Genomic DNA, 71,046 nt, shown 5'->3' on the forward strand with positions numbered 1-71,046 from the left:
CTCATGCGAAGTGGTGGTGTGTCACTTGAACTTGATGATGATGGAGTTGATTGATCTTGAATTGATGGCGGTGGAGGTGATGTTGGTGGAGAAATGGGCTGCTCCATGCCTTCATTTTCTTGCTCCTTATCAGAAATTGAAAAAATATTATAATCTTCATTTGGAGTGTTCCAATCCCATGTGGCTCCCTCTTCGAATTCAACATCTCTACTAATGACAATCTTCCCATTGCTTGGATTGTACAACTTGTAGCCTTTGGAATTTGCATCATAGCCAATGAACACCATTTTTTCATTTTTGTTGTCTAACTTGGTCCTCCTTTCATCCGGCACGTGCACATGGGCAATGTTCCCAAAAACCCGCAAATGAGAGACACTTGGCTTTCTTCCGCTCCATGTTTCTTGTGGTGTTTTGTTTTGCACACTTCTAGTAGGACACCGATTGGACAAGTACACCGCACAATCAACCGCTTCAGCCCAAAATTCTTTAGGCATTTCCTTACTTTTCAACATGCTTCGAGCCATATTGAGAATGGTTCTATTCTTCCTTTCTGCAACTCCATTTTGTTGGGGCAATCTCGGAACCGTTAAAGGATGGTGAATTCCATTTTCTTCACAAAATTTTTTGAAATTATTTGATGTGAATTCACCACCTCTATCGGATCGAAGAGCCTTTACATCATAGCCACTTTGTTTTTCAACAAGTGCTCTAAATTTTTTAAAAATTTCACACACCTCCGATTTTTGTTTAAGAAAATACACCCATGTTTTTCGGCTAAAATCATCAATGAATAATAAAAAATAATTATTCTTACCAAATGATGATGGAGAAATTGGACCACAAACATCCGAATGGATAAGTTGTAGTGGCGCCGTAGCTCTTGTGGTAGCTTCTTTAGGAAAACATTTCCTTGATTGCTTTCCAACGAGACATCCTTCACATAATTGATTTGGATTGCCAATGAAAGGCAATCCCTTCACCATCTTCTTTTTGGCCAACAACTCTAATCCTCCAAAATTCAAGTGCCCAAATCTCAAGTGCCAAAGCCAAGTTAAATCATTAACACAAGCCTTCAAACATTTAGCCTCGTCGGCTTGAATATTTAGCAAAAACATCCGGTTCTTTGTCATTGGAACCTTGGCAATCAAATTACCCAATGGGTCTCTTATCGAAAGACTACAATCCTTCATGGATATATTGTAGCCTTTTTCTAAGAGTTGTCCCAAACTCAAAATATTGTTCTTCATATTAGGCACATAATAAACATTAGAGATAAATTGATGATGCCCATTCCTCAAACGAATCAATATTTTACCTTTCCCTCTTACCGGAATTTGTGATAAGTCTCCAAATGTTACCTTGTCATTTATTGATTCATCAATATCAACGAACTTCTCTTTGCTACCACACATATGGTTGCTAGCACCGGTGTCAAGATACCACACATCTTCTTGATCACTCCTTTCACATTTGTATGCTAACAACAAAGTAGGCTCCACTTCTTCATCAACATAATTCGCCTTTTCTTCAACATCGTTAGCAACATTTCTACATTCCGAAGCATAATGACCATACTTTTGACAATTATAATATTGAATTTGAGACTTATCATACCTCCTTCCATATGACCTTGAGTAATTTCCTCTACCACGACCTCTTATTTGTTGTGAGTCATGGATTTTTTCTTCATTGTTGGTTGTGTGTTGACCGCTTCTTTCTCCTCTTCCACGGCCTCTTCCTCTTCCTCTTCCTCAGCCACGTGCATTTCCACGTCCTCGGCCCCTTTGATTTCCTCCATGTTTTTCGTCTCTTTCGTTCAACGAAAACTTTGTTTGTAGCACTTGCTCCAATGCTTCTTGTTTCTTCACCACCTTTTCTTCATGAGCTTGCAACGAACCCATGAGTTGATCAACAGTCATGGAATCCAAATCCTTTGACTCTTCAATGGCTACAACAATGTAGTTGAATTTGGAATCCAACGACCGAAGGATCTTTTCAACGACCCTTGTATCAGTCATGGTGGTTTCGCCATATCTCCTTAGTTGATTTACAATAGCCAGGACCCTCGAAAAATAATCTGAAATTGATTCAGATTCCTTCATATGCAATGCTTTAAATTCACCCCGTAACGTTTGGAGGCGAACCTTCTTCACTTTATCAACTCTTTGGAAGGAATTTTGAAGAATCTCCCATAGTTGCTTTGCATTTTCTACACTAGCAACTCTTTGTAGCATTCCATCATCCAAACATTGATGGATGGTCATCACCGCCTTTTGGTCCTTCTTTCTCATGGCTTGTAAAACATCTTTTTCGGCTTGAGACAAAGTTGCCTCATCTTCTGGCTCATCATAACCTTTGGAAACAACTTCCCACACATCTTGTGCTCCTAAAATTGCCTTCATACGGATACACCAATTTTCATAGTTATCTTTGGTGAATCGAGGCATTTGAAATGGAACCGAATTGTTTGCCATTTCTTCTCTCTCTCACAAACTAGCTCTGATACCACTTTGTTGGAAATAGTGGCCTAGTTACACACACAACACTATACTATTTGGAAGAGAATAGAAATGGAGGAAAATACTTTTTATTTCACTTGATAGAAAATGAGTACAATGCATGGGTTTATATAGGCTTCAAAACATAAATGTAAATGAAACTTAAAACCCCACTAACATATCATTTAGTAGGCAAAACTCCCACTAACCCACTAACATGACCATTTAGTAGGCAAAACTCCCACTAACCCACTAACATGACCATTTACTAGTTGTAACTCTCATGCCTCCCACTAACTCCAATAAAAAACTCACATAAATATAAAACACCAAATAAAATAAAGTTTAATTTCTAACACTGCTTGCCTTCTCCGGTGAAAACTATTTTGAACGATTCCCTTATTTATTAGCAACCTTTCTGTTGCGGATTTTGAAGACGAAGTCAAGGTACCTTTTTGTTGCGGATTTAGGTTGAATGAATCAGTCGCGATCAACGGCTGTTGCCATGAACGTCGACCCAAATTTCTTGAATTTCCTAAAAACGATTTTTTGGGTTTCTGCCGTTGGTCCCTGCCGGAGCTCGGCGATCCAACACATCTTCGCGCGAGGATCAACTCAGCTTGTGGGGGAATTTTACTCCGGCGAGGGCAAGTGTTTTACCTGTGTGTCATAAGGGCTAATTTTGTCCTTTTAAAAATTTTTTGACCCCTCACGTGACTTAAGTGCTCTCATTTTTTAACCTGTACGTTAACATTTGCATTAAATGAAATAGTACAGAGAATTAAATGTCTTTGTCATAGTTTAGGGATTTTGTGAGGAAGAGAAGAAAGATCAGGTTTAATGCAGTTTATTTTTTATTTTATGATATTTTGAGCTAATTTTTAGGTAGTGAGTCAATTTTAATATTACTATTATTAATTGCTCCTATTCCCTATTATTTTTTTAAAGAATAACACTTTGCGTCAAATCTTATTTTAGTATATTCCTTCATCTTACAAAATATTAGTAGGGACACAAATATATAAATCTGTTAACCTATTACTCCGCTTATTGAAATGAAGTAACATTCACATTTCTATATTTTTACTCTACTTGAAAATTTTAATAAATAAATTGACAAAATTATCAGAAGTGAGCAAAAGTACTTTTTGAAATATTTTTCGATTGTTTTTTTTTTTTTTTTTTTTTTTTTTTTTTTGGGTTTTTCAAATATTGGTAAAGCGGCAATTATGTCATGCTCTTGAGGAAAAAAGAAGGTGGGATGCTGGTATATATTTTTTAAAAAATAAATTTTGGAGACTCAAATTTTTAATCTTTCACTTTGAAAGATAGTAGAGATATATTAGGTTAAACAATATTTGATCTACATAATTATTACGGCATAACTATAATGAATTTTTATTTTTATTTTTTTATAATGAAATATATTTCATGATAGGATTGGACCATTTGAGACACAATAAAAATTTTAATAATTGAAAATTATATATTTTCTTATTTATATATAAATAATAAAGTGTAGCTGAAAAATGAATTGTATATGTAATTACTTTAGTCTTTAGGGGTGCTGCTGCAAGTGACTAGAAAATGAATGTTCCTTCCGGTGGCTGAAAAAAAGTGGGAATGGCGGAGGGGGCATCGTGGTCGTGCGTCTTCTGTCAAATCGCCCGCTCTTCCACCTCTACAACTCTCCTCCACACCGTCCGATTTACCTCTCTTTCTCTCTCTGTGTATATATATATATAATTATATATAGTTATATCTTTTTTTTTATTTATGAAATTCTTTATTTTCGTCTTCTGATTTAAGTTGATGATATACGATACAGGATGAGAAAGTTGTTGCTTTTCAAGACATCAACCCTTCTGCATTCAGGTTCCAATCTGTACTTCTTCACTTCATTTCAATTTTATCTTACAGTCACTTTTGTTGAAGGACATTTTCTATTGGGATTATTATTCAATGTGTTCCATCAAGTTCGTTGTTATATATCAATACTTAGGTGTTTATTTAATTATGTTAGATTTTGAAATATTCTATTCAATCGAATCGATTATGTTCGTTATATGAAAAAAATCCAGTATATGTATATGTATGCCATTTCAAATCGGATTGTTTCAAAGATTTTAGGGTTTTATTAATTAAATGTGAGGAAGCTTCCTCAGGATCGAAAAACATTTACAAAATGCGATTGGGATCGATTTAGAATATGGAACAAGAAGTAAAACAAATTGAGGATGAGTAGAGTATATTAATTTCTCAGATAAGCTAAACACAAGGCACAGAATAGACCTGATCTATTAGATGATAAACTTTACTCATCATCCGGGAATTTTTGGCCATATTGTGTGACCCTTTTCTTGGAAGTTATACCTTCCCTCTCCAAACAATCTATGGAAGAAACAAGATCAACAAGAAATTAATACTACCAATCAATACCTACGATCATGACATCAAAGTAAGATGGAAAATTATTTTCAAGAGAGGAAAATGAGAATGGGGCATGGGTCTTGTCAAATTATAACTTGAGGTTGCAAAAGAACATTAACGAACAGAGACAAGTGTTACCTCACAACAAAGAGAAACCCATATCTCATAACTCACTAAAAATGTCCGGACAAACTTTCAAGCTTAAATTGGAGAATCCTGGCTTGAAACCCCAACTAGAAATAAGAGAACTCCTTTTTAGAGAGTAGAAGAAATAAAGAGAATTAGCCACTTGAAAGAGATATTCTGAAACATGTCGAAAATGTGTGTATTTGAACAGATGAGTGACAAAAATCTTTGTCCACTAAATATGAGGGTTAAACTGAGTGTGCCATGAAATTGAATCATTTTATGCGTTTCATGTAAGATTTGAACTTGTACATTTGTTTCTATGAGGAATTACCAGGCTTTCACTATTGTTTGTGATTGTGGCCACTTTTGCTGCCCTGTTTTATACAAATGACATATTTAAACTCCAAGCATACCCTGATTGTCTCCATATATGTACATGTTGAATTGGATACTTTGATAGGCATTACTTGGTAATTCCTGTAGAGCACATTTCAACTGTCCGAGACCTCAAGAGGAGAACTGAAGACTTCTCTTTGGGTAAGGAAAATAGTAATAATGGCTATTAATACTAGTTCTGAACGCGAGTTGGAATCTTCGCTCTATTATTCTCCTTATTTTTTATTGGTGTCTAATTTTCGAACTTTCCTTCTTATCCAGTAAGTCACATGTTAAGTGTGGGGCAAACTCTACTGCACAGAGATGCACCTCAGTCCAATCAGTATAGGTACTGCTTCTCAAACATAAACATGTTTAATCTCACTTCTTTATACCTTTGAATATTTACTTCATGGTGTGCCGAATTAGATTGTTTAGAATTTGTTTTATTTACTCGGATTGCTTCAATAATTGGTTGCCCAAGATCTATGATATTAGTGATAGTTCATTGTTTGATGTGATTGTAGTTCTTGGGCCTCTTAAGTCTAGTTTATGTGTATGTTAAACCTTTACTAATACTTGATAAATTACATATCTGTAATAATAAAGAATGAATTTTGTTTTTGGGAAACAAAATTGATTGTTCTAACTACAGTTACTTGAATAATTTTTGAAAAATTATTTGTTAGTTATTGAAATAGAGATATAAATTGAGATTGAAAAATAATTGTATCATTTATCTTGCATTGCATGTAAATTTTACTGAGACGCAGTTTGTGTATGCAATCTTCTTCTGGTCTTTTTTTAGATTTGGCTTTCATCGACCTCCTTTCAACAGTGTTAACCATCTCCACCTTCACTGTTTGGCACTGCCATTTACACCCAGGTTAGTTATTTGGTGTGTGCTTGTTGCCCATATGCTTGAATTTTGAACTGGTATTAATTGTCTCATAGCTGAATCATCCCTTGGAAATTGCACAAATCCCTGCTTTAATTCTCGAGAACTTAAAACAGATGGAAACATGTAAAATACTTGCCTTTGGGACCGCTCGGTGGATTTATCGAAGCTGAGAAACTTTTGGAGAGGATAAAGCCATTGGCAGCTATCTCATCTTAAGCGTGATTTTATCCAATACTCGGTCGTTGGACTCTATTAGATATCATTTGTTGATTGTAACTTATATATAATCACTATGGTAATATATGCAAATGCTTTTGTTAAAGATCTCAGGCTTTCCTAATCCCTCTAAATAGGAATTCTAGTGTGTTTTGTTTATGCAATATATGAATTCCTTTTTGTTTTGCATGTCAATCATTTATATGGGGATAGCTGCTCAACTATGAATCTTCGTGACAATTTGCATAATTTTTTTGTTGGTACTCACACATACATGCCTCTATTGAGGCTCGAACATCTGACCTCTCTTTGGGAAGTAGGTGTCTAGTACCGCTAGGTCACTGACGCGTTGGTGACAATTTGCATAATCTACACTGTTAATATTCGTCTTCAGTACATGATCTTATTCTGCATTTCTTTGAGGATTGATCCACAATACACAACAGTTTAGAGTAACATATATATGATGATTCAAAATAGGCCCTATGAGGTTTAATATTAGTATTTATTCTTGTAAAACTACTTAATGAAGTTCTGATGAAAGCTTCTTCGCTTTGAAGCAATAATTCTTCTGCTTAAGCCTTTTAAGGTGCCCCATGGAAGTAGGATCTTTCGGTTTTGTGTTCCGTTACATACGAAAACTCCTCTCCTCTAGAGCAGAGTCAAGAGCTACCGGTTTTATGTAAAAAAAAGAAGAAGAAAATGATAATGATTTAACAACAAACTTTATATAAAAAAAATATATATGTTATAGGAAATAAGACTGCAATATTACTCTGAAGGTTTCATTTCAAATTGCTACATCTGCTGGAGTACATTTTATATTTAGTTGGCTTGTCAAGCATGTGGTTTGCCTTTTAGCATTACAATTTTGCTAAAAAGACTCAACTGCAAGCACTCAATAGGAAATTGAACCGCATAATTTCATCAGACGTCAAAAATGATTTCCCCAATGTACGTGACCACGCACTCTAATTAAATATAGAAGAGACAAAACTGATTGAATTTAAATACTACCCAGGTAAATTTTTTCGGATTTCAATTTTAAAGCACCAATTTTATTACCGAATCCAAGACAGGACACTTGGTGGAAGGTCCTTTACGGTGCGTTGCAGTGACTCCAGTGAGGATCGAACGACAAACAGCTTATGTGCCATTCTTGCTGCTTTGTACATTTATCATAATTAAACAGATTCTATTGAATAGCAAAGTCATTGTAGCACTGTAGTCTTACTGCTTTGTACTTTTATCATTTGCTTCGCACATTTATCATAATTAAACAGATTCTATTGAATAGCAGTGTCATTGTAGCACTGTAATTTAGGTGGTGGTTTGACATTCAAAAGGAATGGTGGGATCAACTGTTTTATATATTTGCTAGTGAAATGTTATTCGAGTGGTTGGGTTGCTCTTTATGTTCGAGAATTATTTAAAAAAATAAAATAAAATAAAATAAAAATAAAAATAAAAATAAAAACTGTTGGCATTGTGTAAATAACTAATATGTAGTGTAGAAAGTTGCATAAGCAAATATGTGGGCACTGCGAAGGATTTGTGTAACGAGACATGATATTTGAGCATGTATATGATGAATATGAAATATGTTACATAAATGTTGGTTGGACATGCATATGGATCTGATCATTCAAATTTAATACATATATAGTATTTTTTTGTTTTTCATTGCAAAGGCCAAGTCATCAATGGTGGTATAGAAACAAAAGTCAAGCCAGAAAAAGGCATACAAAATTTGAAGTAATACAAAAAAAAAAAAAAAAAAATTGTTGAACTGGTTCCAGATTTATTGAGAGATAGAGAGTCAAAGTTTTGCAACAGAACCCACTAAGGGAGAAACGCAGTAACAGGAGTGACTCAAAGGCCTGGCAATCATTAAGGCAACATCTCCAAAGTGACATCTACAAGGCATCACCAACTGGGGAAAGACTATTCAAAACCCGCACAAGATCAAATCAAGAAGAAAAGATCAAATTGAGTCGGGAAAAACAAAATCGTCTTAGATCAGGGATTTAACCAGAGAGAAAAAAACAAATCCACCCATACTAGCCTGAAACACACCAATCATGAGCACATCTAGCCAAAACTGAGAAGATCTACCCGAACAAAATTAATTAAAAGAGTTTATATTAGATGTACATGGTCTTACTTTCATACGAAACAATTATTTTCGCTTTCAAACCCTGACTTTAAAATTAGAATAAAAAAAAATTATCATATTATTATCTATAAAAATCTATTATTGTATACATTTTTGTTAAATATTATTTCAAAGCAATTGAATCATGATGCTAATACACTCAATATTATATAAATCGCCGGGACTATTTAAAAATACAAATATTTGAATCATGATGTTACTACACTCAATATTATAAAAAACGCCATTTAATCTTGAATAAAAGAGGACTACTTCAAAATACAAATATTTGTGTCCATGTGTTATCGGACAATAGCCATCGGATTCGCAATGAGGTATTAAATACTCCATTGTAAAACATTTTACGTAAAAAAATATAAAAGATAAAAGAGAAATTTCTCCATTCCTTATGTTGTGTTAGATAATACAAAATTAATTTAAACCTTGAATATAATCTTGAATTTCATTTAATACATGCTACAAAGTTAACATCAGGGCTGCATGATATATATAATTTTCATGTCTTCTTTTTAATTTAAATTCTTAAAATTATTTTAACAAAAAAGCTTAAGCACTCATGTATATATATATATCCATATTTTTTTTCTATCTGGATCCAATGCTGTAGTCGCACCCTAAGTTATATAAAGCCAAATGAGAGCTAATTTGAAAGTGAGAGTGAAAGAATTAAGTCATAAACAGTAAAAATTTGAACGAGATCGTACTCGCTCTGAACAAGAAAGAGACACTTATTAAAAAAGATTGTGTGATTTAGCTGCACCACCTGCTTAATCAATTTGGACATGAATAACGGACACTTTGTGTGATATTTGATAAAAAAATATATGATACTAATAATAATAAAAAAAACATACGAGTGTATACATCATATGTATTCATTTGTATAGATGATGATACTGGGCGACCGTAAACTGTTGAGAGTTTTTGGTGCTTGTTGAAAGCTAAGAGAACAAACGAAAAAACAATCGTGACAATGGACTGTCTACTTTTCGCGGTTCCTTGTTATTCAAACGATCCCAAAATTCGAATTCGTCGATGGACGCAAAGCATAGCATTCGATAATCGATACCCCAAACATTGCTTCCAGTTTCATCCTCATTCAACTACTTTTTCTCTCTCCAAATCTATCAGAAAGCATTAATGGGTACATACTTTTTCTCTGTCTGTGTTCAAAGAAATTCGCCTTTATTTCACTTCTTAGTATCTTTGATTCTTCGTACACTGAAAACAATTAGGTATTTCTATTATTGTATTTTGTTTCAAGCTTATTCGATTACTTAATTCTCGAATGGGTCACTTCTCTCTTTGCATTTAAACCCTTTTTCATATGCTGTCGTGCTGTTATTCGGTTTTTTCTGTAACCTATCTAATCAATGTTGGTTTGTTGGGTATCAAATGTTGATTGTTTTTGCCCATTTTGAATTGGGTGTTTGTTTTCCTCCGTAGTCTGTCCTCTTTGATTTTCACCCTTATCTCTGAATTTTGATTAATAATTCTATTGTCTTTCTGCCCTCAAATTCTAGTCTGTGTCTTGATTTCAAATGGGTTTGTGTTGATTATAGACTAGATTTATTTTTTCTCAAATCTGTTCCTATTGTCATTATATGTGAAAGGGTTTTGCACAATGCAATTGCTTTGTGTTACATTATTCTATTTTGTTACTGGTTTCACCAAATTCAGTTAATCTATATTTATATTTTCTTTACAAATTCTTCTATTGTTCTTGCTTGCACGCCAACTTGTTTGTGATTCTATACATTGAATTCGACTGAATAATCTGACGGAAGTCTTTAAAAATCTTGTTTATGGTCATTCCAAGGGTGTATAATTTCAAAGTGGGACATATACTATTGAATTCCTTAAGTAAAGGAGAGTTCATATGTTATTTTTCCTCACTTGATAATTTTGTTAAACACACATGCATAATTCAAAGGAGAAATTTACGGAAATAGATATATCAGAGGGTGCTGGTGGGAGCAAACAGTCTTCAAGCTTCGAGGAACCTCAGTCTACTAAAAAGAAGGATAAATCTATCCACCCACCCATTGAAAGCCATTGGCATTTACCTCTTCAAGAAGATTCCAATCGATTCTCCTGGTCAAATTTTAGGCTCATGTCAATCTTATCTTACCCATTCAAGTTTCGGGATTCAATGAAGAAAACCCGAAGGAGCAGAAGCTTGCAAGTAGTTCTTGAAGGAGCTCATGATCCAAAAGATGAACAAATTGTTGAGTCCTTCCGTGAATTGCTTTTTATTGAGCATCCACAGCCAATCAAGCAGAATGATTATCACACGCTCTTACGGTATATTTTTCTGCTATAACATCATGAAAACAGCCATTCATCTCCTTTCAAAATACAGCAAAGCAGTTTCTGTTAAGTTCATTAAGTTCTTTATACCAGCACTGTTAGTGTTCTATATCTTGAAGTGTAGATACGAAGTACTATTCTGCGTGTCTTGGTTTGCAAACATATTGTATGATGATGTTCTGATTTCAGATTTCTACGAATGAGGGATTTTGATTTAACAAATGCAAAAGAGATGTTTCTAAAGTATCTTAAGTGGCGAGAGGAGTTTGGCGTTGACGCAATTCCAAAGGTGAACTCATATTATCAACCCATGGTAGTTCGTCTTTGGAACTATTTTGATGCTTGTGCACAAAATGCACATTGTAGTTTCTGTCCTTTTGGTTCTTCTATGCAAACTCTATTGCCTGTTTGGATCTAGGATATTAAATTTAAACATGACTACAAATTGCTGTGGCAGGGAGAGACAAGGAGTAAAGGATCTTTTGTTTGTAAAGTGGTGATGTCAAAACTTGAATTATGCTTTTAGCTCTGTTTGGATGCATCATGATAATGAATAACAATTTATCAATGCATCCAGGCGATGCCTAAATGAATAAAACAAGTTAGTTTTCTTACCTTACTGCTCTGAAAACATTAGCGCAAATTAATGATACACAATTACATACTCTAAAACATATGAAATAAATAAATTCTTAATTATTAGAGCTCTTGTTGTATATATCTAATTTGTCGTATATATCTAATTACCAACTATAAGGAAACAAGAAAGAAAATATACTAAGGAATTAATAGTGAAAGTAGATTTTAAAATGTACTTTTAACATTCTTACAACTAAGGTTAATCTGTTAGAGAGGGTGTAATTTTAATATTTAAATCCTCTAACATGCCCTCTCACGCGTGACTTTCTTTTGGTCCAACAAGTGTTTTTCAATTTTAATTATCAGGTGATGGTGAGGTTTAAACTCAGGACCTTGCCTGCTTTGATACCATATTAATCACCATCTACTCTAAAAACTTAAGCTGTTAGAGTGGGTGTAACTTTAATATTTAAATTCTCTGACACAACATATTATTGAGGCAATGGGAAGAGAATATTCAACATGCATTGATGAAACATTATGACGGCAGATTGTAATCTAAGTGAAGTTATGAAACTAAATAGATACGAAAAGTAAAAAATAATTCATTAGCTGAACCAGATGGGTGGGAAAGGTCCCGTTGAATCGAGTTGATTAATTAATTAATTTTTTTTTTTGTTATTTATTTCTATATATATTCACTTATGCACCATTTATGTTATACGATATGTGTATACTTACTCTTTTATTGTTTCATTTAACTATATCTTGTACATGTTAATTAGATGCTTGATACTTGATGTAAATGTGTCCAACCTTAGAATTCTTCGTTTGAAAGGTTAAATAAATCAGATTAATTAATATGGACCATTTGACCATTTGACTCCTGTTTCATCTGTGTCCAGAGTTATTAATGAGTAAATCTACAATAATGCTTGTGACTTGGTCACACATATTGAAAACTTGTGGATCTGTTTTTCTGGATGATGTTTTATTTTTTCTTCCCTTTGCAAAATCTAGTGACTTTGCTGCTCTAATGCTTATTATTTGTTTATTTCCACCCAAATTGGTCTGTCCTAATTTATTTTGCTGTCTTGTTGGCGCTACTTCTGAATATTAATGAAATTCATTTGTTTGTAATATACTGCAGGAATTTAAGTTTGAAGAGTGGAGAGAGGTTAAGAAATGTTATCCTCATGGATTTCATGGAGTTGATAGATATGGTAGACCGCTATATATAGAAAGGATTGGTATGGTAGATCTTAATGCCTTCCTACAGATAACTACTATTGATAGATTCGTGAAGTATCACGTGTCTGAACAAGAGAAAACATTAAACTTGAGATACCCTGCATGTTCAATCACAGCCAAAAAGCATATAGCTTCCACCACGAGCATATTTGATGTGAAGGATGTGGTGAGCCTCTGCGTTTGTTTCTTTCCAACTCTTAGACTTATGTTGAAAATAAAACCATGATGTTTTTACTTATCATGTTATTTATGATCTTGCTTTAACAAAAGCAGTGGAGTATATTCAAGTTCATGTTTCTTTAGCCATCTCAAATGAACCGTATGCATGGAAATGGGGAGAAGGAAAATGTCCATGTGTGTCGGTCGCGTGATTGGGTATTATTTTTAGATGGGTTTGGATGAAATATGATTCTAATACTATTTGATTTGGAAAATCGGATTTCTCATAATCACAGTTCTTTTCTTTTTTTTTCCCCTGTAAATTTATAGATTAGGGGTTATTAATATTCTGTCATTGTTTGCTATCCAGGTTAGTCATTTTCTTGGTTATGGAATTTTTTTTAACTCTTTTAAATGCTCGGAATTAGTCAAGTATAAATTGTTAGACTATCAGTTGCTCCAAAAATTTAAGCTGTTAAGAAATGAGTCTAACGTGCACATGATTACGGAGAGACTAGAAAATCCCTCACCTGTGATCCCATGGCACGTAGACAGACAAAACAGAACAAAGTGCAAACTGGGACACCGAACGAGGAAATATATACACAAAAGGTGAGATTAGAACTCATTCAAAAGTTCTGGTAGCATGTTATACTATCAGTCACCCAAAAGAACTTGGTATTCTATACCTGTCTTTAACCAACTACTGCTTTGGTTTCTACCTCCAACTGGTAACTTCCATCATCACTAGCAAGGACAAAATTCAGGGATCTCAACATTCTATAACTTGTCTCTCTAATTGGTAGATATATCTATCCTCAAACAGAAATTATTTATGAGCAGATTTCAACATGTGAAGGAATGTTCAGCTACAACCTATACAAGAAGTTGCAACCGAACATTCCTTCACATGGAGACTCAAAAGATTGCTCCAATTTATTTTTTAGTGATCAATTAGTTATTGATTGCTTGATGGAAAGTTTTCAATTATAACCAATCTATCTTATTTGTGTAGGGACTTTCTAATTTCTCAAAGCCTGCAAGATATCTCTTTATGGAGATTCAAAAGATTGACAGCAATTATTACCCTGAGGTACGTGGAATGTCATTATTCATGCTTTTCCAATACTGTGGGTCCATCAAGAAATATAGATTGAGGAGAATGCTGTGAGCAAAGGTCTGAAAAAACCTTTGTTTAACACAGATGGAACTCCATGTAAAAGGGCATCAACATTAGTGATGTTCTAGTCATGTAAAACCAGAGTGAGTTTAATTGGTAGGTACCTTTATTTAGAAAATTAGGATGCATTTGCCTCGTAGGAAACTGATGACCAGTTACTCAACAAGTTCTGGAAATAAAAAATATGGTGTTGCTTGTGACAATATTAAGGCTCTTTTAGTACATTAGATACACAATCTTAGATCTTTAATAGTAAGATGTACTATTGAAGGATACGTGGAAAGTATAAAGAGATCATAGCTTCCAAGAAGCTTCCACGCCTTAAACTTACTCGTGAAAACAAACGAATATTGAAATGATATTTAAAAAAATGAATATAGGAAAACTTCCTTATCAATTTGATTAGTAAAGGTATTCTCCTTATGATTGTTTAAGCTGGTTGCAAAGGCTCTTGACTTTCTATGTTAGAGTAATGTATTAAAATTTTGGCATTGATATATTTGTAGACTCTACATCGACTTTTTATTATTAATGCTGGATCTGGGTTTAGAGCCCTCTGGAAAGCAATCAGGGCTTTTCTTGATCAACGCACATTAACAAAGATCCAAGTAAGCATCTATTCTTGTTGTTTTCTTGTCAGCATCAGCTTTTTAATTTGAAATCTCAAGGCTACAATTCCAGGTGCTGGGAAGCAACTATCGAAGTAACCTGGTTGAAGTTATTGATCCAAGGTATCATTGACTACTTCATATCTATGTATATGTGTATAAATAAATGAATGCTACTCAAGATCCTTTTAATTTTTTCACTATGAGGTGATTGCGAGTAAATGTGCATGTACGTTTGGTTGTAATGATGTATGGATCTTTTTATGCATGTGGATGGCTCTATTGAGAATTTCGGACTACTAATTGTTCATTTGCACAGTAATTTGCCAAGCTTCCTGGGTGGAAATTGCACATGTTCTGACTATGGTGGTTGCTTATTGAGTGACAAAGGACCTTGGAATGATCCAGAAATTACGGATATGCTTGGGGTGAAATCTCAATGTCAATGCATCATGATTTTTTTTTTTTAACCATTCACCTGCGATTGATTGACTTCATTTCATATATGGTTGAGAAGGATATCATCTCTGTTTCTTTCAGGCATTGGGTGAAACTGAAGAAGAAAATTATAACGGAGAAGGGAATGGTTTGGATTCTAAAGGAGACTTGGATTATGAAACAGTAAGCAACCTTAGATCTTACAAGGAATCCTAGATTTCCTTTTTCGTGTCATTTCAGTTTACCCAAAAAGATGCCTTAAGGACTTAAAAATCTTCAATGCCGCAACCTTTCTGCACATAAATGTTTATCCTTTTGAAATTCTTATGATTTATTGACGGACATAAAGCTACCATATTGATAATCAGGGACTTAATTTCCACACATTTTTTTTTTTTTTTTTGGGGTCCCCCATGAGCATGCTACTATTGATGCTTTTGTAATCATCATCTGGAACTAATGTTATTTATTATTATTTTGTCTCAATAACTTGTAAGAGCATGCACCACGGTACCACCTAGTCTGCGGATGAAATTTCTGGACTTCAGAAAAATTAGAACCTCTGTCTAAGGGTTGTCATGAACAGAGTGTTTAGATTTTTTTGGCAGGTTGCATATTAACCTTGGATATTACTGAATAACCATGATTCCTCACAATAGTTAACCATCAATTATTTTGCTTCTAGAAACATTGTGTTTTCAAAATTCTTGAGGGAAACAATCTTTTGACATACCAGGCAAATGCCATGTACTTGTACCAACTTATAATTATAGGGTCCTGACTTTATTCCATGTAGGGAAGCCTCCGACTCAAGGATGGCTACGACATAACTGCAGAAAAAGATGATATCCGGCAATGTATGGAAACAAAAGATGATAAGACCGTGTCTCCAAAAATGCAGGCATTAGAAGCTGCACTTAAAGATGCCAAGAGAGTGAGTTCTGCTTAGAAATGTGCCTCTTATTTCTAGCAATCTAATTTCAATGGATTATATATTGATAAGTTTTGTGTCACAGAAAATCCAGGCATTGGAAGTTCTGCTTGAGGAAACCAGGGTGGTGAGTGTGAAAAATAGATTTGCTGCTTATTATTATTGGTCATCTATGTCAGATGACACTGTTCTAATTTCTTTATTTCCATTCAGGCCTTACAAGGAGTTGCACAGTATATAGAAGATCTGAAAAAATAAAGTTACTGGAGAGGAGAACGCCGACTGAATTACTAAATTGATGCTGCTTACTTAACCCTTTCTCTTTCATGTTTTTGAATATCGAAAATGTTGGGGTATTGACAATCAGTCAAGGAGCTGTTATTTTTATTTGAAAATGAAGAGAAGTTGAGTGCACTCTGAATTTTTTTGAGTATTTAAAGAGCCCATTATACTAAGTCAATAATGCAAATTTCTTGGGCAAGTTATTCAATAAGAATGCAAATTTCTACTTCCAGTGAGATAAAAAACCATTTTGGGTTTAAAAAGCACATTTTTTTTTTTTGAGTGCACTCTGAAGAGCATTGTTTTACAGACTCATGCTTTTCTTAATTCAGGATAATGATTGGTTTTCTTCTTTGTTTCTCTTCTGGTTCAACACGAGAGATTCTGGAAATGGATGAAATACAGGGAATTCTTGCTGCAGGGAAGTCAAAGTGTTTCTTCATTTGGGCCATTGTCCAAGAAATAGACTGGGTTTATCAGTCTTATTATGTCAATTTGGCTATCTACATTTGAAACCCCTGATACGAGTTTCGTGCAATGGTTTTACTTTTTATTTTATGTACTCGCATCCGACTTTTTGAAGCATATGATAAAATTAACTTTTTTTAATTTATGAAATAGTATCGAGTAACAATATGGTGTCTAAGACTTTTCGGATATGTCTGATTGTCCGACTCCAAATCATTTTTGACCTTTCCACAAATCATTTTTGACCTTTTCAGTCTTTTCCAGGACTCCAAATTATTTTTAATAAAATTATTACTGTATAATCAAGGGACGAACAACTGTATTATAAATCCAATTGGAACTTGATGTAGGCCCAAATAAAGTTAGGGAAGGCTTCAGCCTGAGCCAACCTTACCTTGCCAACCTAGTCCACTGATTTTTCGGACAGGCCTGTTTGATCGGATTGGGCCCACAAAGCCCACCCTACCGCCCCCGGTAAATCAGTTAGAATGACCACTGAACACCTCCTCCCCTCTCTCTCTTCTCCACACTTTCTCTCTCTCTCTAAACCCATCCAATCTATTCTCCCCCAACAAAACCCTAATTCACACCAGTAACAACCACAACCAGCCATCGATCTCTCAAAATGTCGATGTCGAAGGGATCGACAATGCTCCAGCTGAGTAACTAACTACAAGAAAGCACAAAGTAACCTTATAGCCCTAAATCATGAAACGGTCTCTGCTGCTGAAAAATGTCTGCAACTACACACGCAGTCTAATTTTCACTCCTCCTCCAACATTCAAACCAACCCCTGGTATCCATACACTACACTTTTCCCTCCCTTCTTCAGTTTCCCCAAAGATCAGGTTTTTCTCCTCCGAAAATGATTCGGACCCAAAACCTCCTCCTGAAACGAGCTTGGTGGAAAGCCAAAAGAAAGAAGTCCCTGGTGATGTTGGTGATGTCAGCAACAAAGGTACTCCAAGACAGAAATAATTAGAATTTTTAAAGTTTGAATCATATGTCATTTGATATTGAACATTCTATTGAGTTCAGAACATTGTTATTGGGCTTGAAGATTTTTTCTGTAATTAGTTTGATTATGAGGTTTTCAAATTTTGGCTTATTGTAAATTGTTATCTAATTGCTAAAGAAAGAATTAGTTGAATTTTCAATTTATAAGTTAAGTTATTTAGAAAAATATATGAATTATGATATATCTTATGGGTAAATTTCATCAAAATACAAAAGATGGTTCACCCATGGGTAGAAGTGTATATACAGAGTCACAGACATTTCTCAGCAGAGTGTGCGTGTCTCCTAGCTGAAAACTCTATAAAGAATCAATGAACAGAGAACACGCTGTTATTGAGAAAAAGTTGGAAGCTACAAGATGTATACGCAAAATACTTTAATACAATCTTATTATACAATCTCCAGGATATTATACAATCTTATTAGTGTTTCTAGGGGTATGTCCCTAGTGTTCTTCCTTCTCTAGTAGCGGGAAAGCTTTGAGGTTTTAATCCTCGTTTGTAATTGTATCTTAATTTTTTATCTATAAAATTTCCATCATTTAGGGAAAAAAAAAAAAAAAAAAAAAAACAATTGTATCATCAACAAATAGGAAATTAGAAGAGAGTGACATTTTTTGTTTGTAAAGATATTAAATTTGTTTAATTATTGAGTATTTTGGGTTGAACTATTTGCAGTTTAGTCTGTATACTGCAATACTGCTCGTAAACTGTCTGAAATTGTGAGATGCCGGTGTCCTATTTTAATTATTTGAACGTTAATTCATAATTTATTTGGTTGCAGAGCTGAAAACGATGGTAGAGAAGTACTTCGAAGGTGGTGACGAAGAGATGCTCCCATCAATCCTTGAAGCGGTTTTGAAGAGGAAGTTGTCTGGAAAGCACGAGGACACAGATGATGAGTTATTGGAAGAGCTTCAGATGAAGCCACTGGATGATGTTAAGAATGAAGAATTTGAATCGGATTTTGAGGAGGCACATGAGACCGATGAAGAGATTGAAAATTTGTATAATGCTAAGGAAATTGTGATGAAGAGAATGGCGGAGGATGAATACTTCAACATGGATGACAAGAAGTGGGACGAGATGATTAAGGAGGCAACTAACCATGGGTTTCTTAGGGATACAAGGGAGTGCGAGGAGGTTCTAGAGGACATGCTTAGCTGGGACAAGCTTCTCCCAGGTATACTTCTATATGCTGCTTGCAGTTACATATTTGTAATTTTAAACAATTCAATAAAAGAATGTAATGTAACTTAGTGTTGTCATCAACTGATTTATGGTATTGGTGTGGCATTAAGTATAGCCAATTGAATGATTTTATTCATCTGGTTACACATTCATATTTTAATTTCTTAAACAATTGGGTATTTCTCTTTGTTTTCTTTCATGGACTGGAATTTTGAAACATGGTTTTTTAGATTTTGTGGGTTTGCTTTAAAGTTTTTCTTTGAATCTTTGGTGTCTATATCTTTTTCTCTCTTGCATGATTTGTGCTATTCTTTTTGTTTGTTGCCTCCGCAATGGACTTTCTTTTCTAGTAGTGAAGTGCCTGCCACGTCATGTAACGTGTATCAGTGTTGCATATCTAATGTTAAATCATTTACTAATTATCTATTTATATTTGCAAATTTCTAGAGCAATGAAACTACTTAATAAGGTTCTATACAATTATTGCAAGAATCTTAGATTCTTAACGGGGAGTGAGAAAAGGATGTGCTTAAAGATTTAAGTGATGAAAACTTACATAAATATCAGGGTAACCCATCTTTATTAAAAAGTCTTTCCTATAAAAGACGCATCTTGCAAGTCCACAACAAATGATCTGTCCATAATTTCCAGTAAGCTTGCTTCCAATCCATTATCTCAGTTTTAGGTTTTCTACTTCCATCTATCAAGTTTACTCTATTACTTGCACCTTACACTGGTTACTATGCTTTGAGGAATCTAGATTAAACATGCTTGACAAGTTATTTTTTTCAATTTTCACTAGGCACCTTAATAAATGATCTTAACTAACTGAATGTTTTTGCCTGGACTCTACAGGACATTGAGCAATGTCACGAAATGAAAATTTAATTCTTTACTCATGTTATCAGCTTTATACAATTTCAATAGCTTGTTTTACTTTTCATACCATTTGTTAGTTTTCAAGATGATATACTAATCTATGTTGATATTCTGAAGAAAACTAAATGACTTTTTTTTCTTCTCATTGGTATAATTATCTACCTAACTTGAGGGCTTGCTGAGTTGAAAAATAAGTTTGGCCATACCCCCAAAACAATGAGAGACTGTTTAGTGTAAGTGCTGGTCTGATAATTAATTTAACCACACTAAGCTAACATATATTGCATGCTTTACTTTTCACGTCCTTATGGGACATTTATGGATTTGATATTTTATCAATGTCATCTACGACCAATTATGAACATTACTGCATCTTCTCCTCTAGACTTTCTGGTTCTTTAAGATAGGATCTGCTCATAATTATATATCAGCATTTTGCTCAGATGAACCGTAAATTGACGGGACTTCACTTCAGCCAAGTAATAAGGATTTTCTTGAAACATTTTCTATTTTTCTCTTCAAATTTTCTTTCATAGAAGAATACGAGCACATGGTACTTTTTGATACAAGCATTTTCATTATATTGACGTGATGCTCAGACCTATAAATCTTTGAAAACACTGAACTATGCACTCAAAATTTGATTAGCAAGTCTGTATCCAGGGACTGACACAAAAAGGTGCCCCCACTGGTTTTTTTCTAATTGCTATCATACCGCCCATATATTCTGTAAATTTTAAATATGCCCCCCACTAAAAATACAAAAAAATCCAACCATAAAAATATGCCACCTCTAAAAATAATTTTTGGCTCTAACTTAATCACTCTTTCTATTACTGTCATGTTAAGTTGTTTTATGCCATTATAGATATGAAAATGCAACAGCTAAATATACATTTTATTGAAACGAATATTGAGTTGTGGCTCTTGTATGATATGTTGGTGCCTGGATGATTCATTCTCTACTTCTGAGAAGTAAATACTAATTTTCTTGCTCAAATTTATCCAAAAAAAAAAAAAATCTTCCGTTGCTATCATGATCAGTTGATGATTTTACTGTGGATGAACATTCTAATAGCATGTTTGAAGGATTAAAAGGAATTGATAGTCTTACAAAAAAATAGTTGAAAAAAAAAAATACAAGGTGCATTTGTTACTTTTAGTTGCTTGTGACATTAAAATTATACTCAATAAAATTATCAATGAATGTTAAAATACTTTTATTTATATATTATGATCTTAAAAAAAAAAAATATCTTGTTTTTGTTTAAGGTCCCCCCCCCCCCCCCCCCTTCAGATAATTTTCTAGGTCCATCACCATCTGTATCAATCATGGGGTTTTCCTTTTCGCACTGTTTAAGCACGGAAATCATCTCTCTTGAGAATCTCTAGCATGAGACATGTAGGTAATTATTAATGAATATAAGAACTTTTCCACCACTGATAAACATTACACCCCAACTACATTGCATATTTGGAGATGGGCAGAAGTACAATTTGAGATCTTTTACGCAGTCCAATGCTACGAGGTGTCGGCTTTCCTATCTTCTTGTAGTTATAATTACTAATTTCTTTAGCTACATTGAATCATATCTTTGATACTTCTGCATAGTCAATTTGTAAGTATATGTATATTCTTTTGTTTTGTCTTGATGGGAGTAATTAAGTGGGTTGGGATTGATAGAGATATTTTTAATATGATGTAGTGTAGTGTCATTAAGTTTTGTGTTGATCTTCTGCAAATACAATTATACCGGCTGTTTCAATGTTTATGACATCATAGTGGTGCATATATTTTTCCCTCTTTTCATGTGTTGATTTTTCTTTGAATGGAATGTTTTCAGATGACATTAAGCAGAAGGTGGAGAAGAAGTTCAATGAAATAGGTGATATGGTTGAAAGAGGGGAGCTTGAACCTGAGGACGGTTATGCACTCTTCAAGGAGTTTGAGGATAACATGGTCATTGAATGTGCTAAGTTGATGGAGGCTGATGGGCCCCCGCAGTTTGAGAATGCTGTGCCTGACAAGAAGAAGGACGTGGATGACCCACCAGGTGAGGGGCCAATTCTTAGGTGGCAAACACGGGTGGTCTTTGCCCCTGGTGGTGATGCATGGCACCCAAAAAATAGAAAAGTTAAATTGGCTGTTACTGTGAAAGAGCTTGGGCTTTCTAAACATCAATTTCGCCGTATGAGAGAATTGGTTGGAAAGCGGTACTATCCAGGGAAAGATGAGCTTACAATCACCAGCGAGAGGTAAGCTCAAAATATGATTATATATATATATATTTTCTAATATACAAAAATGACTAATAGCTAATAATCTTTCTTGAATTTTATTGTTGTCCTGACAAACCTGTAGTTACGGTGCTTTATGAGATTCAGATACACCTAGCTGAATCTTCTTTGAGCTCAAAATTTGGTAATTTGTCTGAGATTCAGTATTTTGTGAATTGGATTATCATTCATCTTTGTAAAAGTTTGTTAGATCTTGTTGCCCAGTTATCTAATTATTGGTTCACTCACATCTCTTAGAAATTCATAATTATGGCAAATGAATAGCTAAAAAGTGAACTAGAAAATGGAAGAAACATCTTGACAAAGTACGAGAAGAATATGAAGAAGATGGAATTTTCTGGGAAAAAAAAATGTAGTTGATGGACAAAAGGAAAAGAGAGGAGGAGCATGGATGGTTAAGTCATGAATTTTTTAAGTAGTTCACTGCCTTTTATTCCCACTTTTACTGTGTCTTGTTGACTCCATGCAATGGGCATGATTATGTATTATAAAATATTCCTACTTCAATTCTTGCGAGTAACGGGTCATCTTTTCTATAATGATAATAGAGCTCACCCTACTTCCTCTTTCTATCAACTACAAATTTGAACTCTGCATCCGCTACAATCATGTGCTCATAAAATGTATTGTTTGATTATTTGTACCTTTTAGGTTTGAACATCGGGAGGAGAATAGGAAAGATTGTCTTAGGACTCTATTTTCTGTGATCGAGGAATCTGGAAAAGCAAATAAGCTGGTAGAGACGGCTCGAGCTTCATATGTGAAGGAGAGACTCAGAGCCAATCCAGAATTCATGGAAAGGTTGCGTAACAAGACGATGAGAATGAAAAAATCTAATACTTCGCCTGTGTGAGGCAACAGTTTGCAGTTGCAGAGTTTGGGGGGAAAGAAGAAACAGAAAATTCCAGAGTAGGACAGCTTGTGATGATTCTAGTTTTAAATGGTCACCTCAGTTTCCAGAACCGATGCTACTCTCACATGTTTTGGGCTAAAAAATAATTCTTTTTTCTTTTTCTTTGTGAGCATAGAAATATTTTTCTGTTTTTAGTTACTGTAACAAACATTATGTGGTTTTAGAACTCCAGTAACTCCTATCTTCCCCTTCTAGCATCCTGCAATGGGGGGAGACTTGAACCCTTGATATTTTCTTTTGAAAGGAGAGGAGATGCCACTAGATTGTAAGAGGGAAGAGGTATACTACTCATCTTAATCTCTAGATTTGGATGAAGTTTCCTATTACATAATTGTGTTAGAACAACAAAATTCCATTTTGTCAATTGACCTCCAAAAAAGGTTTGAAAATGGTTATCTTCTTGCATTTTCTTAGTCCTATTTACAACTATTTTTTAGTGTTTAATGTTTGGGAGATAAAATAAATCTCAAGCAGATTTATGTAAATCTGAGTGTGAAACTGTGAATCCATATTTTAGTGTTAGCCTGTTAGGATTCATTTTTGATCCAAATTTGAATCGGGTCCTATGGGTATGATCCGATCCTCATAACATAAAATATGCTTGATTCATATTGGATTTCTAGTTGAGATTCATTTGTTTAATGCTTTGCTATTGCTCAGATGTGGATCTAACTTCGCTCATTTCGAAAATTTTATATTCATTATAACTTGCGTCCTTTACTGTACACTCACCGTCGATGGGCCAATAAAAAATGGACATATATTTTTTTAATTATCAAATCAGATAGGATTGATTATTAAATCTGAGACGGTAAAGTACATACTCACTTATCTAAGAGGTGGGTATTCATTTATTATTGGTCTGCATTAACCGTAGTGAGACCTAATTATTGCCCTTTCTTATAAGGACAAGGCTTGCTTACTCACTTGTGAGTAGGTAGGTCATACTTACTCAATGTTGATGTGGTTTAATCTCAAAGGAAAATGATATTATTGACTACTTTAATAATCCGACTTAAACCCAATATAAATAAAATATGACGTTGTTATTCTAAAATTTCAACTTAAATAGGCATTGTTACTAATCTCATTTATTTTCATAAAAAATGTCGCCTTTCCTTTTTTATTTTTCAGTTTTTCATGGCCCATTTCTTTATTTTTTTAGTTTTCCATTTATGATTGTATCATTTTTATTTATTTATTTTTTTCACAACAAGTTTCATGATACTCAAATAAAATAATTTGATTTGTATAAAATGTACAACCAAAATTACAATATATTTACAATTTTTCAATACTTCGCAAAAAAATTTAAATTCCTCTCCTTCTTTTTGTATTCGGGAGTCAGATAGATCATTAGTCTTGATCATTAAAATAATTAACAAATACTTATCAAAGTAATTGATATATATTAATGATTAAAGACACAATGTTTTATATATAACCAGGGAAACACAATCTAATTATATGTATAGGAGATGTCTGAAGTATCTCACGAGTTCTTACAAAGATGTAATATGATGTGTGTGTGTATATATATATATATATATAATAAATACAATTTGATATATATGGTGATTGACACTTTAATTGTCTAATACAGATACTAGATTAAGATTAAGATGAAACCTAAAAAATGGACTACAACTTTATAAATAGTTAATTACCTTATCTTTTAATATGAGTCCCTTTATATTTGACACATAAATAGCGACATAGATTCGGTGGAGTAGTAGATTTTTATTTCTCGGGCTAGATAGCAAGACTTTATCTCAAATGTATAAATAGTTTGTAATTACAAAATCAAGAATGTATAAATAATCTGTAATTATAAAATCAAGAAAGTGATAAATAAGGACTAATAATTTTTTTTGGAATAAATCCAGTCAACCTTTCCTCTAATTTCCTTATTTATCATTTTTTTTTTTTTAAATTTTATAATTGCAGATTATTTGTGATTTGTGATTAGACACCATTAGTAATGAGTGGGAATGACCTACTCACTTGTGAAGTCTTACCCTCATTCTATCAAAGGGCTTTCCTCTTTATAACAATCATATTTTATCCTCACTCTATTGTAGCAATTACCTCTTTATAGCTATCAAAAAGTGTTGTCATTGAAATGCTTATGTAAATTGGATCCTTCCATGCTATTTAATGTAATTTAAATAGCATGGAAATTGACTTATGTCATAAAATTTTCCATAAATTTATTATTGGAATTTTTATGTTGATTTCACAATAATTAATTAACAAAGTTACTGACTGCGTAATCTTGTTTTGCATCTTAATAACAAAGCTTTGTTAGAGTTTGGAACATACAGTGTAAGGATAATAAGACTATACAATAATACAAATTAGAAATTTTCAGAATTCACAATATGAAACATTTTCATTATGTACAACAATTTTATTGCTTTTGTTTAAACATTAAAGAACAGTAGTGAAGGTGGCACCAGAAATTGTGCATATTTAATTTACATGTCTTTCTTTTCTTTCAACGGTCCTTTTGGAATTTTCCCTAGAAAGTTTGAATCAAAGTTCTTGTACATCTTCCTCATCCTTCTGTTGACTCTACCAGCAAAATAGTCAACTTCTTCCTCGTATCGCTCGTACAGAAATGGCAATGTCTCCAAAGACAGAAGACCTTGATATATATATATATATATATAAAGCTTAATTAGTTCAAAGCTTGTGAAGTCTGGTGAATTGAACAGAGTATGCATGGTGAATTCTTACCAAAGAACAGAAGATTCAAGCAGCTGAAATAGTATCCTATCACTGACAGTATCCAAAGAGAAACAATAGCCTGCTAAAATATCAATAATACAGAGGAATTAAAACTCATTTGTGGGATTCAGATTTAAGGTTGGTTCAATTGAGTAAGTAGTGTAACTCTGTAAGAATAAGTGATTTATATATATATATATATATATATATATATATATGTTTATATACCAAAAAGAAGAGTTTTGGATCATTTCCACATGCAACATAGAGGAAACTTGATAAGAAGTGATTGAATTTTGCATGTAAGGTTGAAGAAACATCTCTGAAGGTGGATTCTTTCGAGATCATTTCAGGGATCCTTGGAGTAGTAGTCCTGAAGGTGAACAATATATCATTAATTGTACTTTATAAAAATAAAAATAAATGATGTATTAATTGTAAATATATGCATATATAATTGTGAGCAAAAGAAGAAGATGTGCATGGCTCCGTTTATTTGTGAGGATTACGGAAAACCTAGCAAATATATCATAATTAAGCATGAGTAACTTGAAAGTATCTGAATATTACCAATTGAAGGTATCTGCGCTTTTGAACCAAATGAAGATGACGAGCATTGAAGTAATGAAAAATTGAGAGAGAAGAGTCACCAAATTATATTCCACCACCTCAAAAAGAAACCATATCACTGCAATCCCAACCAGAAGCGTTGCCGATACCTTCTTGTTCCTCCATAACAACACATCCGCAACTGCAAATCAATTACATTTATATATACAACTTATCAGGAGCGATATATCTCATCTTCAAAGATAAGGTTGAGTGTTCGAACCCTGCTAAATGCAACATTGTAATTGGTACGTTCACATTTACTTGAACTTTCCCAAACAATAAGGCACTTGTATTTTTTATTTCATTAGCTCATATAGTAAGTGAAAAAAATATAGCTTAAAAGAACAAAACATGCATATATATATAGTACCTTGTCCTCCTCCAAGAAGAGCATGTATTGGCCTCTGTCGACCAAATAGCTTTGACATTGGTGTGTTATCATCGTCGGAATCTGACAGCAAATTGGGCATGGCTGTACGTCTTGATCGATTACAAGTTTGATATGTTTCATCCTGATATTTGTGATGGAAAGAGAGATATATAATGCATGAGAGTGGGTTCTAAGCTTGGCATCTAAGGAAGTTTGGATAAGAAAAGAAAGGGATGGCTTGGGAATGCCTTTTTGTGGTTGCTTTGTATGCCCGCTATGTAATGTACTACAACATTAAAGAATCAATACAGTTTATAGTTGTAGATGTTATGCTGACAAAATTACTACTGTTTTTTTATTCCAGAGGACAGCTAGTAAAAAGACTGTCATGCCACAGTGCATCAAAAATCTACTAGTCTCATACGGATTAAGGATCAAATCTCTCATAAAATCTTGTTAAGTCCGGAATTATACTTTGCCACTAATGTGATACAAGAATAGAATAATATATCTTTCATTTAGAATTTTAAACATAAGAGCACCAAAGTTAAGATTTTTAGTAGTAAATTACATTGACCTCTCTGGAGGTTTGTAAAAATTACACACCTTAGATTATTTCAGTGTTTATTACATTGACATGCATTTCCTAAACTTGTTCCTGCTCTCTAAAGACTGGAAAGTGGCTTTGTAACGACCCTAACTGATGCCAAAATTTTAAAAATAATTCGGCATGACCTTCGCTAAAAATCGTCCTACAACAACCTGTTTAAAAATATTTTTAACTTGTCCCAACACAATAAACATCTAATACATTTCATGGTGGTATAACCACATACTATATCATCCAGGTATCATAATTACAGTCCCAAAATACATGATTTATATCAAATGTCCATATTTTACAACGTTTAGACAGTTCATACAAAAGTTACAGCCCATAGGTATAATTAAAATATTAAAAGTCCATGAGTCGTCGTACAAAATACATTATGCTTAGTCTTACAAAATAGTGAGGCCCAAGTACAAAAACAACAAAAGAAGCTCCTAATCCATATTAAGTCGGTGGTAGAATGTCATCCACCACTTCTTTTCCGTTTCTTGAAAAAAATATTAAATAAAAGGGGTAAGCGAATTGCTCAGTAGGTGGTGCCTAAGACACACCTCTTGTGTCCCTGTGAATCCAAACAAAGAATAGGGCAATAGGAATTTGGGGTCATGCAAAGCCGGGAAAACACAATATCAATTCTAAGTTCAAAACAAATAAATTTCGTGCCATGAATGCAATGTTATGCATGTCACTCCCCATTTTCAGAAAACATCATCTTTTCACAAATTGTTAATATAACCCGCTCTTTGGTGACTCCGCAGCGACACGAGAGAAGGATTGGCTACTGTCCCTGACCTTTGGTACCTCCGCAGCGTCATTTGGGGTCTAGATAGCTCAACCACGCTAGGACAATCTCCTTAGTTCCCTCTAGGCTATATTAACACACTAGCCCTTTGGTGATTCCGCGGCGACCGGGTTTTTCTCAAAAACCGTTTCATCAAATTCTCCCCAAAAATTCCCTTTTTCATTCTTATCAAAACATTGTACCCTTTTTCTTTATGCTCAATGCTATGGATGTATGTCACATACTTTTACTATTTCAAAAAAAATTAGAGAAAAATTCTACTACACAATTTAGCATGCATCCATATAATAAACACTTAGGCATGACAATTAACATATTAAACATACTTTACAATAATTTTAGGAGAATTTTCATAAACTTTCATGAATAATTTCTAGCAATTTATCAACACAATAATATAGAGAATCCCATAATCAAGTATAATTTTCATACAATTCAACAATTTCACATACTCATATGCTATATATACAAAATCAAGTCATTTAAAAGGCAAATAAATCAAATTGATCATGCTTGACAACAATTATGGTAGAATGACTCACAAAAGCACAAGATAGTGTGAATTAGATACCCCTACCTCTATTACATGCAAAACCCCCAATTTGCACCACAAACCCTCAAAATGGGTCAAGATTTTCGGACTCCTTAGGTTGCTCAAAACTGAAATTGCTGGTACACACGTATAGAGCTCGCCATGTACATGCTCTCCGTTTTGCCACAAACGGCACTCAAAATTACCAAGGGATGAAAGAGAAATCAAGATTTGAAGTTGTAAAAGAAAAAAGAAAATACAGAGAAACAGAGAGGCTGTGAGAGAGAAGAAAGTAGAGAACAAGAAAAAAGAAAAAAACGTGGTCTTATGACCATTTAAAACAATTGTGGGCCCCACCAATTTTTATTTTATTTTCTCATTTTCTTTTGCCTTTAAATTCACTCCACATACACACAATTACATATATGTATATGCATAATACAGGCATTACATTTTCCCCAACTTTAAAAGATTTTGTCCCCGAAATCAAGACATACCTGAGGAAGAAAACAAAGCTGGGTACTTGGAGCAAACCTCCTGTTCGAGCTCCCAAGTAGCCTCCTCGACTCCGTGGTGTCTCCAAAGAACTTTCACCATGGGTATCGTCTTGTTCCTCAGCACCTTCTGTTGTGTGTCAAGGATCTGAATTGGTCCCTCTTCGTAGGAAACATCCTCATTAATGTCCACATCAACCCAACTCAAAATGTGAGATGGATCCGGCTCGTACTTCCGTAACATCGACACATGAAAAACATTGTGAACTCTGTCCATCTGTGGTGGTAAAGCAAGTCTGTAGGCAACCTCTCCTACACAGTCCAAAATCTCAAACGGTCCAATGAATCGTGGCGATAACTTGCCACTCTTCCCGAATCTCATCAACCCCTTCCGCGGAGAAACCCGTAGAAAAACATGGTCTCCCACCTCAAAAGATAGAGGTCGTCTCCCCCTATCTGCATAGCTCTTCTGTCGACTCTGTGCTGTAAGTAGCCTTTGTCTGATCAGCTTAATCTTCTTAGTAGTCTCAAGTATAATGTCGGGTCCTAAGGCGGCTGTCTCGCCCACCTCAATCCAACAAACAAGAGACCTACAAGGTCTACCATACAACGCCTCAAATGGAGCCATCTGGATACTCGCCTGATAACTGTTGTTGTAGGCAAATTCAATGAGTGGAAGGTGATCCTCCCAACTGCCTCCCAAATCAAGTACACATGCCCGTAGCATATCCTCTAAAATCTGGATGGTACGCTCCGACTGGCCGTCTGTCTGTGGATGGAATGTCATACTAAGATGCAACGTTGAACCAAACGCTGCTTAAAGTCCTTTCCAGAACTTCGAAGTGAACTTGGCATCCCTATTTGAGACAATAGTTACTGGAACTCCATGCAACCTTAGAATCTCCTTCACATAAAGCACACCAAGCTTCTCTGCATCATCTGTTGCCTTAATAGGCAAAAAATGAGCCGTCTTGGTCAATCTGTCAATGATGACCCATACGGCTTCATTGCCCCTCCGTGACCTTGGAAGACCTGTCACAAAATCCATGGCAATATGTTCCTATTTCCACTGTGCTACAGGTAATAGTTGTAACAAACCAGTTGGTCTCTGATGCTCGGCCTTCACCTGCTGACAGGTAAGGCACTTAGCCACAAATTGAGCAACATCTTTCTTCATCCCGTTCCACCAATACTGACGTCTCAAATTGTGATACATCTTAGTACCACCTTGATGAACTGCAAAGCGGGAAGTGTGAAACTCCTATAAGACGTCTTCACGACAAACTGTGGGAACCACCAGGAAACCCTTGAACCGTAGACCCCCATCTGCATGCAAGGCCCAATCTTTCACTGTTTCACCACTAGAGATCAAAGCGTGAATGACATCTAAATTTGGGTCTTGTCTCTGTGACTCAATCACTCTTTCAACAAGAGTAGGCTGAGCCACAAGACTAAACAAGAATACCGACTTGTTGTCAACATCATCATCAAAACAATACAATCCCATCTCTGCCAAATCCTTAAGCATCTTCCACTTTCGAATAGCCAAACAGGCCAGAGTCCCACGAGATTTCCGGCTTAAGGCATCTGCTACACATTTGCCTTGCCCGGATGGTACTGCAAGTCAAAATTGTAGTCCTCCAAGAACTCAACCCATCTTCTCTGTCTGTTGTTCAAATCCTTTTGGGAGAAAATGTATTTGAGACTTTTATGATCCGAGTACACCTCGAATCTCTCACCATACAAGTAATGTCTCAAACACTTCAAAGCAAATACGACTGCCGCTAACTCCAAATCATGAGTAGGATAGTTAAGCTCGTAAGTCTTCAACTGTCGGACCCATAAGCCACTACTCTACCATCTTGCATCAACACACATCCCAAACCATCATGTGAAGCATCACAATAAATCACATAACCCAAGCCACGCTCAGGTATCACCAACACTGGAGCTGTAGTCAACTTTGTCTTCAACTCCTGAAAAGATAACTCATAGGCTTCATTCCACGTAAACTTGATCCCTTTCCAGGTCAAACGGGTCATAGGAGCTGCCAAACAGGAGAAATCCTTCACAAATCTCCGATAATAACCCACTAGGCCAAGGAAACTTCGAATCTCAAAAACATTCTTGGGTTGCTCCCAATTTAAAACTGCTTCAAGCTTTGATGAATCTACTGACACTCCACCTTCTGAAACAATATGCCTCAAAAATTTCACCTCCTGTAGCCAAAACTTACATTTCTCATATTTGGCATACAATCGGTGCTCCCACAAAATCTGTAAAATAATACTCAAATGGACCTCATGCTCCTCCCGAGATCGTGAATACATGAGAATGTCATCCGCGAAAACTACCACAAACTGGTCCAAGTAATCGTGAAAGACGCGGTTCATCAAGTCCATGAATGCCGCTGGCGCATTAGTCAAGCCAAAAGGATAACAAGAAACTCATAGTGTCCATATCGTGTACGGAATGCTGTCTTTGGGATATCCTCATCCCTGACCCGTAACTGATAATAGCCTGACCTCAAGTTAATCTTCGAAAAATAACTGGCTCCTCTCAACTGATCAAACAAATCATCTATCCTTGGCAAGGGATACTTGTTCTTGATGGTGGCATGATTCAACTTCCGGTAAACAATGCACAACCTTAAGGAACCATTTTTTTTCTTAGCGAATAAGACCGGTGCGCCCCATGGCGACACACTCGGTCGGATGAAATCTTTCATCTTAAAATCATCAAGCTGCCTTTTTAATTCTTCCAATTCAACTGGTGCCATACGATACGGTGCCATAGAAATCGACGCGCATCAAATCAATAGAGAACTCCACTTCTCAGTGTGGAGGCAACTCTGTCAAATCTTCCGAAAACACGTCCAGAAAATCACGAACAACCGCAGGATAATCCTCTTTCCCAACATCATCTTCTTCGGCTATAAGGCCAGCCAAGAAGTAATCACCACGACTCCGTCTACGAACTCCATAAAATGAAGAAATGTGGGAATCACTCCGATCTCCCATGAAAAAGAAACAGTTTCCCTTGGGAGTGCAAACTGTAACCCTTCCTCTGTAACAGTCGATCGTAGCGTGAAATAAAGCTAACCAATCCATCCCGAGAATGACATCAAAGCTAGTCATCTCCAGGAGGATAAGGTCAAACACAAAAGTCCGCCTAGCTATCACAATAGAACAATCCCGCACAACTCGGCTCAATGACACTGAAACCCCAACTGGCGTATCAACACACAACGCCCGATTCATGAAACTGATCTCTAACCCCGATGCAGGTACAAATGATGATGAAATGAAAGAATGAGATGCACTAGAATCAAACAAAGCACGGGCCCAAGAATCAAACACTGGAAATATACCTCGGAGAACTGAAGATCCAGGAGATGCATCAGTCGGTGCAAGTGCAAAGACACGTCCCCGCGGTGCCTGTGCCTGTGAACTACTAATCTGAACACCAGACTGCTGTGCCGACACAGTAGGAGTATCCCTCCTAACTGGTCGTGAACCCTGAGAAGACATGGCAGGCTGTGGTAGTGGCGATGGTCTGAAACCTGACTGACCTGTAGCCGACTGTGATGGCCTCTGCCATGACCCTCTGCCACTAGTGATGCCTATTCCCTGACTTGGATAGTCTCGAATCAAGTGGCCCTGCTGGCCATACCCATAACAAACCCTCGGAGCTGAAGAAATTGAAGACGATCTCATGGGACAATTGGACTTGTAATGTCAAGGCTGTTGGCACTGAAAGCAAATAACTGCACTCCTATCAGATCCAGCCGGCATAGGAGTGGTAGGAGCGGGTCGTGCAGACTGCTGCCCCTGAAACTGAAATGAACCACCCCTGTTCCTTTTCCTTGAAGGTCTCTCTACAGATGGTCCTACATTCCTCTTTTGTCTCCACTGTTCCCTTCTTGCTTCTTTATCTTTGGCCTCCACTTCTAACATTAATGCCCTTTCCACTGCCTCATAATAAACCTTGATGCCCTGTGCTATTAACAACGGCCTCATCTTGTAGTCAAGTCCGGAGATAAACTTCCGAACCTTATCAACTTCATTACTCACCATCTCTGGAGCAAAGCGGGAAAGAGATGTGAACTTGTTCTCGTATTCTGTCACTGACATATTGCCTTGGATAAGGCCAATAAACTGATTCTTTAACTCCTACCTATTGGAGGCAGGGAAATACTTCTCATAGAACAGCTCCTTGAATTTATCCCAACTCATCTCTTCAATTTTATATTGATTTGTGATTGATTTCCACCAAAACTTGGCATCCTTTGTGAACTTTTAAGTGGCTAGGATAATTTTCAAGTGATCCTCCGTCACATCCATAGAAGTCAATTGAGTTTCAACTTGCTCCATGTAGTCATCCGCTACCATAGGATCTGCACCACCTTCAAACATTACCGGCATCAACTGAGAAAACCCTTTAATAATCTTGAGACGCTTCTGAGCCGACGTCTCCTCAACTTGAACTGTAAGTTGTGGTCCCAACTGCGACTGAGTCGCAATCGTTGCCCTCATGGCACTTTGCAACAAACGATTCAACTCTAGTGCCACAGAACCTTCACCCACTTCTACGGGTGCTTTAACATTATCCCTCCTTGTGGGGACAGCTCTTGGGGGAATCAAGTCCCTAAGAAGTGTGTCCTCATCAACTGACTCTGCCGGATTGGAGCTCGAGCTCTCGCCAACATCACTCCTTGTTGGCCTAGGGCTAACTTCCCTGGGTTCCTCACGCCGTGATATCGTTGTATAAAACAAATAAAACAATTCAATAACGATAACACTAAGGTTTAACCGTGAACAACTCAACATAAAAAGGATGCTATACTAACACTTAGCATGCAAGACTAGGCAATGGACACATTAATATAAGCATATAAGCACGTAAGTATGTAAACAAGTAAACAGTTAAGCATGCTTCTGCACATAGCAAAACACTTTAACAATTAATCACATAAACTATGTGAATGACTTCCCATGCAACCCCTATGTAGGCCTCTACTCGTCGTCCTAATGGTTTTTAAATTGAAGCTCTGATACCAATTTTGTAATGACCCTAATTGATGCCAAAATTTTAAAAAACAATTCGGCATGACCTCCGCTAAAAATCGTCCTACAACAACCTGTTTAAAAATATTTTTAACATGTCCCAACACAATAAACATCTAATACATTCCATGGTAGTACAACCACATACTATATCATCCAGGTATCATAATTACAATCCTAAAATACAGGATTTATATCAAATGTCCATGTTTTACAACGTTTAGACAGCTCATACAAAAGTTACAGCCCATAGGTATAATTAAAATATTAAAAGTCCATGAGTCGTCGTACAAAATACATTATGCTTAGTCTTACAAAATAGTGAGACCCAAGTACAAAAATAACAAAAGAAACTCCTAATCCATATTAAGTCAGTGGTAGAATGTCATCCGCCACTTCTTTCCCATTTCCTGAAAAAAATGTTAAATAAAAGGGGTGAACAAAATTGCTCAGTAGGTGGTGCCTAAGACACACCTCTTGTGTCCTCGTGAATCCAACAAGGAATAGGGCAATAGGAATTTGGGGTCATGCAAAGCCGGGAAAACACAATATCAATTCTAAGTTCAAAACAAATAAATTTTGTGCCATGAATGCAATGTTATGCATGTCAGTCCCCATTTTCAGAAAACATCATCACTTCATAAACTGTTAATATAAGCCGCCCTTTGGTGATTCTGCAGTGACACGAGAGAAGGATTGGCTACTGTCCCTGACCTTTGGTACCTCCGCAACGTCATTTGGGGTCTAGATAGCTCAACCACGCTAAGACAATCTCCCAAATTCCCCCCAGGCTATATTAACACACCGGCCATTTGGTGACTCCGCGGTGACCGGATTTTTCTCAAAAACTGTTTCATCAAACTCTCTCCAAAAATTCCCTTTTTCATTCTTATCAAAACATTGTACCCTTTTTCTTTCATGCTCAATGCTATGGATGTATGTCACATGCTTTTACTATTTCAAAAAAAATTAAAGAAAAATTTCTACTACACAATTTAGCATGCATCCATATAATAAACACTTAGGCATGACAATTAACATATTAAGCATACTTTACAATAATTTTAGGAGAATTTTCATAAACTTTCATGAATAATTTCTAACAATTTATCAACACAATAATATAGAGAATCCTATAATCAAGTATAATTTTCATACAATTCAACAATTTCACATACTCACATGCTATATATACAAAATCAAGTCATTTAAAAGGCAAACAAATCAAATTGATCATGCTTGACAACAATTATGGTAGAATGACTCACAAAAGAGCAAGATAGTGTGAATTAGAGACCCCTACCTTTATTACATGCAAAACCCCCAATTTGCACCACAAACCCTCAAAATGGGTCAAGATTTTCGAACTCCCTAAGTTGCTCAACACTGAAATTGCTGGTACACATGTGTAGAGCTCACTATACACATGCTCTCCATTTTGCCGCAAACGGCACTCAAAATTACCAAGGGATGAAAGAGAAATCAAGATTTGAAGTTGTAAAAAAAAAAAAAAAAAATACAGAGAACAGAGAGGCTGCGAGAGAGAAGAAAGCAGAGAACAAGAAAAAAGAAAAAAAAACGTGGTCTTATGACCACTTAAAACAATTGTGGGCCCCACCAATTTTTATTTTATTTTCTCTTTTTCTTTTGCTTTTAAATTCACTCCACACACACACAATTACATATATGTATATGCATAACACAGGCATTACAGGCTTTGAATGTGAAAACTCAATAATATTTTTATAAACTTTAAGAAATCTCAATATAAATTATCTTTATTTTTTTGACAATACTTAGAGCATCTCCAATCATTGTATATATATTTTTGTGTTAATATAATGTGTCATAATAGATTTATACAAAAATTTTGGATTATTTATTTTTAACTCCAGCGATTGTTTTACCTTTTGTGTAAAAATATTTTCCACAATAATTACTAACAAGTGTCATGCCTTGTAAGGTTTATGAATTTATATATATATATAGATATAATGTAAATAAAAAAAATAAATAAATGGGTTTAATGTTTAGTGGTTTAGTGGTGGGGCCCACTCCCTACTCACTCTTCTAAAGGCCAAAAGGCCATTATTTTGGCCTCAAAAAACCTTCATTTCTCCTCGGCATTATATTTCTTCTTATTTTTCTTTTTTTCTTTCTTTAACAACAAAACTTCAATTTCTTTCTCAATTCTTGGTGTTTTTAAGTGCCGTTTGCGGTAAATTGAAGCTCACGACAAGATTTACAAGTTGATAAGAACAATTTATAGTTTGGTGCACTCCTTGATTTTCAAAATTTAGGGTATCAATTTGGGGGTTTTGCATAATCTTGAGGCAGGGGTCTCTAATGCCCAATTTCTTATTTCTTTGTGAGTTTTCTTCCAATAATTGTTATCTAGCATGTTTAATTTGAGTTGTTTGCCTTTTTAATGATATATATGTTGTGTATGGCTAAAATGATTATATGTATTACTTGAATTGTATGTAGAACTTGCTTAAATGTTAAATTTTCATGCCTATGATGATTATTAACTTGTTAGAAATTATTAGGAGGAAGCATGTTAAATATGTATATTTGTTAAATAATATGAGAAACATGCCTTATTTAAATTGATTTTCCTTGAAAAATGATATAATTGTTGTAACTGAAATCTATACTTATGTTTGTTGACGGAATTATGTGAAAAATATGCTAAAGTATTAATTTTTATGCCTAAGTGTTTATTATCTTGCTAAAATGACTGTATGGATGCATGCTAAATTGTATAGTAGAAATTTCTTTAATTCCTTGGAAATGGTAAAGCATATGACATACATCCATATCATTGGGCATGAAAGAAAAAGGGCAAAGTGATTTAAAAAGGATGAAAAAGGGATTTTTGGGGAAAATTTTGATAAAACGGTTTTGAGAAAACTCGGTCGCTGCGGAGTCACTAAAGGGTCAGTGTGTTAATGTAACCTAGAGAGAATTAGGGAAAAATACCTTAGCGTGGTTGAGCTAGCTGGGCCCCAAATGACGCCGCGGGGGTACCAAGGGTTAGGGACAGTAGCCAATCCTTCTCTCGTGTCGCTGCGGAGTCACCAAAGGGCGGGTTATATTAACAGTTTGAAAAGCGATTGATTTGAATTTTTAAAATGGGGAGCGACATACTTGACATTGCATATCATGGCATGACATTGTTTATTTGAAATTGAAAGTTATGTTGTATTATTTTCCGGCATAGCATGACCCTTATCTTTTATTCCTATTCATTATTTGGATTCACGGGACCACAAGAAGTGTGTCTTAGGCACCACATACTAAGCAATTTTGCTCACCCCTTATATTTAACATTTTTCTCAAGAAACGGGAAAGAAGTAGCAGATAACGTTCCACCACAGGCCTAATTTATATTAGAAGACCATTTTGCTATTTTTGTATCTAAGTCCTATATGTTTTTGTAAAACCTTAGTTTGCTATATTTGGTATAGAGATTTATGGACTCTTGTTATTGCAATTATATTTATGGGTTGTAACTTTAGCATAAGTTGTCTAAACGTTGTAAGACATGGATTTTAGATTTTAATCATATATTTTTGGGACTGTAATTACGATAATTGGATTAAATGGTATGTGGATGTTCCACCTTGAGATGAACTATGTCGAGGTATAATGAATGAATGAAAGGGATGCTGGAATGTATTATATTTTTTTTGTATTGTGTGTTGGGACAACTTGAATAAGTCTTGAAGGATTAGGAAGGGCCATTGCATTTTTTTTCTTCATTTGAGCAGGTGGTTGTAGGCTTCTTTTTAGCATAGGTCATGCTGAATTTTTAATTTTTTTTTTTTTATAATTGGTATTTAGTTTTGGGTCGTTACATGCCTGGACCCCACATAATTTTTACAAACCTACTTAATATAGGATTGATTCGTTAATGGAATGAGAAAAAAGGAATAGAATGAAAATATGTTGATGTGGCTGTGTAAAAAGGTTTTGTAAAATACACAACAATTTTACACATTGGTGACGTGGACGGTGTATCTTAACAGATTGCTGGAGATAAAAAAAAAAAAAAAAAAAAAAAAAAAAAAAAAAAAAAAAATTACACATTATATGTGACAGTATATATTTTACACAAAAGAGTGTTTTAAGACTGCTGGAGATGCTCTTAGGTCCTCGCTAATGAAGATCCATAACATAATCATCGCTTATGTGAATCAATAATAAATGATCACGTTTTATTTTAATTACCAAATCATATATGATAATCAAATCATTATCTCTGATTTGGTAACTGAATAATCTATCTCTACCATTTTTTATTTGAAAATTATAAATCACATGTCAGTTTATTATTGATCGATGTATATTGTAAATTCTCACAAATATACAAATTGTCCATATTTTTATAAGTATGTTAAATTAAAAATAAACATGTGTCATACATACATCAAATGCGGAGTAAATAATAAGTGTCAATTCAATCAAAAGCCATGTTTTTGCACACGGTGTTCTACGGTCCGTGAACTATAAAATTCAAACCTAAATGAAATCTAAAATAATTGGTTTGACCAACCGATAGTAACTTAATGTTTTTTAAAAAAAATTGAACCAAAACCATGGCACTACACTCATTGAAAGAGCTTTCAACACTATTAAATTGTGTTTAAATGATATTACTTTCAACTTTAAATGATATATTAAAATACGATGGATTTAATTGTTTTTAAAAACGTACAGCAAGGCTAGAGGAAGAAAATGAATGAGAATATTGGAAATGTTGCGGTGGCTTAGGTGCAGTGCGTGCGGGTCTAGTCAAGTTCCCATTGTTTGGCCAATGCTACGTTACGACTTACGTACGATGCTCACTTGCAACTCCTCCTGTATTTCAGCCACTCTCCCTCACTTACACAGTCAGTCACACACATGACACAACCCACCTCGCCCATCTCTTTCTTGGTGGAGAGAGGTTGGGATTCGCCTACAAATCTGTGTCCTCATCTGCCTTCTCTCTCTGGTTCTCATCTAATCCACGTCTCTCTCTCTCTACATCCATATACATATGCATATACATATACATATATATACTCAAGACCAACCATTATTGGTTGTGCTCTGATTCTCTAAAGATTCCATGCTATATAATAAACAATTTTGTTTCCATTTTCATAATACATTCTCACACAAACCCATCACTCAGCTGCAATAATTACCTCCTTTTTCGCTGGCATAAGGTTCATAATTTGGAAATTAGAGCAGATTGGAATTTTTTCACCAATTTTTCTTTATACACAAACACAAATTCATAACCATCTATAAATCTAATTTGTATTGTTTTTTCTCTTTCGGATTTCATTGTCCAAGTTCCTTGCTGAAAAACGATTTGAGCCGGCTGCGGTAAGGTTCCAAGTTCTCTTTCAAGTGTTTTATGTTCTTTATTTTCAAATTTCATCTGAGTGAACTTTCAATGTCCATTAAATCTGCAAATTTTGTTGTACTCAATGATGTTTGGACTCGATGAGTTTAGATTTCATTTGGGTTTCTATCTTTTGGTCATTATCAATAAGTTTAGATTTCAGAACAGGGGTGTTTGATTGAATTGATAGACTCTGTTATACCATTTGATGCAAGTATATACTGGTGAATGCATTTCATTCTGGCTCCATTTTTTTGTTTGGTCTTATATCAGAGCTCGTAATTTTAATTCTGCACAAGAAGTGAATCTTCAGAGCTTTTGGTGCCTTTCAAAACATAATTATATGAATTAGGATCACATCCTTTATGGAAAAAAACAGATAATATCACATGATTTACATTGCTATATATTAATTTAATTGCTTTTATAGATTGATTGTTTGAAAATTAGTGCCCCAAATAGCTAGTTATAGTAGAATTTTGGATGTCTAGTGTTCTCAGCAATAAAGTTAGGGAAAATTAGGTTATAATTAATTCGACACACAATGCTAAGTAATATTGTTACAATAAACTAAATTAGGGTTTAGAAAGAAAAAAAATGGATCTAAATATGCAATATTTGCATTTAACAGCTAAGCCTTTCCCATGAATCGAAATCACCCTTACATCAACTTGTTAAAAAACAATTAACAAAGTAATTGATAAGGAATGAGAACAGATGGAGCAAAAGGTAGCTAGTATAGTGGAGGGAGAGAGAATAGAAGAGAACATATTCTGTTTTTATTTATTTATTTATTTATTTTTTTCTCCTTAGGCATTTTTATTCGAGTTGGATTCAAAATAAAACTGGCTACTAAGGTTATGGAAATATGGTGATGTGGGCTAAAACTTCTCCCATGGTTACTGTTTCCAACTAGAGAACAACTAAAATACATGTGGGTTGCAAAATTATATACCAAGCCAATCAAATAGAAGTTAGTGCATGTTTGTGAGACCTTAGTGAGGATGCCTAGGGGAGAACCTACGAGCATAATAGAACATGGTACTGCTGCCTCTCTCAATGTGAGAACATTTAAATTACTCCAACAATCCCCCATATGATTTAAAATTTTACAACAAATGTGGAAAGAATATTTGTCATGTAATTGGTTATTACAGTGGACAACACTTTTTATGCTTTTTTCCCTATTTCTTTCAATTTGTTATACTAATTCAAGGATACCTTAACATTGCGAACTCAAAATTTCCTTTCCTTCTATATATTCTTCCCCTCTGCCACCAATATTGACCTTGCCAAGTGAAAGAGAGCAACAAGCACGCATCACTTGGAATTTTCGTACATGTTCATTTTTGGTGAAAGGCCATTCCTGAACATTGTACACGCTGCTATAAAATCTATCAGAAAAATGGAGTGAAAAATGGAGAATTGCTTATATTAAGGAAGAAGCAGCGTCTGTACGTGCTTTGCTTTACTGGGGGTATGATGGGTTTTGTGTATGTTTGGAAACGAAGAAGTTTTTCCATGGTCTTTAGCATCTTTGATAACATTGTTGCAATGTACTTGGTTTTTGTTCATACATCAATTAAAACGATAGAACTTCGAATATTGACTAAAGGTCTCATGTTTTGCCATTTTTCATTATTGATACACTGGATAAATAGTTTTTAAAGGTTGAGGCACAAGAAGGCTTAATGTAAGGCACGAGCCTGATCAAAGTAAGACACATATGTAATAAAAGTAAAATTTGAATATAAGCATATAAAGAAATTAAAATATGCAACAGGGACTAGTCAGGAGCAAAATTATTGAATTCTTCAGCATCTCAATTAAGTGGATTAGCTAAATTAATATACAAATATGATTTTGGAATTATGAAAAGATGTGTATATATGAAAAGATAATGGGGACAGCTACCCTCACTGGGCCCTTAATTAGTGGCTCCGTTCCTGTCCTAATACAACCCCAATATTTCAATTTGGTTTCACCATTGACAAACATTATTATTTTTCGTTATAATATATAACACGGATCCATCTATAATGTGAAATTGTGAATATATGTCGTAAACTGAGTTTTTCTTTTTCTTTTTCTTTTTTCCCCTTGTTCTTTAAGAGTTGCAGATGGGTGATGTAGCCAAGGACCTGACTTCTGGTACTGTTGGAGGAGCAGCGCAGTTGATAGTTGGGCACCCTTTTGATACCATCAAGGTCAAGCTCCAAAGCCAGCCTGCTCCTCTCCCAGGCCAACCTCCCAAATATGGTGGTGCAATGGATGCTGTCAGACAAACATTAGCTGCAGAAGGACCAAGGGGTCTGTACAAAGGTATGGGTGCTCCGCTTGCCACTGTGGCAGCCTTCAATGCAGTCCTCTTCTCAGTTAGGGGACAAATGGAAGCATTGTTGAGGTCCCAACCTGGTGCCCCCCTTACAGTGAACCAGCAGATTGTTTGCGGAGCTTGGGCTGGACTTGCCGTGTCCTTTCTGGCTTGTCCAACTGAATTGATCAAATGCAGGTCAGTTTTATGGTGCATTTTTTCTTTACCTTCTTAACAGGCCTACGTTACCTAGTTGTATTGAGTACCAGCTAGTAATTTTGCAAACAAAAATTGAATATCTTGGTTATTTTAAATATTTCCTTATCTATTTGAGAATTTTCTGAATGATCTGGAATAATATCTAAATGAAACTACGATAGTTTCCATTCTTTTTCCCCTTCATTCAAATTAATATTTGATGTTTCTGATACTTGTTTGTGTTACTATCTTCCGTGGACTTTTTGTTGCGTATATTTTCTAGATATGCGAACTTTCACTATTTTTTATTGATAAAGAACCTGGAAGAACCTTTAGTATGTTACTGTCTTTAGTGGTTTCTGAATTCCAAATTAACTTCCTGCATATATTTTTTGGCTATGCGAATTTTCACTATTTTTAATTGATAAAGAACCTGGAAGAACCTTTAGTATTTCTCATATTTCGGTGTTCATCATTTTTATGGGAAAGCAGATTGCAAGCCCAGAGTGCATTGGCAGACTCTGGCTCTGCTGGTGTGGCAGTGAAGTATGGAGGGCCAATGGATGTGGCAAGGCATGTTCTACGATCAGAAGGAGGTGCAAGGGGTCTCTTCAAGGGTTTGGTTCCAACCATGGCACGTGAAGTACCGGGAAATGCTGCAATGTTTGGTGTCTATGAAGCCCTAAAGCAGTTCCTTGCAGGAGGCCAAGACACTTCAGGATTAGGAAGAGGTTCTCTAATTGTTGCCGGAGGCTTGGCTGGAGCTTCCTACTGGGTTTCTGTCTACCCAACCGATGTTGTCAAGAGTGTACTTCAGGTCGACGACTACAAAAATCCTAAATTCTCTGGCTCCATCGATGCTTTTAGAAAGATCTTGGCCAAAGAGGGAGTCAAGGGCCTGTACAAAGGTTTTGGACCTGCCATGGCACGGAGTGTTCCAGCAAACTCAGCATGCTTTTTGGCATACGAGGTGACAAGGTCTCGTTTGGGATGATTGTTTATTTGTCACTGCCCAAATTTTTGGGTGGATGTAATTCTTCTTATTTTTGAGAAAATTTTGGGCGGATGCAATTCTTCTTATTTTGGAACAATTCTCTCTTCACCAAGTGAAATCTCGTGCTTTTAAAAATGTTAGGTCTTCTTGTTTCAAGGTTTCTTTAACTAAACACCATAATTAACAGTGACTGAACGACTAATATTTATAGTTAAGAGCTCGGAAAATAAAGGCCTGAAATGGTTTCTAACATTTTTTTTTTTTTACCTTCTCAAGTCTATTTCGCACCTGGAACAGTGGTGGTGGAAGAAGATTATGTACTAAATCTGTTATTAACAATCCCATCCTTTTAATTTGTGAGCTTGTAAGTAGAGACATATAGCGTTCACAGAAGCCAGTCAATGAACTTTGCTTATCACCATTGTAAAAAGGGTGGCATGGATAGCTGTTTGATTGGTGTTTAATACACCATATGTGTATAAATGGTTTGTGTTGGCTGTTATAAATGGTATCATTGTGGTCGCCAGGTTGCACAAAATGGCTTTCCTTTTTTAAATTGTATAAAAAATAGTTTAGATACTTTAATTTCTTATGTTAGTAACAAAATTGGCTTTGACAGTAATTTCATTCATTTTATGGAAATACGTGGGAAAATATATAGTGAAGGGATTATTCTGTAAATTTACTTATTATATAGATGAATATATTGAGGGAAAACAAAATTTATCAAAATGTAGCTGCCATAATTTGGTTTTGTACCATTATAAAGCACACAGAGATGTACAAATAATAATAATAATAATATCAAAATCAGGGAAGAGCCCATCTTGAGTTAATTCTTCAAATTAATGATTGACATACAAAAAATGAGGATTAAGAAGAAAAAACTAAAAGGAATTGCCGATCATAATTATATATATATATATATATATATATATATATAATATTTCAAATTGCAAATTTTTTAAAAAAAATGTTAAAATTTGGTCTTGGGTTTGAGTTGCCAACATTTAAATTCAAGTCTATTCTAGATTAAGTTCGAATAAATTTTTTTACATTTGATCTACATTCTAAAGTTAAACGCACTTATGAAAACACTGAAAAAATGAGTTAAATTTGATTTAATATTCAAATTAACATGTCAAATTGCACCCTAAACGTGATGTTAAATTTTCAAATTTAATAGTTCCAACTTTTAGCAGTATACATGATACAGTAGATCTTAGTTACAAACAAATTAACATTAATCTAATTTTAAACTTATATATCTTTGGTCAAACCCCTACAAAAAGCTTTAAAACGAATTTAATAAATAAAAGTGTAGGGTGGGGCTCAAATGTGACAAAGAAAAAAGTTTCAAGTAGTTCTCTGTAACTCTCCAGAACCTTCTCTAAATTTCTTCGTCTCGAACTTTCTACACACTCTCTCTCCTCTTTCCATTTCCCCTTCCCCACGCACTCACGTCCTATAAAATCTCTACAAATGCGACTTATCTAATCATCAAAAATCAGATCAAAAGCTATTGTTATCTGTGTTTTGTTGCGCGCTCTGAAAATGGCTTCGTCAATTGCTCTCAGGAGACTCGCTGGTTCATCACTCCTCAGCAGGCTTAGCAACCCTATCCGCTCTGCTTCGGTCCTTCGTTCCTTCAACACCAACGCTCAGATGACCAACTACGACGACGACGACCGGAGCATCGACGTCGATCGCCGCTCCGACCGTGGAGTCTCTCGCCGCCGCGAATCTGTTCCTGGCTTCTTCTCAGGTAGTTGTAGTCGATCTCTGTCCGGGATTTGTTCTCCATCTTTGAGTATTGCTTGTTTGATTCCGAATTACGAGCTTGATTTTGCTTATTCAAATGTTTAGGTGTGGTTTTATCAATTATTATAGCTATGTAATTGATTTTCTGTTTCACACATACATTTAGAAAATGACCTTTCCTGACTGATTTTGTTCTTCTATTTGTAACTCGGATTTGTTAGTCTCTTTATGCTGAATTGATTATTGGCTTTGTTGATTCGGTTCTATATGTGTGGTTTCAAACATGAATTGCTAGTTGTCTGACTTGAACCGGGGGTTTATTTGGTATCAGATGTGTTTGATCCACTTTCTCCAACAAGAAGCTTGAGTCAGATGCTGAACCTAATGGACCAGATGATGGAAAATCCATTCCTGGCAGCGTCTCGTGGAATGGGAGCTGGAGCTGGATCGAGGAGAGGATGGGACGTGAGAGAGGACGCGGATGCTCTCCATCTGAGAATGGACATGCCCGGTCTGAGCAAGGAAGACGTGAAGATATCTGTGGAGCAGAACACTCTGATCATCAAAGGAGAAGGCGAGAAGGAATCGGAGGAAGACGAGTACGGCCCCAGGTACTCCAGCAGGCTGGATCTCCCTCCCGATCTCTACAAGCCCGAAGAAATCAAGGCTGAGATGAAGAATGGGGTATTGAAGGTTGCGGTTCCCAAAGTGAAGGAAGAGGAGAGGACGGATGTGTTTCAGGTTAAGGTGGAATGAATTTAGTCTATCAAAATGATGAACGGTGTTGGTGTAGTGGTTTAGGGGTTTTTGGTGTCCTGGTGTTTTGATGAATAAACGATCTTGATGAGTATAGTAATTTCTATTTCTGACTGAAGTTTACAGTGAATGAGTTGTTTTTGAAAAAAATTTATTCGTTTAGAGAATGTTTGAACTATCTACTCTATATTTGGATGAATTAGATTTTGTGCCGGTAAGGGGAGTAATTTGTTAAGTTGTAGAGTCAGTTATCAAATTCTCTTAAAAACCAAAAGTGTTGCATAAAAAACATTTTACAAAAAAAATATTTTAGGCTAAAACAAATGAAACCTAAATAAATTATTTCCTCATCCAAACGAAAGAGAGAGTATTGTAAAATATTTTACAATTTTCTGGCTAAATCGACTTCCTAATCCAAAGTCCTTAAAACTCAGACTCCTCTCCAGACCAAAGGCAAACATCATTCTCGCACTAATCTCTCACCTTCTCTCTTATGCATTCTAATTCCAAATCCTTTTCCAAATCCAAATCCAAATCCACATTCAAAACTAATTTGGTTTGATTAGAATATAATATATCAGTTTCAACAAAGCGTTGTATTGTGTGAACAGCTAAATGTCAACATCCGGTGAAAGGAATAGAAAGATGGAGGATGAGAAATAATTGAAGAAGGGAAAAGAAAGAAAGAAAGAAAGAAAGAGAAAGAGAAACGATTGAAAAAAGCCTGGAAGAAGATTGTCAACATACGGGAAAAGGAAGATCGAAAAGTTCTTGTCAACGGAGAATTAATGGTCATGGATAGTATAATGCTGCAGGTAATAATTTTCTCTAAGTGTGAGGTGTATTTTTGGTTTCTGGAGCCTTTTGGCGGTGTTCGGTACTCATTTTTCTAAATAATAGATGATAATTTTCTTATTAATGACTGCAAAGAATTAAAAAAGCATATATTTTAGTTTATATATGATGCTGTGGTAGGATGGACCATTGTTGATACCATAACATTTGATTTGTGATACAATTGAAGGCTTTTGATTTGTGATACAATTGAAGGCTTTATAATTAACTCATATGGGTATAAAGTAACATAAACAAACCACAGTACAAAACAAAAAATATGATAGAAAAGTAAACAAAAATTACGATATTGCAAATTACAGCCCCAAATTGATTTGGAAATTGCAAGTCAGAATTTTGTTACTAATCCCCAACATCAGCTGCTGCTGTTTTGAGATCTCTATGCAATATAACTCTCACCTTCACTCACTACCTTCAAATACTTCCAGAGGCTTCAGAGAGTGGCCTGAAGGAGGCAAGTTCATTCCAAAATAAGCAAACGGTGAATGGTTGATGTTTGGGCCTTTTCTTCCTCACTCACTTCTATTTATAGAAGTCTACACTTACCCTAAAAACTCTCTCTTTCGCTCTCACGCTTGGAGTTGATGGGCCGGACTATATTCTTTGGGCCCCCAATTGGAGTCGTACCTTCATCATGTATGTATCTGGGTCAAGGCACTGTCAAGCCTCCTCCTTGGCTGAGTGGGCTGGACCGGTTTGGATTTTGAGTTACAATTGATTCATTTTCACTGTCAATACGAATTATACGATTTCTCTACCTAATGAAAGTTATACCACGTCTTCACCAAAAGAAAGTTTGTGTTCGACCCTCGTGGAGTCAAAATTTGGGTATGTGTATTTGTTTTTAGGAGAAATTTCTCAAAATCTCCACTACTTTCAAAAAATATCATAAAACCCCAACCAATTTTAAAAACCCCCCAATAATATAACAATGTTATCATTTTATTCCAACTCTATCAATTGGCCGTTAAAGATATGTGAAATAATTAAATTACCCTTATTATATTTCCTTTTATTTAAAAAATCAAAAAATCATATTTTTGAAATTATAATATTATCCTTTAGCACAAAACGACAGCGTTTATTGCCAACATAAGCAGTACTTGTATTGGACATTAAAACGTCATCGTTTTGCTTGCTCTTGCCAAAGTAGACGTTGGGGATCAACGCACGACATAAAGACCCAATTATTCCAATGAGTTTCAGAACGGCAACCATGGGGATTTCTCAATCTACAGTGAAGTGAAGGACCAGAGAAGTGGGTCTGTTGTTACCGGCGGCGGAGAACGCTGACGGAGAGGACGACTTTGAACTGGGTGTGAACAAATTGAAGAGCTGCGATTGTAATAGTCATCTTTTCCAATTATGTTAATCCAATAATGTCAAACAAATTATGTCTATTTAGAAAGAAAAAAAAAATTAGCATATGCCCAACATTTTCCATTATTATTGATATATTAAACCAAACCCAATCCTTTTAACCTTATAATTAAGACGGCCGGAGAAGATAAGGTTACGAAAATTCTCTCTACATCTATCTTCATATATACACATAGATATACGAACATATTATGTTACTTTTTCTCTTTCCACAACTCTCTCTCTTTCTCTCTGATATAAGAAATTGTCTTCAAGAAAATTTTCACATACCATCTGCGAATTAGAGAATTCTCTTTCAGTAAGTAATCATCACTTTAGAAATTGATTTTCTCTTTGGCAACGAGTAACAACGAGGTCCGACATCAACCTCTCCCTCCTCGACGACGCCTTTGATGTCGTCGTCCGTGCCAAGATTGCCCTCGATCTCGTCGGCCCTGCCATCCTCGATCTCCTGCGCTGACATCATCGCCGTCGCTCCCCGGGAGCTCGTCACCATGATGGCTCGCCTGCCCTGCCGTTGTTTCCTTCGCCTGATACGCTGCCGTCTCCTGGTGGTGGTGTTGTGCTTGTGTATATATATATGTCTGTGTTTGTGTGTGTATATATATATATATATATATGTTTGTTTGTGTATATATATATATATATATATATATATTTATATTTATATTTATATGTGTATATATAAATGTCGTCGCCACCACCTGTTAGGATATGTGTGCCCTAGCATAGCAAATTCTAATTTTGGATTGTAAAAGTCATGGTTTCTTATTTGGATATTATTATTAAAGCATTATACAATTGGTGAATGGAATGTATTATTTTTCGATTCTTTATGGAATTGATGGTGTCTGCTTGATTACAAAATATATTTATATATGTATGTAATGGCAATTAATACTATGATATAAATTAGTGATCATAAATGGTTTAAAGTCGGTAATTATGGATGGACATTTAATTAGTTAAGACTTAAACCGAGTTCACGATAGATTGAGATATATTGCGAGAGCTGTCGTATGCAATTGCTCTTTATCACAGTCATGACTTTTGACTCTCAAGCATGAGAGAAGTATAGACTCTTTTATTAATTAATAATTACTTTGATTTGTTCGGGGATACCTCGGGATCCTTAGATCGACACTTTGGGTAGTTATGTAATTAATAATTAGAGGTCTATATTCTCAATATTTGCATTAGTGCTATTTGTATTTATTTTGTTTTGATTATGGTTGATCACAAATTAAATTCGAAGGCCTTCGTATGTTTTAGACAAATGTTTTCTATATATATTTATTTAATAAATTATTATTATTTTTTTGTCAAATAAATATTTTATTGTGATCGAGCCGGAAATAATCAAAGGTAACAAAATAATTATATTAATTATGTTGTCGGATTGATGGCTTTAATTATCCGATAAATAATTAAGTATAGAGGGGTCAAAATGCAACATTGACTTAGAGGTTATTTACTATTTAATTGGAGTGCAATTAATTTCTTTTAGTGGAGTAGAAATTAATTTATGAATTAATTGAATTGGGTCCATGGTTTAATGGACCGGACCAATTATTAATTTATAGGAGCCAAGAAAATAGTAAGCCCAAAAGGATTCTCACCAATAGCCCAAGTTGATATTGGAGTCATGTTAGGATTGAGAAAGTTGAATTAGAGATGGAGAATGATTTATTGTTTCCTTATTCTTATTTTTATTTTGCCTATATATACATGAGTTCATGTATATTTTAGGGGTGACTTGGAGAACAAGAAAAAGGAATACACTTTCTCTCTCTAGATTTTAGGGTTTTGTTTTCTCTTCTAAAGGAGGCTACCACCAGCCTAGATTCCAAGGTCATTCATCAAGGCATATTGGTGATTCCTAAAGGGAAGATAATAATCGAACGGAAGGAGAAATGATCTTGCTAAAGGGATCTACAATAAGTGAGAACATTCACTTTAGAGGAAAGTTCAAAAGGTTTACTCAGACCTTTGATGTAAGTATTCAATCTGTTTATTGAATTATGCATCATCTTTTATTTATCTTTGCATAAAACTTGTATCCATGTAATGAATCAAGATCTATGATTGCAAATCTCTTAAAAAGTTTTAAAAACTTGCACGTTTCCCAATAGTGATATCAGAGCACATGGTTTGATTCATTACTAGAGAACATGTGTTTATAAAAATCATATTCATGGATCCAAATTATATATACATATATAAAATTATTGATATATGTTGATGTATGATTTATTATGTTGATATATATTAATACATGTTGATGTATGTATAATTGTGAATGGATGATGATGTGTGTTTGGGCCATGGATGAAGCTTATAGGTATATAGAATGTAATTTTATTTTTGGATGAATGTAATTAAGGCTTTGTTTTAGCCGTTTGAAAATTCAATGATGTAATTTAATTTTTTCCATTGTATTTCAAATTGTAAGTATTTATTAAAGCCATGTAATATTCATCAAAGGATGCTATGAAGCTTTAAGAGGGTTCGAAAGGGTTAAATTATGCTTCAGTAATTTTCTGGAATTTTTTCGAATTTTTTGGGAAATTTTTGAGGCTTAATTTAATTTTCTGGGATTTTTCCGGATTTTTTGGAATTTTTCCGGCGTTTTTCTGGCGGCCGGAGCTTCGCCGGCGGTGAGAAGAGGCGTCGAAGGTGGCCCGGATCAGGTGTGGCAGCGGTTAGGTGAGCCTGGCGCGTGTTCCACACGCGCCAGGAGTGGACCAGAGAATGGGCAAGCTGGCGCGTGGATCTCACGCGCTAGCCATGGAGGTTTTGTCCTCCACGCGCGTGAAGGCGCGTGGAGGCGCGTCCCACGCGCCCCAGGCGCGTGTGAGGGCGCGTCCCACGCGCCCCAAGCACGTGGGGGCGCGTGGGAGCGTGTGCAGAGACTTGCAGCTTGCCCTAGGCGCGTGCCAGCGCGTGTGGGGTCCTCCGGGCTCGTTCCAAGCGGTGTTTTGCTTCTCCTGACGCGTACAAGCTCCTATGAGTGTTTACAGACAGTTGAAGGACGCCCGTACAGCAAGAATAGTTTTTAAATGTTAAAAGCTGAATCCATTGGCCATTTATATTGCTTCTGTCTATTATTTGATGCATGGAATAATTTAATGCTTATTATAATTGTTCATGCATTGGATCCATGATTTTTAATAAATGGCTTGATTTATATTAATTAAATTATGAAGATAAATTGGATTAGATTGCTAATTAATTTGAGGGCATTTATTGGGAAACAGGAAAAAAATATTTTTGTAAATTATTTTTTGCCTCAAATTAAAGATTAGTGAATCATTTAAAATCCATATATTTTCTAAATTTAATTGGATTAAAATCAAGGCGTTTTGCATGCATTAAATCATGAATTGAAAATCCTAGTTTTATATTATTAAAAATTGAGTGGGAGCGGGGATTTCTTATTCATTACCCCATGGCCTTCGTAATTATAACCATTATGATTAGATCTTTAAAAATAAGGCTCCACGCATGATTTAAAGAGTCTAGATTACAAGAATGGTTGTTTCACGAAAATATATTTATTAAATAACCATTATAGTTAGATCTTTAAAAATAAGGCCCTACGCATGATTTAAAGAGTCTAAGCTATTAATGGCAATATATTTAATATTTGTTTTTCTGTTGGAGCATTAATTATGTTATACACTCAATCTAAAATCAATAGTATTAGCTCCCCAACGGAGTGGTCTATACTAGGTGATTTTAGAAAGGCTAAATCTAATCGGGAATTATTTCATATTTAGATAAGGCATTGTCTAAAGAGATATGGAAATAATGAGTTATTCTCGTCAATAAGCAATAATGAATTCCGCCAACCGGATAAGTTATTGGCATATTGGTTGTCCGATTTTTCATGCAATGTGGTTAAGGGACCCACAATTAATTAATTATTTTATACTTGCATGATTATTATTATTCACTTTATTTATTGTATGAATGCTTTTATTTTCAGATTTATCATGACTAGTCCATTCAGTCCACTTGCAAACATACTAAAAGAAAATCGATTAACTGGACCTAATTATATCGATTGGAAAAGGCAACTAGATATTGTACTCACATATGAGGGGTTGAATTATGTGCTTACTATTCCTAAACCTTCTCCACCTTTGCCTGAGGATCCTCCTGAGGAGCATGAAGTATTTAAGAAATGGAATAAAGCAGATGAGATGACTAGGTGCTACATTCTTGCTTCACTCTCGAATGTACTTCAAAGTCAACATCTTCAATATCTCACTTCTGCAGACATCATGCTTAACCTTAAGGAAATGTTTGGGCAAATTGGTAAGAGCGCACGCCAAAATGCTATGACAAATTTGATGACCATTAAGATGGTCCAAGGTACTTCAGTTCGGGAACATGCTTTAAAAATGATTGGTTTTTTAAATGAACTGGAGATCCTAGGATGCAACTTGGATGGTGAACTTCAGGTTGACATGATTATCGCTTCATTGCCAGACTCATTTAACTCTTTTAGGGTTAATTATTATATGAATAAGCTTGAGTACACACTCGCTGAACTATTGAATGAGTTGGTAACCTTTGAAGGGATAAACAAAAGCAAGGGTGTATCTATCAACTACACTCAGTCTGCTGGACCATCCACTTCTAGGCCCAAGAGGAGGGGCAAGAAAAAGAAGAAGGATGGTGCCAAAACTGTTGTTGTGCCAAACAAAGTAATCCAAAAGGATAAGGGAAAGAAGAAAGTGCGGGTTGAAGGCGAAGGAAACTGCTTCCATTGCGGTCAACCGGGTCACTGGAAACCTAACTGCCCAATACTTCGCACACAAGGCAAAGGAAAATGTATATTCATTGTTGAGGCATGTAATGTGGTTGAATCTATAAATTCCTGGTGCATAGATTCTGGAGCCACTAATCATGTTTGCAATTCATTGCAGGGATTCCAAGAGTCCAGAAGCCTCAATGAAGGAGAGATATACTTGCATATGGGATCTAATGCCAAGGTGGAAGCTAAAGCAGTGGGAGTGGTTCATATGCAGTTTGATAGTGGGAGGAGTCTTATTTTAGAAGATTGTCTTTATGCGCCAAATGTTAGGCACAATTTAATTTCAGTTTCTTCGTTGGTTTGCAAAAATTATATTTTTACTTTTGGAAAAAATGTTTTAATTAAATTAAATGGTTGTGTTATAACTTCTGGTGCATTGAAAGATAATCTATATGTTTTAACTCCTAGCTCATATCAAATGCAAAATTATGAATTAAATGCAACTTCATCTAGATTGAATGTTAAAAGAAAAGCAGTTTCTCCAAACTCATTGTATCATTGGCATCTACGATTGGGTCACATCAATCAAAATAGGATTCAAAGGTTGGTTAAAGAAGGTTTATTACCTTGTGAGGTAGAGGAGCCTATGCCAACTTGTGAATCATGTATTGAAGGAAATATGACTCGAAGGGCTTACTCAGCCAAAGGATATAGAGCCAAAGAACAATTAGAGTTGGTGCACACAGACGTGTGTGGTCCTATGAACACCCAAGCAAGAGGAGGGTTTGAGTACTTCATCACTTTCATTGATGATTATTCACGTTTTGGATATATTTACTTAATGCGACACAAGTCAGAAGCTTATCGAAAATTCCGTGAGTTTCAGGCGGAAGTGAAGCGTAGATTAGGTAAACTTATCAAAACACTTTGATCTGATCGAGGAGGTGAATACCTCTTGGGGGAGTTCAAGGATCATATGGTCAATGAGGGTATTGTGCGCCAGTTATCTGCACCTGACTGCCCTCAATAGAATGGAGTGACAGAAAGGAGAAACAGAACTTTACTTAACATGGTTAGATCTATGATGAGTTTTGCTACATTACCTCTATCATTTTGGGGATTAGCCTTAGAATCAGCGATATATATTTTGAACTGTGTTCCATCCAAGTCTGTTTCAGGAACGCCATATGAGCTGTGGTTTGGACATAACCCTAGTTTAAATCACATGCATATATGAGGGTGTCCAGCACACGTGCGAAAGAAACAGGCAGAAAAGTTGGAAGCAAGATCAGATGCATGCTTGTTTGTTGGCTATCCTAAGGGCACTAGAGGTGGATTATTTTATGATCCCAGGGACAATAAGGTTATTGTCAGCATTCATGCTGTTTACCTGGAGGAGGATTATATTATGAACCACAAACCTAGTAGCCAGATAGTGTTAGAGGAGATGGTTGGCACGTCAGATATACCCCCTGTGGACACACCTAATATAAATACTGAGAATGATGAGACACAAGAAGTCCCTGTTGAATTACTATCATCTAGTACATCGATTCCTGCACCGGTCCTTCGGTGTAGTGGGAGGACTATCATCCAACCCCGAAAAACTCACACTTTTGGGTGAGGTTTATGATGCCGTCCCCGATAAGCATGAGTCGGACCCAGTAAGCTATGCGGAAGCGTTGACTGATATAGATGCGAATCGTTGGAAAGATGCTATGAAATCAGAGTTGGAATCGATGTATTCTAACAAAGTCTGGGATGTTGTAGAACTTCCTAGTGGGGTTCAGCCCATTGGTTGTAAGTGGATCTACAAACGAAAGAGAGGAATGGATGGGAATGTTGAGACATTCAAAGCTAGACTGGTTGCCAAAGGCTTCACTTAACGTGAAGGTATTGATTATGAGGATACATTCTCACCAGTTGCAATGCTTAAATCTATTCGCATTCTTTTGGCCATTAGTGCTTATTATGACTATGAGATATGGCAGATGGATGTTAAGACGGCATTTTTAAATGGCCATCTTGAACAAGACATCTACATGAGGCAACCAGACGGTTTCGTAATTAAAGGTCGTGAGGACTGTGTATGTAAGTTAAATAGGTCTATTTATGGACTTAAGCAAGCTTCACGCACATGGAACATTTGTTTTGATCAGGCAGTCAAATTATTTGGCTTTGAACAAAACGTGTTTGAACCTTGTGTTTACAAGAAAAAACAGGGTAATGTCATCATGATTCTCGTTTTATATGTTGATGACATCTTGCTCATTGGTAATGATGTAGAAGCATTGTCATCAGTTAAAAGGTGGTTGTTCAATAAATTTGAGATGAAAGATCTTGGAGAAACAAGCTATATTCTTGGGATCAAGCTTATGCGAGATCGGGTTAAAAAGAAAATAGGCTTGTCTCAAGAGTCTTACATTGACAAAGTTCTGATCAGGTTTGGAATGGAAAACTCTAAGAAAGGGTTTTTGCCATTTAGACATGGGTTGGTTCTTTCTAATGACCAGTCTCCCAAGACTGATAAGGAAATTGAGCAAATGAGGCGGGTACCATACGCTTCGGCAGTTGGTAGTCTCATGTATGCCATGGTTTGTACTAGACCGGACATCTGCTACTCTGTAGGGATTGTCAGTAGATATCAGTCCAATCCTGGACTTGATCATTGGTCAGCTGTGAAGAATATCTTAAAATACATTAGAAGAACTAAGAATCTAATGCTCATTTATGGAGGTGATGATCTAGTTCCACTCGGATATACGGATTCTGATTTTCAATCAGATCCTGATGCCAGGAGATCTACATCTGGATATGTGTTCAAGTTCAATGGAGGGGCAGTTAGTTGGAAGAGTGTCAAGCAAGGTTGTACTGCTGACTCAACCATGGAAGCAGAATACATTGCAGCCTCTGAGGCAGCAAAAGAAGCTGTTTGGTTGAGAAACTTTCTAATTGAACTGGAGGTTGTGGAGCACATAGATCGGCCTATAACGCTTCATTGCGACAATAGTGCAGCTATAGCCCAAACCAAGGACCCAAAATTTCATAAAGGAACAAGACACATTCAGAGGAAACATCATGTGGTTCGTGATATAGTAAAGCGAGGAGATATACTTGTGGCTAAGATTGCATCGGAACATAACCTTGCTGATCCATTCACAAAGGCTTTACCGATCAAGATGTTTGATCGTCATATGGAGAACATGGGAGTTAGATGTGATTTGAATTGGCTATAAGTGCAAGTGGGAGCTGTTAGGATATGTGTGCCCTAGCATAGCAAATTCTAATTTTGGATTGTAAAAGTCATGGTTTCTTATTTGGATATTATTATTAAAGCATTATACAATTGGTGAATGGAATGTATTATTTTTCGATTCTTTATGGAATTGATGGTGTCTGCTTGATTACAAAATATATATATATATGTATGTAATGGCAATTAATACTATGATATAAATTAGTGATCATAAATGGTTTAAAGTCGGTAATTATGGATGGACATTTAATTAGTTAAGACTTAAACCGAGTTCACGATAGATTGAGATATATTGCGAGAGCTGTCGTATGCAATTGCTCTCTATCACAGTCATGGCTTTTGACTCTCAAGCATGAGAGAAGTATAGACTCTTTTATTAATTAATAATTACTTTAATTTGTTCGGGGGATACCTCGGGATCCTTAGATCGACACTTTGGGTAGTTATGTAATTAATAATTAGAGGTCTATATTCTCAATATTTGCATCAGTGCTATTTGTATTTATTTTGTTTTGATTATGGTTGATCACAAATTAAATTCGAAGGCCTTCGTATGTTTTAGACAAATGTTTTCTATATATATTTATTTAATAAATTATTATTATTTTTTTGTCAAATAAATATTTTATTGTGATCGAGCCGGAAATAATCAAAGGTAACAAAATAATTATATTAATTATGTTGTCGGATTGATGGCTTTAATTATCCGATAAATAATTAAGTATAGAGGGGTCAAAATGCAACATTAACTTATAGGTTATTTACTATTTAATTGGAGTGCAATTAATTTCTTTTAGTGGAGTAGAAATTAATTTATGAATTAATTGAATTGGGTCCATGGTTTAATGGACCGGACCAATTATTAATTTATAGGAGCCAAGAAAATAGTAAGCCCAAAAGGATTCTCACCAATAGCCCAAGTTGATATTGGAGTCATGTTAGGATTGAGAAAGTTGAATTAGAGATGGAGAATGATTTATTGTTTCCTTATTCTTATTTTTATTTTGCCTTTATATACATGAGTTCATGTATATTTTAGGGGTGACTTGGAGAACAAGAAAAAGGAATACACTTTCTCTCTCTAGATTTTAGGGTTTTGTTTTCTCTTCTAAAGGAGGCTACCACCAGCCTAGATTCCAAGGTCATTCATCAAGGCATATTGGTGATTCCTAAAGGGAAGATAATAATTGAACGGAAGGAGAAAGGATCTTGCTAAAGGGATCTCTAATAAGTGAGAACATTCACTTTAGAGGAAAGTTCAAAAGGTTTACTCAGACCTTTGATGTAAGTATTCAATCTGTTTATTGAATTATGCATCATCTTTTATTTATCTTTGCATAAAACTTGTATCCATGTAATGAATCAAGATCTATGATTGCAAATCCCTTAAAAAGTTTTAAAAACTTGCACGTTTCCCAACACCACCACCATTATTGTCCTCTCTAAAATGTCGTCGAAATATCGCACAACAGTCCATAGGTTCTTAGTTTCTCTCTCTAAAACGTCGCCCAAATATTTCTACTACAGAGGGAAATCAATGGAAATAGATGGTTTCATTTTTAAAATTTTATGTAATTAAAAAAGGAAATTTAAATTTAACGATTCAGTAATTCAAATCCCATTTAATTAATGAAGGCGGTTAGATAAAAAAAAATATAGTAAAAAGCAATTGCTTTCTTCTTCAAGGTGCTGATTTTAGGGCTTTTGAAACACTTTCAGGCATGGAGGAGAGAATGGTGCTTGGGGGTATTTTCGGTATAACACATTTAAATACACATCACTCGTTTGGCACATGTGAAAGCATGGGTATTTTTGTCATAAAAGTTAATTTGTCAAAGTAATTGTTAATCACGCGATGGGTTAACGGCCCTAATTGACAGAGTTGGGGTTAAATGATAACATTGTTATATTGTTGGGGGTTTTAAAATTGGTTAGAATTTTATGATTATTTTTTTAAAGTAGGGGGGGTTTTGAGAAATTTGCCCTTGTTTTTTTTTTTTAAAAAAAAAAAAAATTTCTCCTCAAGTTGAAGTTGAATTAGTCCAGATTAAAGTGTACCCTTGTAGGAATGTTTACCCTTAAAAAAAAAAAAAATTTCTCCTCAAGTTGAAGTTGAATTAGTCCAGATTAAAGTGTACCCTTGTAGGAATGTTTACCCTTTGTGTCCTTACTCCTTTACCTTTGTAACAATGACTTTTTTGTTCGATATTGTCCTATATAGATTCCATCTTTTATGTTAAATGGATTCCTATTCGGTAATCTGGTATTCTATAAATTAAGCCCACTTTATTACTCAATTTAGTAAATGTGTCTTTTATTTATTATTTATAAGACAAGATATGTTAGAAGTTAGATTAGTAAATACAGAAAGTCGAAACCTAACACTTCAAAGTCTATGGAAGGTACTATTGAAACATCTGTTTTATTTGTTTATGTTAAATGGTGTTTTTTTTATTTATTTACTGACTATTCTCTTATCTTATATAAAATTTCTATCTATTTATTTAGGTCGCATTTCTCTCATTTTTAAATTATGTTTTTTAAGATAAATAAATATATGTACATAAATATATGAAAATGCAGTTTAATATTATTAAGAAAATTATATTACAATTGATTTATAAATTTTCTTAAATTTTAATTACATTGGCCGCGTCATGCCCTTTATTTTCTTTCTTGGCCATGGAAACTTATTGGGCATTTACCAATGATAGTGACCTCAATGGTGTTACAATAATCATAGTGACCTCAATTGTGTGCCCTTTTCTGATCCTTTTTCTGAGCCCTTTTTGTGAGCAACCTCAATTGTCTTGGACCTTTTTCTGAGCCCTTTTTGTGAGCAACCTCAATTGTCTTGGACCTTTTTCTGAGCCCTTTTCTTACACGACCATACCTCACCTACAAAGGGTATAAATAGAGCCAGCTTTCAGGGTTTGGGTGAAGGATAGAAGAAAGATGGACTACTCCATAGATCTCAGGTATGCTTTCCCACTATTCACAAATTTCTTCTTCTTTCTCTCGCAGTCCTATTTCGAGTCTTGGGGCAAAGATGTTGTTGGTCCATTAATGGACATTGATCATCTCATTGCCATGTTGGTTTTCTTACTTGTGATTGTCATTCTCACCTTGGTTGTCCTCCTCACCTCCGTCAAACTAACACTGACTATTACTGCTGATGAGTTTCGCTTGCAAGTCGGAGACTTCTCGGCAGCTGTGGCAATCGGGCTGCTCTGCTCAATCTTTTTGTCACCAACACATTTCTGGATTTCGTATCCCATCAACATAGCCACTTCTCCTTGGTATGCCTCACTTTTCAATCTGCTAAAGCGCTTTCTCTACTGGTTTTATCGACTATTACAATCAATTCCTACTGTCAATGCCGTGTTCTTCACGCAAGAAGATGAACACCCACAACAAGAACCTCCTCCTGATCAAGTTGGAGCTAAATTAGCTTAGATTGATGTCTTGGAACCGACTTTGAAGTAGTAGTGATTGAATGATGTTGTAATGTAATGTAATAATTTAGATATACATGTGTGCGCGCTATGTTATAGAGTACCTTTTTATTTGGTTGAAATGTGTAGTTTTATGTTACATTGGTATTTTCCTTTGTTTTTAAGATGTACTGTGGTAGTTATATGGAATAAAAGATTTCTTTGATTTAAGAGATTGTTGTTTGTGGAAGGGTTTGATTTGGTGCAGCAAAATCCTTAAAGAGGAAATTGTTTGCTCGCATGATTGTCTTATTTTTTCCTATATATGTCTCTGTTTCACCATAATGAATGCATAATATTTTGTATTTGAAAGTGGATGTACTCATGAACTCTATAGCTTTTAGAAAGGGTACGCCCTGTTCTCCTCTGCACTTCATTGTCCTGTTTTTTGTGTGAAATATATATCCAGCCCATTTAAGAACCCCACAAAAGGATTAACTAAAAGCTCAAGAACACACATTCACACACACAAATAAGTCATGTTTATGGAAATGGTTTTGTTCGATTCACCTATACCCTTAATAAAAATTGGTTGCTCACAAAGTGTCCTGTTTTCCTTATAACTCTGTTTCTCCTTAATAAAATTATCATATTGGATTAATTAGACAAGGAAATAATGAAATACTTGATTTTTTTTTTTTTTTTTCCTTTTCTTTTTCTCAATATGTAAAACAAAATTTCAATTAACTCTAAAATTAGAGAACAATCCTCAAGAACAGTGCAAGAAGTTTTTATTTACTTATTATTATTATTATTTTTTTTGTACTCACTTGCACTCATGTTGCTCTTAAGAGGAATTGAATCCTCAACCTTATGGTTCGAAGGGTGAGAAAGTATTACTAGTATAGCACGTGGTGTTGATAACAACCTTTGTTACTCTTTATAATCATTTTAATGGGTTGCCTTTCTTACCATACTGCATCGGTTTTGTTGATAGTAGCCTTTGTTACTCATGATGACGATTTCGCTTTAGTCACAATCTCTTTTACATTCGAACTTAATTATAAAAGACAGATCTCCTAAAACATGCTTTTTTATAATTGAGTACTTAGAAAATTGAATCAAGGAACTCTTTTTTTTTTTTTTTTTTTTTTTTTTTTTTTTTTTTTTTTTTTTTCAGTCTATTCTCATAGTTACAAATCAAGCAAATCCTTATGTACCTGCCATGCTACTATTTGCCTTTTTTCCATTTCGTGATGTCTCAATTTTTTTTATTTTTTTTGGGTCAAATCTCCTAAGTCTTCAGCAATTTATTTCTTAATTTTACAGTTATGAGACTATACATGCACAAGGAAGCAGCAGTTACTATCAGTTGAGAGATTGTTGGAGTAAAGAACTTATTGGATTATGCAAAATTCTTTGTGGAAATAGGTTGCAAAATCAAATCTATAAAGTAAAAATATGATCCATTCCTTGATAGTTTTAAGTTTCTATTTTACAAGACAATTAATAGTCTAAAATGGTATTATAGTTTTGGTTTGGCAACATCTTAGATTCAAATGTCTCTATCAACATATTTCTAAGTTCAACATCACTTGCTTCAACCACGAAGAATGGTGAAACTGAATTAGGTAAAATTGATTTCTAGTGATTGATATGCAGATGTAACCAATAATGATCTCTAAAGAACTATATATATATATAATGCAGTGAAATATATACCGTCTTTTATGTTAAGTAGTCAGAACGCCCTATATTTTCTTTCTTAGCCATTCAAACATCTGATTTTGAAGTGGACCACGTGATAGTGACACAGTCAGTTCTCTTTCTTTGCTCTGAAACTTCTATTTTTGAACCTTTTTTTTTTTTTGCTTTGCTGTCTTTCTTTGCACTGAACCTTTTTATGAACCTTTTATTGAACCCACCTGCAAACAAATACCTCCATAACTTAACTATATATATCCTCCCAAGTCCTCTTCATGCTCTTGCATTTCTCTTTCTCCATATCCAGGGCATTGAGTTAGAGAGAGAAGAAGATGAAGTGTTACATAGATCTCAGGTATGTTGTCCCACCATTCACAAACCTCTTCTTCAAGCTCTTGTTTTCCTTTTTCGATCATCTCATTGCCACGTTGGTTTTCTTATTTGTTACTGCCATTGTCACCTTGATTTTCTTCCTCACCTCCATTGAACTATCACTCACTGTTACTGCCGATGTGATTTGTTTGCAAGTCGGAGACTTCTCGGCAGCTGTGGCAATTGGGCTGCTCTGCTCAATATTTTTGTCACCAACACATTTCTGGATTTCGTATCCCATCAACATAGCCATTTCTCCTTGGTATGCCTCACTTTTCAATCTGCTAAAGCGCTTTCTCTACTGGTTTTATCAACTATTACAATCAATTCCTACTATCTATGCCATCTTCTTCACACAAGAAGATGAACACCCTGAACAAGAACCACCTGCTCCTCCTCAAGTTGAAGCCGAATTAGCGGAGATTGAAGGGGACCACCTGCAAGAGCAGCCAAGTTCAAGTCTTGGAACCGACTTTGAAGTGGTAGTGGTTGATTGATCTTGTAATGTAATAATTTAGATATACATGTTTGTGTGTGCCGTATTGTACCTTTTTATTTGGTTGATTGTATTCCTCTCCCTCCCCCCCCCCCCCCCCCCCCCCCCCCCTCTATATGCCCTTGTTTCTCCATAATGAATGCATAAGTTTTTGTTTTGGGAAGTGGATGTGCTCAAAACTCTATAGTTTTGTGTCTTACTTTAGTTCACAAAGGGTATGCCCTGTTCTCCTCTGTACCTCATTGCTTAATAGTTCTAAGATTTTAAGACAATTAATAGTCTAATATGGTGTCGTAGTTTTTGTTTCGCAACATCTTAGATTTAATCTCTCTGTCAAGTGATTTGTAAGCTCAACATCATTTGCTTAAACCAAGAAGAATAGAACCAATTAAATTAGTTAAAATTGAAGTGTACCCCTTGCAGGAGATAGAATACAAGTTCAGAAGAGGACTTTTAGTGATTGATAAGCAGATGTAACCAATAACGGTCTCAAAAGCACACCTTCTCTCTCTCTCTCTCTCTCTCTCTCTCTCTCTCTATATATATATATATATATATATATATATATATATATATGTAATGCAGTTAAATATAGCAGTGTGAGCTGAAGTGATGCGTTCTTATATACCCTCATTTGGTTTCTGATGCAGTTTTTCTATTCGAAGGAATAGCTCGTGCCCTGAGCCCCTGAAAGTATGTTCTAACAATTTAATAAAATAAATAAGTAAATAAATGAACTGTTCATTGTGAAACAGAGTCAACATATTGTCTTAGGACTCCCTTTTCACTACATAAACAAAAAATACTACATTTTTTGCATTGGAGGTTTCAGAAGCCTAGCAATGCCAAACCAATAAGCACTTCAATCAATCTATGTTTGACCAGATTTTTCCAACTTAAGAAAATTATGTTAAAGACACACACATATATAAAATATAGATATCAAGAAGTTTGCACTAACAAATGTGAAGTTGATGGTTGGAGCCTGAAATAGTAATTTTTATTTATTTATTTATTTTTTTTGTGCAAAACAATGCACATTTTAGGTTTACAGGATGGAGGTGTCACACATGAATATGTAATAACATCCATTATATGAATTGCTCATATGCAATATATAAGCAATTGAAACATCTGAATGGTTTGACCTTACTTCGTGATAGTGACAGGGCCAATACTGCCCTATGCTTCTTTCTTTGCACTGAACCTTTTTATTTGAAACCTTTTTCCTCAACCCTTTAATCATCTCATTGCCATATTGGTTTTCTTACTTCTTGTTATTGCCATTGTCACGTTAATTTTCCTCCTCACCTCCATCAAAGTTCCATTTACTGTTGTTACTGTGGATGCGATTTGCTAGATGAGCACTTTCTAGAGCACTTTCTAGCTTCTCCTGATTCAATCTCTCCTCCTCTTGAACACACATGGTAAACAATTCATTAACTAACCATTTTTCCTTATGTGTGTTAAAACAAATCTTGAATGACCCATATTCAGGAGGCAGCAGGGAATTGAGTATGAATTGGATAAGGAATGACTCTGAAAATGTGAACTCCAATGAGTTCATTTGGGCATCTATATCTCTCATTTCCGTAATATGTTAACGGACCCATTTATCACTTATATGCTTCATTGATAATAATTTTGTCATTAGGGTGCTAACCAGTGCTTTATCAGAACTTACAAACTGTTGTTCAATTGCTACCATGTATTCTTTTGCCTTATAACATTTAGGAATTGAACTCCTCCTGTTTTTCCCAACATGACTTTTACTGAGACACATATTTAAGCAATTCGATCGTTCTCACCTCTCATAAGAAGTTTTTTCACTTGGCGTACTTGATTACGTGGGGATGGGTGGTTCATCCACACGAAGTTTCAATTAATCAATGTCCATGCACCCCAATGTTAGAAGGATTTTCTCATTCCAATCTAAATCATTATCACCCGTTAAAAATAGGATATAAGATGAACCAATATTAATAGAACTAGATAGAATTACTACAAAAAAAAAAAAAAAAAAAACATTACTCTACTATACAATAAACTTTATTGAAATTCTTAACCCATGTTAAAAAATTTCATATCAAAACAATGTGTCATTATAACCTTATTGTGGGCAGATGTTTTAATACAATAAAGTTTGAAAATATAACCATAATGGAATAAAATATTCTTTACTGGCATTAAACTGATAGTGATACAGTCATGTGGGCATTTGTATTCATTGTCAGTTTAATTCCAATTCATTTTTTTATCTACGTTCATTCATAGGGCCTGTTTGGATTGGCTTTTCAAATGTTGCTTTTGGCTTTTCGGGCTTGGAAGCTGTTTTGGGTAGTGATAGCTTCTGCTTCTCTTTTTCTTTTGCGTAAAAGCGGAAGCAAAAGGTCTGCCAAACGAGCCCATGTTTAATGATTATTTCCCCGTGAGGCAGAATAAAACATTTTTTTGAATGAACTATAACCTTTTAATGCAGAATCTTTATGTGATATAAATATCATATAGTAAAACTTTATTTTATATCATAGAACCAAACAACCAAAGATATTGTGGTTACTCTCTGGTTATAAATACTCATTAAAACAATATTCACACTCATACTTTAATAAACTGTATAGATGAGAGTATACATCACATAAACTTTAAGGGCTTAAATCATAAAACCCCCACTACTTTCAATTTTTGATCCTAAAACCCCAACCTGTTTCTAAAAACCATAACACTATTATAAAGTTATTACATTACACCAATATCTGAGTCCGACCCGTTAACCAAGCTGTGAAATGACAAATTTGACCTTATCATTTAATGTTAAATTAAAAATAAAAAATTATTATTTTTTAAATTACAAAAATACCCTTTGAATGATTGAATCTTCAACCCATGAATCTCTGCAAGGAACGGTTGGCGGAGACATTTGAGATCGGTGGTGCCATCGTTGGCGATGGATGAAGAACCATTCGGAGTTTGGAAGAAGGAAAAATGACCGAATTGAGAATTGTAGCCATTGAACAAAGAGAAAGAAATTAAGAATGTTGAATTGTTGAAAGATCTAAGACGAAGCCAAACACGGCATTTTCACTTCCATTATGAGTTGCATGTCGCTCGTAGTCCTTTACAAAATTAAAGCTCAAAATGAGTTTCAGATGAACCCAGAAGGTGATTGGATCCCCCTAATGGACTCCTTGACGCTGTGCCACGAATCCATTTGATTAAGAGGCAACTAGCGAAGTGGACCCATTTGCGTAAGGCTTTGATGCAGACATAGATACATTAATTAGGGAGTATGACTTTTCTGTGGGGACTATAGCCCTTCCTCTATCTTGAGTCCCTGGGCTTGTTGTTCATTGTTAGATATTATTTTATATGGCAATTATCATAAACAAAACAAGTCCATGTCGAGTTGTAATTCCAGTTACTTGTATTGCAAGTTATCAAGATCGACGGCGACTACGGAATTGGAGAGGTTGTTCAAAGTTACCACAATTGAGATCATTTGAAGAAAAAGGTAAAAACAATACATTAGGAAAGATTCTAAACAGGGTTGGACACTTTTTACACTTTTCATAATTTTCAAAACTTATCATAGAATTTTTTTAGGCTGAATGAACCAAGGAATTCAAGTTTGCCAAACTTGAATCGGTTTAAGATACTTAAGATTGGCCTCGAAAAAACTCTGCTAATCTTAAACCAGTTTAGCCCCTCTGAACCGGTTCAAGTAGTCCTGATCAATTTCCAACTTTCAGTTTCCCGTTTCAGAATTTTTTCCTAGTTGGTCTAGAATTGTACCAAGTCCTATGCACAAATTTTCTATATTTTTAGAGGGACTAGGACATTCTAAACTCTATATAAACCTTGTCATACACATAGGTTTATTCATGGCTTTTGCATTATCAGTTTATTATTTTAAAAAGGCTTAAAAAGATTTTTGTCTCAGAAATTCTTAGAGAATTTTCTATTTGTCTTTCTAGAACATATACACATAAGCACTTAGTGAGTTTAGAGTTGTGTTGTTCGAATCCTGATTGTGATCATACAGTTGCATCTACATCGATCAGACAAAAGTAGATCTACTTCTACATCAAATTCAGACGATTGAAGAACAGAAGTAAAAGCGATCACACTTTGAAAGGGTTGGAGCATTCGAGGAGTGTTGTTTAATCTAAATGCTACTTTTCTACAAAGATTAAACATAAGCCTGAGGTCAAGTTGCTGTTGGACGCGGAGTCTGTAATACCCCTAATTTTAAAAGGATATTTCTGGTATTTGATTTATGATTTAATTGCATTTTTATTTGATTAATTGCTCAATTGTTTTATTGTGGTGATTAACTTGAGATTAATTGAGTTATTTTTAATTATTTACTTGGAATTAATTGTTTACGTGTATTTAATAATTTAATTGATTTTTCATTATGTTATTTTTACTTAATTGGATTTTAACTTATTTACTTGATTTAATTATTGAACATTTTTAAGTTACAGTTAACTTTGGATTACAATTCACGTATAGGTAAGCCGCCATAGGGAAACATAGATAGTTTCATGGGCCGACTAGGATTGGAAATAGGGCTTAGTCTCTAAATTCACGTGAACTGGGGTTATTGTTTTCACCTATAAGTATAAGCAATACGGTGGTTTAGGGTTTTAGAAAAAAATAAACAAAATTCTGTGAAACAAAGTATATAGAGAGACAGAGAGAGTTTTGAGAGAACGGCAGAGGAGGGAATTAGGATTTGGTTTGGATCAAGGTTGGACCAAGGAAAAGGACGGGGTGGTTGTTCATGGGTGAAACCAAGAGCAACAGAGGTGGAACAACAGTGGGGAGTTGGACGGAAAATTCAAAGAACGGTGGTTTAGAGTTTCAGGCTAAAACTCAAAGGCAAGTCTCTGTTCTACTATATCCTTTTAATCTGTGTTCTGTGCATGCTTAGATAGACTCCAGAGATTAAACTAAGTCTTAATTACATCTTTTATGCATGTTTAATCTGTGTTTAGAATCATTGAATTAATCTGTTTTTCAATTGGTTAAAAGTTTAGTTTTAAATCTTGTTGCCGATGCTTAACAACTTGTGTTTCAATTCGAGTTTTGATTGTATATTATTGTCGTACGACCAATCTGGAACTGAGATGAAGAAAACATGTAATAAAAATTACTACAGAGGACTGGTACTCATAGGAATCGGAGAAGACGAAGATTAAACGGACAACGGCTGCTAAGGGAGGGAGAGCAGGCTCCCAAAACCCTTAGAGCCGGCTCCCAAAGAGTTGGAGCCGGATCTAAGTGAATTAGAGCAGGCTCTAAGTGAGTTTGAGCAGGCTCTAAATTTTGAAAGAACCTGTTCTCTCCTAAAATGCTACATAATTGATTTTTAGGGGCTGTTTGGGCTATACTGGGTATCTGCACTTCGTTTAAATTGTTTTAAGTGATGTATGGGACTATATAAGATTGGTATTATGATGGAAATATATAAAATCATAATTGGATTGAAGTATAGAGCAAGAAAAACCTAAGAGAAAACTTGTAGCTTGCACATTGTCTTGTTGGTTTTACTTACTGGAACTTGGCACGGTTTTTATATATAATCTAATTATATGTAATCATATATTTTTTTTCAATGTTATAAGTATGGTGAATTAATTATATTTAACTATACTTAGTTTGGAATTAATTGATACTCAAATTGTTATAACTGTATCAATTTATCGGCTGTTTTGGAGGATTTGAACGCTATGATTTATTTTAGCAGTTTAAATAATTGGAGCATGATTTTTAGGTTCTGTAGTGAATACCTAATGTCATTATATATGTATTAAACTATACTGATGCATATTTTGGAGAACTGTTGATAAGTTAATAAATGTTATTTTTATCAATTATGTGGATTAGAGGACCGTATGCATCGGTATGGGACGGTGGCATACTAGGTATGGATTAATTCAACACTAAATCCTACCTAACATGGATTAAGGTGTGGATTAACCATAAAGGTTAAGTCTAACTCCTATTAGTGTCAGGTTAGTAAATAACTGAATGACATAATTTGGTTTCTGGGATGGATTGTTATACATATATCAAACCACTATAATAGATGGGTGATATTTTGTATCAGGAGGACACGGATTTTATATAAATATGATATGGTACCATGGTATGAGCTTGAGTCTCAGGACCATGGTTAGGGTGCGTATATTGCCTAGGATGGATAGCTGGACAGAGGTGTTGTTCCCTAGTAGGTCTAAGTATACATGACCACATTATGTGCAATTTACATGGTATCTCTACTCAGGCTAAGATAGACCTTTTGGACTAGTGAGCGTCCTATAGTGTGTACTTATACATATATGGACTACTCTAGATATTGTTGAGTCTATCTAGGATGTATTGCGTATCGGATTCCTGTTTGGATCGTAGTAGAATAGGACTTTCATGTGGGCCTGACCCACTCTTTTATTTTTCAGGTGCTTGTCAGCTCCAGGGTTAGAGCTTGGTTGTGTAGAGTAGATACAGACTTCTATTCCACCGACTACATAGGACTGCTTACTTATTAGTTTTGAATCTTATTTCAGTTATTTTATTTTACAGTTGGGATTTTTATTAGGGGTCCACTAGATGGATTCCCGAGTTGTTAATTAATTGGAGGTTTTGGATTAGTGGATGTTCAGTTTTAATATTTAAGGATTTTATTTAGTTTTCCTTCAGCTATTAATTATTTCTTATTTCAACTTGTATTCTGTGTTCGCATTAAATATTAATTGTCTGATATTCCCTCGGGTTTGGGCCTGGGCCTGATTAACCTGTGTCTTGGATTCGAGTGGTATCACAGAGTCGCAAAGCCAGGGATTGTTAGCTGTTGGTATTTGGTAGAACGATAGGGTGTGAGCTAGAGTCAAAGTTCAGTGTACTTTGTTTCAAACATAGTGGATCGGTTTACTTTGGACTGCACAGTCCATGAGGTTTTTCCTATACAAACAGTTGATGTATATATTTTATCAACTGAGTTTCCTCGCTAAAATCTTGGTGCCATCTCTAACTTTACTTTGCTTTATTTTATATTGCAGGATATTGATTAATTAATTGCTAAAATAAAGAAAGTTGGTAAAGATACAGACCTGTTTTAAAATAATCAAAACTTTCTAAGTATTTTCCGCTGCGTACGACTCACAAATTAGAATCAGAGCCAATCTTTACACATTAAGTTGATCCTTGTTGGAAAGTTTTGTTTTGTTTTTCAAAAAATTGCTTTTAAAATCATGTCTTATGCGTTGAAAGAAAACAGTTTTAATCAACGTGGTCCTTTATTTGAAGGAGATAATCACAATTTTTGGAAATCAAATATGAGAGCCTATTTGTAAAATTCTGGTGGTAAAACTTGGCCAATAGTTGAATCTGGCTATATACCACTTACAGTAGATACAACTGTGGATGGTAAAGTAATCAAAGAGTTAAAAGATGTTTATGCTTTTACTGCTATTGAAACTGAGCATAATGATTCTAATGGCAAAGCTTTGTATGCAATTATTAATTATGTCATTCCATCTGAAAATGCTAAAATTTCTGATTGTAAAACTACTAAAGAAGCTTGGGATATTTTGTAGGTTACTCATGAAAGAACTTCAAAAGTGAAGTTATCTAAAATTCTAATGCTTTCTCATAACTTTGGGAATATCGTGATGAAAGAAGATGAATCATTTTCTGATTTTTATTCTAATCTTCTTGAAATAATTTCTGAACTGCGTCACTTAGGTAAAAAAAAAGTTAATGATAAGAAAATCTGTGAAAAAATCTTAAGGTTTTTACCTAAGAGATTCTAGATTAGAGTTGAAACCATCACTGAACATTGGGATTTGACTATCTATAAAGTTGATGAGATGATAGATTCATTGAAAACTTTTGAGATGTAGAACTTTGATTTAAATCAGAAGGAGAAAAGTCTTGTTTTAAAATCTACACAGGTTGAGAATTTTGTGGATGACAACTCTGATGATGATCTTGCATTTTTGTCAAGACAATTAAATTAGATCTTGCAAAGACAACAGAGGAAAAGGAATAGTAATATGGCTAATCCTCAAAATTTTGATAAGACATCAAAGTTTAGGTTTAATGAAAAAAAAGTAGAAGAATCAAAAGAAACTAAATTCACTTGCTAGAATTGTGGTGGCAAAGGTCACGCATCCAATATTTGTCCTAGTCCTAGAAAAGAACAAAATGATATGAATAAAAGAAAAGTAATGAAAATTTCTATGTCTGAAAATTCTACTTTAAGTGATAATGATTCTCCTCAGGATGATACTAATGATTTTTTTTATGTCAATTTTCTTGAAAAAGGTCCTTATGTCGTTACTTTATCTGACTATGACATTTCGGATAATGAATACAGTGAAGTTCACGATGAACAGGTGGAAGAGGCTGAAAAGGACGATGAAAGATTGAAAAAGATGGTTAAAGAAACCATGGAAGTAAAACAGGCAATCAATAAGCTAGCAAAGGAGCTTGTCCAAGGAAAATGAGAGAATGAAAATCTAAGGAAATAGATTGATGAAGGTAAGAGGAAAGTTTTGAAAGCAATTCTGTCATCACTGAGCTTGAGAAGCAGATTATCATTCTTGAGGATAAGGTAAGTATTGCTAACTCATTGAAGGAATGTCTTGCTTTGAAAATTGATTTTCTTGAAATTAAATTGAAATCCGAACAAGATAAACTGAAAGGGTTCAATATGAATCAAAATAGTTTGAATAAGATAATCAACGTAGGAAATGATTTAAATGATAAAACTGGGTTAGGATTTGTTAGAGGTTCATCTAGTGGTCAAGGTAAAATAATTTTTGTTAAACTTGTTGATATGCCTAAACCATGTTTGTCTGATTCATTGCATTCTGATATGTCTTATTTGCCTAAACTGTTGCATTACACTTTCTG

General features: G+C 35.0%; 6 protein-coding genes across 16 annotated transcripts; 5 read left to right on the plus strand and 1 right to left on the minus strand.

The window, feature by feature from the left end:
• Positions 1-4,042: 4,042 nt before the first annotated feature.
• Positions 4,043-6,655, plus strand: LOC132284884 (bifunctional adenosine 5'-phosphosulfate phosphorylase/adenylylsulfatase HINT4). Of its 3 annotated transcripts, none has more exons than XM_059787022.1 (6): positions 4,043-4,199; positions 4,327-4,373; positions 5,518-5,594; positions 5,715-5,781; positions 6,241-6,318; positions 6,447-6,655. In XM_059787022.1, the coding sequence occupies exons 1-6, from the start codon at positions 4,122-4,124 to the stop codon at positions 6,547-6,549; spliced, it is 450 nt and encodes a 149-aa protein (XP_059643005.1). In that variant the 5' UTR covers positions 4,043-4,121; the 3' UTR covers positions 6,550-6,655. The 3 variants fall into 3 exon arrangements, with proteins under 3 accessions (XP_059643005.1, XP_059643004.1, XP_059643003.1); XM_059787021.1 differs by having other exon boundaries at positions 4,050-4,228; positions 5,541-5,594; XM_059787020.1 differs by having other exon boundaries at positions 4,075-4,199; positions 5,541-5,594.
• Positions 6,656-9,609: 2,954 nt separating this feature from the next.
• On the plus strand, positions 9,610-16,602 carry LOC132287115 (phosphatidylinositol/phosphatidylcholine transfer protein SFH11). 2 transcript variants are annotated; one of them, XM_059789621.1, is made up of 12 exons: positions 9,610-9,869; positions 10,659-11,029; positions 11,225-11,324; positions 12,765-13,031; positions 14,040-14,117; positions 14,711-14,812; positions 14,886-14,935; positions 15,132-15,240; positions 15,353-15,433; positions 16,047-16,184; positions 16,267-16,308; positions 16,395-16,602. In XM_059789621.1, exons 2-12 carry the CDS (start codon positions 10,839-10,841, stop codon positions 16,437-16,439), a joined length of 1,203 nt encoding a protein of 400 aa, XP_059645604.1. In that variant the 5' UTR covers positions 9,610-9,869; positions 10,659-10,838; the 3' UTR covers positions 16,440-16,602. The 2 variants fall into 2 exon arrangements, with proteins under 2 accessions (XP_059645604.1, XP_059645603.1); XM_059789620.1 differs by lacking the exon at positions 9,610-9,869 and having other exon boundaries at positions 9,876-11,029.
• Positions 16,603-17,426: 824 nt separating this feature from the next.
• LOC132287116 (uncharacterized) lies at positions 17,427-23,617 on the plus strand. The gene is made up of 4 exons (XM_059789623.1): positions 17,427-17,889; positions 18,732-19,130; positions 21,862-22,273; positions 22,967-23,617. Exons 1-4 carry the CDS (start codon positions 17,640-17,642, stop codon positions 23,166-23,168), a joined length of 1,263 nt encoding a protein of 420 aa, XP_059645606.1. The 5' UTR covers positions 17,427-17,639; the 3' UTR covers positions 23,169-23,617.
• Positions 23,618-25,554: 1,937 nt separating this feature from the next.
• On the minus strand, positions 25,555-27,107 carry LOC132283343 (reticulon-like protein B9). 2 transcript variants are annotated; one of them, XM_059785281.1, is made up of 5 exons: positions 26,941-27,107; positions 26,529-26,709; positions 26,187-26,331; positions 25,968-26,040; positions 25,555-25,875 (listed from the first exon to the last, which is right to left on the minus strand). In XM_059785281.1, the coding sequence occupies exons 1-5, from the start codon at positions 27,038-27,040 to the stop codon at positions 25,706-25,708; spliced, it is 669 nt and encodes a 222-aa protein (XP_059641264.1). In that variant the 5' UTR covers positions 27,041-27,107; the 3' UTR covers positions 25,555-25,705. The 2 variants fall into 2 exon arrangements, with proteins under 2 accessions (XP_059641264.1, XP_059641265.1); XM_059785282.1 differs by having other exon boundaries at positions 25,968-26,037; positions 26,941-27,103.
• A 12,238-nt stretch (positions 27,108-39,345) lies between these two features.
• On the plus strand, positions 39,346-43,483 carry LOC132283719 (mitochondrial carnitine/acylcarnitine carrier-like protein). 6 transcript variants are annotated; one of them, XM_059785726.1, is made up of 4 exons: positions 39,346-39,443; positions 39,791-39,823; positions 41,955-42,354; positions 42,847-43,483. In XM_059785726.1, exons 3-4 carry the CDS (start codon positions 41,963-41,965, stop codon positions 43,346-43,348), a joined length of 894 nt encoding a protein of 297 aa, XP_059641709.1. In that variant the 5' UTR covers positions 39,346-39,443; positions 39,791-39,823; positions 41,955-41,962; the 3' UTR covers positions 43,349-43,483. The 6 variants fall into 6 exon arrangements, with proteins under 6 accessions (XP_059641709.1, XP_059641710.1, XP_059641711.1 ...); XM_059785727.1 differs by lacking the exon at positions 39,346-39,443 and adding an exon at positions 39,450-39,660 and having other exon boundaries at positions 39,791-39,847; XM_059785728.1 differs by lacking the exon at positions 39,346-39,443 and adding an exon at positions 39,450-39,660 and having other exon boundaries at positions 39,791-39,828.
• A 1,264-nt stretch (positions 43,484-44,747) lies between these two features.
• On the plus strand, positions 44,748-46,052 carry LOC132284609 (small heat shock protein, chloroplastic-like). Of its 2 annotated transcripts, none has more exons than XM_059786723.1 (2): positions 44,748-45,116; positions 45,441-46,052. In XM_059786723.1, exons 1-2 carry the CDS (start codon positions 44,903-44,905, stop codon positions 45,863-45,865), a joined length of 639 nt encoding a protein of 212 aa, XP_059642706.1. In that variant the 5' UTR covers positions 44,748-44,902; the 3' UTR covers positions 45,866-46,052. The 2 variants fall into 2 exon arrangements, with proteins under 2 accessions (XP_059642706.1, XP_059642707.1); XM_059786724.1 differs by having other exon boundaries at positions 44,755-45,113.
• The last annotated feature ends 24,994 nt before the right edge of the window (positions 46,053-71,046 follow it).

The sequence above is a fragment of the Cornus florida genome, unplaced genomic scaffold (genome assembly GCF_030987335.1).
Source record: "Cornus florida cultivar Cherokee Brave unplaced genomic scaffold, ASM3098733v1 CherokeeBrave_3.0.0_Hap2_Chr11, whole genome shotgun sequence".
Taxonomy (NCBI): Eukaryota; Viridiplantae; Streptophyta; class Magnoliopsida; order Cornales; family Cornaceae; genus Cornus; species Cornus florida.

Bases quoted from the DNA above. Each gene is read 5' to 3' on its own strand.
- LOC132284884 (XM_059787020.1), top strand. From the start codon at position 4,090: ATGTTCCTTCCGGTGGCTGAAAAAAAGTGGGAATGGCGGAGGGGGCAT. The intron at 5,595-5,714 runs GTAAGGAAAATA...CTTCTTATCCAG, and splicing joins AACTGAAGACTTCTCTTTGG to TAAGTCACATGTTAAGTGTG. The intron at 6,319-6,446 runs GTTAGTTATTTG...AACTTAAAACAG, and splicing joins GCACTGCCATTTACACCCAG to ATGGAAACATGTAAAATACT.
- LOC132287115 (XM_059789620.1), top strand. From the start codon at position 10,644: ATGCATAATTCAAAGGAGAAATTTACGGAAATAGATATATCAGAGGGT. The intron at 15,241-15,352 runs GTGAAATCTCAA...TGTTTCTTTCAG, and splicing joins AAATTACGGATATGCTTGGG to GCATTGGGTGAAACTGAAGA. The intron at 16,309-16,394 runs GTGAGTGTGAAA...ATTTCCATTCAG, and splicing joins TGCTTGAGGAAACCAGGGTG to GCCTTACAAGGAGTTGCACA.
- LOC132287116 (XM_059789623.1), top strand. From the start codon at position 17,640: ATGAAACGGTCTCTGCTGCTGAAAAATGTCTGCAACTACACACGCAGT. The intron at 17,890-18,731 runs GTACTCCAAGAC...ATTTGGTTGCAG, and splicing joins TGGTGATGTCAGCAACAAAG to AGCTGAAAACGATGGTAGAG. The intron at 22,274-22,966 runs GTAAGCTCAAAA...TGTACCTTTTAG, and splicing joins CTTACAATCACCAGCGAGAG to GTTTGAACATCGGGAGGAGA.
- LOC132283343 (XM_059785281.1), bottom strand. From the start codon at position 27,040: ATGCCCAATTTGCTGTCAGATTCCGACGATGATAACACACCAATGTCA. The intron at 26,710-26,940 runs GTACTATATATA...ATTGATTTGCAG, and splicing joins TCTTCTTGGAGGAGGACAAG to TTGCGGATGTGTTGTTATGG. The intron at 25,876-25,967 runs GTAAGAATTCAC...ATATATATCAAG, and splicing joins CTTGAATCTTCTGTTCTTTG to GTCTTCTGTCTTTGGAGACA.
- LOC132283719 (XM_059785726.1), top strand. From the start codon at position 41,963: ATGGGTGATGTAGCCAAGGACCTGACTTCTGGTACTGTTGGAGGAGCA. The intron at 42,355-42,846 runs GTCAGTTTTATG...ATGGGAAAGCAG, and splicing joins ACTGAATTGATCAAATGCAG to ATTGCAAGCCCAGAGTGCAT.
- LOC132284609 (XM_059786723.1), top strand. From the start codon at position 44,903: ATGGCTTCGTCAATTGCTCTCAGGAGACTCGCTGGTTCATCACTCCTC. The intron at 45,117-45,440 runs GTTGTAGTCGAT...ATTTGGTATCAG, and splicing joins TCCTGGCTTCTTCTCAGGTA to ATGTGTTTGATCCACTTTCT.